Consider the following 66,197-nt stretch of genomic DNA (forward strand, 5'->3'; position numbering starts at 1 on the left):
ACCTCCTCCCTCTCCTTTCTCATCGCATATGAGTGTTGGGTTATTCATTTTCAGTCTAATTATTTTGACCTGTTCTCTGCAATTCTTCACTGAATTGCCGCATACTGCCCTATAAGGTGTTAATTACCTAACATCTGTTTAGCTCATCTATTTAACAATGACAGGTCACGCTCTATTTCACAATTTGTTGAAGATAGGTAATTAATTATTCTCTGTGTGCATTTAGTTAATCGCCTCTTTACTTGAAAACATTACTAACCTGGATTTTTTTATTAATAGGAGCCATTACTGGTAAATGATGAATTATCCCTACACAATGTTGTACAGACCAGATGGCCTATCAGCCTATTGAGGGTATTAAGGCCTATCAACTTCTGGGAGAGTTATTAAGGCCTATCAACCTCTGGGAGGGTTATTAAAGACTATCAACCTCTATGAGGGTTATTAAGGCTTATCAACATCTGGAGGGTTATTAAGGCTTATCAATCTCTGAAGTGTTGTTAATGCCTATCAACTTCTGGAGGGTTATTAAGGTCTATCAACTTCTGGATGGTTATTAAGGCCTATCAACCTCTGGAGGGTTATTAAGGCCTATCAACCTCTGCAGGGTTATTAAGGCCTATCAACCCCTGGAGGGTTATTAAGACCAATCAACCTCTGGAGGGTTATTAAGGCTTATCAATCTCTGAAGGGTTGTTATTGCCTATCAACCCCTGGAGGGTTATTAAGACCTATCAACCTCTGGAGGGTTATTAAAACCTATCAACCTCTGGAGGGTTATTAAGATCTATCAACCTCTGCAGGGATATTAAGGCCTATCATCTCCTGGAGGGTTATTAAGACCTATCATCCTCTGGAGGATTATTAAGACCTATCATCCTCTGGAGGGTTATTAAAACCAATCAACCTCTGGAGGGGTTATTAAGACCTATCAACCCTCAGGAGGGTTATTAAGGCCACCTCAAGATCTTACTGACTGGTAAGACCAAGTCAGCAAGTCTTTACCACCAAGTACATTTGTCTTGAACATAGTCTATAGTAAACTTTCAGTATATACACAGAGACCCAAGGTTTATACACCGAGAAACAAGGTTTATACACCGAAAACCAAGGTTTATACACCGAGAAACAAGGTTTATACACCGAGAACCAAGGTTTATACACCGAAAACTAAGGTTTATACACCGAGAACCAAGGTATACGTAATAGTGTGTGTATCTCAGTTCTTTACCTGAGCACATAAACTGTGTTCTAATTTATTGTTACTGAAGAGGTGGTGGCAGAGGCCTGCCTGATTTACGAGGGAATTAAAAAAAAACGGGAATTTATGGCCCGACTTTTAGATTTATATGAAAGCATACACATAATGTAACTTAAAACGGGGGTTGGTGTCATAGTAATACTGTCCAGTTCCGAGCGTTGCTTCCCGCAAAAAGAATTTATTTAGATGATTACGTTAGGTATTATAGGTAATTTGATCGATAAAGATAATATCTAGGCTGACTGATGACTCTGCGTTAACCACAGTTGGGTTTGAGGATCATTGTTTTTTTCGTTGATTCGTTGGTCAACCAGCTTGTTAGATGCTACTACTCGCCATTTGATATATTACGGGCAGCTGTGGCAAGTGGTTGGGCACCATTCCATCCCTCCATCCCATCCCAAATCCTTATCCTGACCTTTTCCATGTGCTATATAGTCGTAATGGCTTGGCGCTTTCCTCCTGATAAATCCCTCTGTACTAACGATTGTTCTCTTCTGTATTCCAGCGTTACAGCAACGAGGGCGTCCTGGTGCTGGCTTGTGTTGACCACTGTGTTGAGAGTCGTGAGTTTGAACCATTGTGTTGCACAATGTTTTTCTCCACTTGAGAAGAAAATGGAAAAAAATACCTTCTTACACTCAGACACATTATCCTTTACACTGGTATACAATGCACACAACAGAGGACTATCTTCCCTAGCCCTCACTCATGGGGGACTGAGGTGACATGATCTCAACATATAAGATTCTTTGTCTGAGGAGATCTCCACATGCAGACGAAATAGATGTGACATAATATTAACATACATGATTCTCCGCCTCAAAAGATATCTTCCCAACCCACATACAAGCGGCTCAGAGATGACACGAACTCTCCACACACACACATACACACACACACACACACACACACACACACACACACACACACACACACACACACACACACACACACACACACACACACACACACACTCACCGGATTCTTGGGAGAATATTATGTACGTAAACACAATTCCCAGATAAATCTGAGGTAGAAGTATTGATTGCACAGACACACTCACTCGGGGGGTCACAACGACGCTGGGTGCTCTAAGCTCTTGCACCATCTAGAAGGTTCACCGTCTTCTAAAAGGTGAACGTCTAGAAATCAAAATGCTGCTTAATAAAAATAAATTCCCTTTGCTATCTCAAAAGGAGCTAATTTTTTAGGTGTTACTTATTGCTATGGACTATTTGATTGACTGGTGGTGGAATGAATATAATGCAATATGTGTCAGTATTATTGGTCGGCCTCAGGTCAGGACTTCTCCTTCACCCGTCCAGGAAAAGATTAGTAGAAGATCAGGTTAGACTGAAAAGTTCCAACCGGCGATAACTTAGATTCTGGGAAGTTAAATGGAATTTGAATGGATCAGAATTGAGTGAGCAACTCTTCAAGCTAATGTTTATTCATGAATATTACTGCAAAAACTAGATGTATTTTTTTAGGTATTTCAAGTGAAATGTTCATTAATCCTGTTTTGTTATGGTTATATGTATTTGCTACATCAACCAGATTGGTGTTTACGAAATTCAGGAAGTTCACCAGTTATTCACCTCATCATAAGCCTTCACAAGTTCACTAGTATAAGAACAATTTTATAGGTTTTAACTGTAATTAATATAATAATACATTTTTGCCTTAATTGAGTAGACTGCAACGATTTAGTAAATACATCAATTTGTCATAATAATGTATATATCAACACTTATAATGGAATGATTATATATATATATATATATATATATCGGTGGTATCCATGCGGGATATTGGATGCATTTAGGCCTCACGACCTTAAATGCGATTATTAGTTAGGTGGCCATAGAATTCGATTTTCACGCTGGTGGCTTGAGTTCGAGCCCTTGAAGGGTCATTAGATTTCCTGTCTATCACCAATAAAGTCAAGCTACGAGTATATTATTCACTTTATTAACCGCTATATCACAATGTCATCACTTTATTGACCCTCTTACAGAGTGTAAAGATCAATGACCTCCTGTCTTGCCCAACAGACAGGCAGACGACGGACATCACCTGTTGCAACACCGACGGCTGCAACGCTGCAGGGGTGGTGGGGCTCTCCACCACCCTCCTGCTGGTGTGTGTCGGGGCGCTGGGTGCACTGGGGCTCTTGGACACCAGCGCACACTAGCACAGCCTCGCTACAGCTCCGTCGTCGTCGTCGTTACCTCCTGCTGGAGTTCCGTTGTCTCCTGCTGGAGTTCCGTTGTCTCCTGCTGGAGTTCCGTTGTCTCCTGCTGGAGTTTATCACCCCCTCCCTCCCTCCCCCTCCCCCCAAGCCTGCAACACATACATGAGGCCTTGGTTACAACCCCCTTCATCTACTGCTGCTGTTACTGTCTCTTGCGTTAGCATATAATGCTATTAGTCTCTTATTCGTTATCTACTGCTAATGCTCTCTCATCTGTTATCATTTAATGCTATCAGTCTCTTATGCGTTATTATCTACTGCTATTATTCTTTCCATGCGTTAACATTTAATGCTATCCATCTCTTATTCGTTATCATATACTTTCTCTTTCATGCGTTACCATCTTCCATTTGTTTATCAAACTGCGTCGCTTTCTTGTTTCTCTTTCTTTTGTTTGCTTCAGATGGTCAGCTCGCCTCTGCTACTTACCTAAAGCAGTTTTACCTTCTTCTCTTAGTTATTTTCCCACTTATATTACCCAAGTCATTTACCCAGATCACTTACCCACGTTATCGAGTCATTTAGCCAGGCCGCTTACCCGAGTCACTAACTCCATTATCTTGCCTACCAGTAGGCCTATGTGTGCTGTTCAGATAGTTTGTATTATTGATGTCGTTGTGATGTCCTGTTCGGCTGAGCTTTTATGGTAGGCTTTTTTGCAAGTTTAAAAAAAACGGCCTTTTTTGTAGGGTTAAAAGGCCGGGTTTTTTTGTAAGTTTAAAATGCCGGTTTTTATGTAAAATATACTTAATTGCAATTCTAACTTCAAACGATTGTTCAGAATAAAATAAATAAATGTCTCTATTCTTCAGTAACTGGAATTTTGTCGATCAATGCTCTATTGGTATCCTTTGTGAAACGATATTTGTGAAAAGAAAAAAACACAATTCAGATTCACTTTTTCATACTCAAATAATCAGTTATACAAAAAAAAAATTCAATAGGATAAAAATATCTGAAATCCATTTACCTGTACTGAATATTTTTGTATTATTTTTTATTTTTGTGTAATGATATTATTTCTTTCTTATGAGGACTTAGGCAAGTTTCTTATGAGGACTTAGGCAAGTTTCTTATGAGGACTTAGGCAAGTTTCTTATGAGGACTTAAGCAAGTTTCTTATGAGGACTTAAGCAAGTTTCTTATGAGGACTTAGGCAAGTTTCTTATGAGGACTTAGGCAAGTTTCTTATGAGGACTTAGGCAAGTTTCTTATGAGGACTTAAGCAAGTTTCTTATGAGGACTTAGGCAAGTTTCTTATGAGGACTTAGGCAAGTTTCTTATGAGGACTTAGGCAAGTTTCTTATGAGGACTTAGGCAAGTTTCTTATGAGGACTTAGGCAAGTTTCTTATGAGGACTTAGGCAAGTTTCTTATGAGGACTTAAGCAAGTTTCTTATGAGGACTTAAGCAAGTTTCTTATGAGGACTTAGGCAAGTTTCTTATGAGGACTTAGGCAAGTTTCTTATGAGGACTTAGGCAAGTTTCCAGGTGCTGGACAATAATATATATAGTTCTTATTGATACAAATTCCTATGATGATTGATGAATCTTGATGAATCTTGATGAATCTTGATGAATCTTGATTCATCAAGATTCACCGTCTTAGATTTATAATCATTATTATTATTATTGTGTGTTAGGCTTCATTTAGGCTATATTACCAGGCCAAGATTCATCAGGTATTTACTCATCAACTTGCGAAACCTGTACATCTTTTTAATGCGGGTTTGTTTACAGTTACTAAACGGTTTGCGAGTTCGGAGACTTCACAATCCCAAGGTTATTATTGTTGTAAACAACCTCGTAGTCGCTTCGGAGCTCGTAAACTTGTTATTAAATGTAATTTAATCCATCATGATTGAGGAAAGATATACAGGTTTCGTAACGGGGGTTGAGTAAATGGTGAATCTTGGTTCTGGACGGACAACATGACGTTATTATTAATAACATGACGTTATTACGGTGGAAAATTGTTGTCAGTGCTTGAAGAACAGTTATTTGTTCAGCCTTCGTTCTCAGTGACTGAGAATATATGTGACTGCGTGACCGTATGTGCGACTGTGTGGGACTGTATATGTGACCTTGAGACCGCCTGTGACTTTATATATGTAATTTGAGACCGTTTAAGTGATTGTATATATATATATAGGTTTGAGACGCCTAAGTGACTGTATACGTGGCTTTGAGAACTAAGAGACTATATATGTAGCTCTGAGACTGTTCAAGTGACTATATATGGCTTTTAGATCGCATACGTGAATGTATATGTAGCTTTGAGACCGTTTAAGTGAGTGTATATCTATATCACTCTCAGATCGTCTAACTGTATATGTGACTTTGTGACTGGCTCTTGATATATATGTGACTGTGACTATATCTGACTATATAACTATGTGACTCTTTAACTGTGTAATTATGTAACTCTGCAAATATGTGACTGCTTGCCTGATTTTGTGACTGTATGATTGTGTGAATATGTTTCTATGTGACTATATATATGGCTGTAAATATGTGGGTAGTGTGACTACCTGTGTGTTGGTGTAACTGTGTGCTTTTATATATGACTGTGGTAATCCATATGAGCATATATGAGACTGTTTGACTGTGTATGTAGCTTTGTGTGCCTGTGCGGCTGTATATGTGGCTGTATATGTGGCTGTATATGTGGCTGTATATAATTATACATGACTGTTTGGCAGCATGTGTAACTGTCTTTTGTTCAGTCCCATATATGTTTATGGGATTGACTGCACATATGACTGCATATGTAACAGTTCGACTGGTTAGATGACCATGTGTAAATATGTGTGCATGTAGCTATATATGTGACTGAATATGTGGGTGTATATGTGAGCTATATATATGTGATTGTCTATATTGCATTATATGTGTCTGAATATGTGGGTGAATATGACTGTCCGTGTGGGTATATATATATATATGACTTTCTATATGGCTGTATATGTGAATGTGAGTTCATATAATTGTCTATTTGTCTATATAAGTGACTATATGGTGGTATATGTGACTCTGTGTTAGCATATTTAACTGTACATGTTGCGATATATGCGACCGTATATATGTGGCAATATATGTGGTTGTCTATATGACTGTATATATGACCGTTTGACTGTCGATATATGTGATAGAGAAGCGGTATAAGTGATTGTGTGTCTATATATATGCGGCTGTTTATGTAGTGGTATATGTGACTATGTGGAGTAAGACACATGTGTACAACCATGGCTTCGACTCCCAGTAGTGCTAGGTGTCGCCCATGACTAGATAACCCCATGATTAGATAACCCCATGACTAGATAACATTAGATATGACCTCACAAGAATCGCAGAAAGTTAGCTAAGACAAACGACCTCTAAATATTACCTCTGATCACGTTATATATATATATATATATATATATATATATATATATATATATATATATATATATATATATATATATATATATTATTAAATATGACCGAAAAAGTAAGATTAATAATTCTAACACGAATTTTCTCAATCTTTCGTACATTACGCTTCACTGTTGGAGGTAAATCAAAAATCACTTCTCCAAAATTCATTTTTATTTCCAGTCTGACGCGACACGGGCGCGTTTCGTAAAACTTATTACATTTTCAAAGACTTCACAAATACACAACTGATTAGAACGTATCTCTGATTTTATATCTACATTTGAGTGAGGTGGTAAGGATGATGTGGCATTAACACAAGATAGAACAGGAGGGGATATTAATAGGGTATTAAAAGTATCAACACAAGACAGAACAGAAACAATGGGTATTGAATAGAAGTGTTTGTAGAAAGCCTATTGGTCCATATTTCTTGATGCTTCTATATTGGAGCGGAGTCTTGAGGTGGGTAGAATATAGTTGTGAATTTTGGAGAAGTGATTTTTGATTTACCTCCAACAGTGAAGCGTAATGTACGAAAGATTGAGAAAATTCGTGTTAGAATTATTAATCTTACTTTTTCGGTCATATTTAATAATATATGTCTACAGGAAAGACTGCTACCAAAATATACTAATATATATATATATATATATATATATATATATATATATATATATATATATATATATATATATATTAGAGAGTTCCACCATGGCCAAAAACACACATGAGTTAAAAATATAACGTTTGGATACGTTTAATGAGGCTACATAAAAAACTACAGGGCTACATAAGGCTACATAAAATAAACTGAGGCTACATAAAAACATGTAGAAATAATCCAAAGGGTTCAAACGAAGAATAAAGACAATGAACTAATAATTCAAAGAACCAGCTATCCAAAGAAAATATTGAAGATATCGTAAAAGATATCTGTCGTAAAAAGATTGAAAAAACATCCAAAGTATTTTTGATCTACTCTGCGCCTTTCTACTGTGAGTAGAAGGTAGATTATACTAGGGTATCATAGTCTTTCGTCTTCTTTACGGCTGTGACAATTGACTGCTAAGTTAGTGTGACATCTGACTACTAAGTTCTTAAAGAATCCTTGACCAGCGCTTGACATGGCCCAGAGATGGGTGTGACCTACGATCACCTGGCCAGAGCTTGGTGTGACCCCTGACTGATCAGAGCCTGGTGTGACCCCTGACTGATCAGAGCCTGGTGTGACCCCTGACTGATCAGAGCCTGGTGTGACCCCTGACGGATCAGAGCCTGGTGTGACCCCTGACTGATCAGAGCCTGGTGTGACCCCTGACTGATCAGAGCTTGGTGTGACCCCTGACTGATCAGAGCCTGGTGTGACCCCTGACTGATCAGAGCCTGGTGTGACCCCTGACTGATCAGAGCCTGGTGTGACCCCTGACTGATCAGAGCTTGGTGTGACCCCTGACTGATCAGAGCTTGGTGTGACCCCTGACTGATCAGAGCCTGGTGTGACCCCTGACTGATCAGAGCCTGGTGTGACCCCTGACTGATCAGAGCCTGGTGTGACCCCTGACTGATCAGAGCCTGGTGTGACCCCTGACTGATCAGAGCCTGGTGTGCCTCACAGCTATATAGAGCTGCATGTGCCCCACGATTGATCAAAGCTTGATGTGGCCTTCTACTACTCAAAGCTTGGAGCGACTCAAGACTAATCAAAGCTTAGTGTGACCTATTACTAATCAAAGCTTAGTGTGACCCCACGACTCTGATGTTGCAGCTTCAGGCAAATCAGAGGCTCAAGTTCTCTACAGGTATTTAGGCCTAGTGCCGATAGTAGCGTCCTAAAATGAAATTACATTGTATCACCAAGTGTGGGGGCATATCTCTCTAGGAGGCCTATGGGACGCTAGCAGGCCTATGTGAATGATGTTCCATGCACACTGGCGACCCACATAGACCTCAGGACTCACTGAACTGATTGTGAGTCAGGTTCAAATGAATCACTAAGACGTCAGAATCTATAAGAATGTAAACTTGAAACATATACACAGGCAAGTATAAGATAAATGTCTAGTGATGCTCCGAAAGCGAATTGTCTGATTCCAATGGTGGTCTTGAATCTCAATTTTGTGTCTCAGATGGTTCACTTGTGTGGGTCTGGGGTCTGTGGAGAGGTCCTAGAAGGTGACGCTGTCAGCTTCGCCTGAAGAGAGGGAGGGAGGGAAGCTGCCCTGCCACTTGAACTTCCTGTTAGCTTGTAGTGGAGATTCGTTGAATTGAATTCAGTTGATATTGTCTGGCCTATTACTGTATTAGATATAAAATTGAAATAAAAATGTCTGTTTTTTTTTATTTCCCTCATGCTGATTAGTTGATACTTCACTGTTATGCACATGGTACCAAGTCATTTCACTGTTATTAATTAGTTGTTATCTCCCTACTATTAATTTCGATTTTAATTTTTGTATTCCCATCTCTCTCTCTTTCTCTTTCTCTCTCTCTCTCTCTCCCTCTCTCTCTCTCTCTCTCTCTCTCTCTCTCTCTCTCTCTCTCTCTCTCTCTCTCTCTCTCTCTCTCTCTCTCTCTCTCTTGTAAAGGTTTAGTTTCCAGTAGAATGATTTAATACTTGGTGATCTATAATCACCAAGTCTTATAGTCACTATAGTGTAATGTTATTATATTAACCAAACAAAGATTTAATAATTGAAAATAATGTTATAAATCTCATGAAGGTCAAGGAAATTCATCGTGATTGATTGTGTATGATGTAGGTAAATGTAACCTGGGTTTGATTTACCGTAGATTTTAATGCATTTTTTTTTTTTTTTTTTTTTTTTTTTTTTTTTTTTTTTTTACAAAAACAAAAACATTCTTTGCCATATTCAGTTCATACATTAGGGGTTTGACATTATTATAGTGTATGAACTGAATATGGCAAAGAATTAGTGATCACTTTGCCATATTCAGTTCATACACTATCAATAATGTCAAACCCCTAAGCTTTGCAAGTGCACAAAAACAATTACAGCTGCAACAATTGCAAATATACATAAGTATGTTAGTTAGAAAAAACACATTACGGGTTATTTGCGTGGGTTATAGACGCCAAGAATTCCAAATTCATAGAACATAATGTATAATGAGTGCTGTGAATACATTTTGCACCTAAATGTCATTCAATGTTGAAAGAAAGGTTCTATAAATTTAGTTAAATGTATTATACCTAGTTCAGGTGGAAATTTATTAATCATATAATTAGTTGCTTGTCTAGTCTGTTGAATGCTTCATTGCCTCAACAAAGTGGATAACAGGTTTACTATGTGTCCGATGTGTTGATTATCTGGTTGACTATAACTTTCGTGCGTTGACTCATAGGTTGACTATAACTTTCGTGCGTTGAATCACAGGTTGACTATATTTTTCGTGCGTTGAATACGACCTTTACTTAACATTTCATGCATCAACCATATTGAATAACACGAGTCGACTGAACCACTACAGTCGACAAAAAATTTAATGCGATTAACTACTAAATTGTTCCCCCCCTCCCCATTGCCCCCCCCTCTCTCTCTCCACCCATTCTCGATCAGATAGACATTTCAATTTATATAGAAAGGCTACCCGAATCTCTTCCTCCCCTTCTTTCCTCCCCTTCTTTCCTCCCCTTCTTTCTTCTCTTACTTCACTCCATCTCCTCCTTGCCCCCCCTTCGTCAGAATCCTCCCCCCCCCTTCCCTGTGTCCCTACCCTCTTTTCTCAGAAGCACTGAAACAATTGCATGTATCTTTCAGAAAATATATTATGATAATTAGAAAATCTATGGGAATCACACCAAATATTTCACACTTAAATCCATGAAAATTGCCTGGGAAGGGTCTTAATAATTCCCTCTAAAAACAGAGATCGCCTTGTATATCCTCCGGAAAAAATCAGAAAAGTGTTTTAGGGTCTGCTAACACTCACAGGATGGGTATTAGGGTCTGCTAACACTCACAGGATAGGTACGGGGGTGTGCTGCCTCCCAAAGCATAAGTATGAGGAGCCTACTGCTACCCCACACGATGGGTATGATGGTCCAGTACCTACCACACAATGGGTATGGAGATCCAATACCACCCACAAGGGTGAGCATCGGGTGCCTAATATTCAAACAAAATAAAATCAGCATAAAACTGACCAAAGAGGACGTGCCCACTCCCTCGAGATCCCACCCACGTGCTTACAAACACCTGGGCAAAACAATCTCCACAAAACACACACACAGAGCAGGAAATGGTCTAGGGAATGGAATTATCAGGGGAGAAATTTGCCAAATATTTGGCGTGATTCCCATAGATTTTTTACTGAATTTCAACGTAATATGTCTCACGAGGATAACGGCATGAACCTGGACTGGATGGCTCGCTCTCCCACTCACTCGCAGTGTTTACAAAGATAAACATTCCTCTTCCTAATGATCCCCATCACCACCAGTCTCATGTGTTGATTGTGGCATAAAGGTAAATATTGCGTACAGGACACACTGTCACCTGTTTAGTGACGTCAACAGTCACAGATGTGAAGCGAACCAGGATGCTGGGTTGGGATACCAGGATACTTGGGGGGAGTGATACCAGGATGCTTAATGGGGATATCAGGATGCTTGGGGGGTACCAGAATTCTGGGGAGATACCAGGATCTAAGGGGGAATACTGGGATGCTTGGGAGGAATGCCAGGATTCTTGGGGGAAATACCAGGATGCTGGTGGAATACTAGGATGCTTGGGAGGAATACCAGGATGTTGTGGGAGGGTCCAGGGGTACCATATTGTTAGAAGGGGATGGACCAGGATACCGGGGTGCTGAGGTACGACTTGTTAATCAGAGAGCTATACTGTAGAAGGAAAGTCTTACTAACCTTGCTTACCAATATGTGTGGTGTAAACTCTTTGCCTTGTTGGATAATTCGTGATCATTTACATGGTTACCGAGAGAGTGATATTGATAGCTTTATCAGGGCTCTATCATATCGACAACACCACAATGCAATAGATTGATGAAGAAAAGTACCCAGAAATTAGGATCCACCAGTCACTGAAAGTTACACAAGTGGGAGATGCAGTCGAAAAATGCCAACGAAACCCAAGGAATAGACAATCGAACCTTTGACTTCAAGGGAAATAAAGTGGTTTTTCAACTGGAGAATGTTCCGTTGCGCCCCAATCTGGACTACTGTATCCATGCATGGAGACCTCACCTTCGAAAGAATTTATCTGTTCTGAAGAAAGTTCAACATAGAACGAAAAAAATCATCTCAGAACTAAGTCAACTCTCATACCAGGAACGGTTAAGGACTAAAAACATTGCAAACCAGACATTACAAGGCTGATCACATCGAGGCCTTTAAAACTGCTGAACAAGCTGGAGGATAACAATGCAAACCTCTTCTTTAAATCTTGTGCGGTACTCCCACACATACATAGCTGTAGTGTGCAGTTCTGCGACAGTTACAGTAACCCATGCTATATATGTATTGCGCGGTTTAAGGGTTAAAAGGTCAAATGTAATTCATACAAGGGACAATGGCTTCATGCTCGACAAGTCTCAATGCGGAACAGGAAAGAGAGGATGTTTTTTCACCCACAGTTATAAGCCCTTGGAACCGCCTACCCGCCAAAACCGTAAATACCAAATGACATTGGTCGCTGTGACTTGTAGCTGTTTAGGCTGCTGGCCACTGATTATCCCCTGAGACCCGTAGAAACCATATCGGCTAATAGTAATTGTACTCAATCTTCAATTTATTTAGTCAGCTCTATTCTCCCTTCGTCCTTAGTGGCTGGAGATTTATTTGATCTGGCAAACTCCAGTTTAAAATTACGCTTAAAAAAATCCTTAGGAACAATATAGGAACGTTTGACAAGTCGTCGGCTTCCTGTCCCCCGTCGAGGTTCCTAGAGAGATGGTGACCCCTCATAAATTCAGGTAAACTCAGAAATGTCCTTACCAGGAAACAATAAGATGCACAGTAATAGTTACAATCAGCAGGGTACTAGCCCTGCCCACCAGGGTGATCGGAAAGGAACAGTTTTAGCATAATATTTGCGCTGTCTGGCAGAGTGTTGAGAGATGAGACACGGTTTCTCCTGCTTCCCAGGATCCTCAGAGAATATCACAGTCACCCCTCTGATCCCCACGTGTTCTGATAGAGGGAGAATGGTAGCTCATCTCGACATGGAACCGGAGAGGGGACTATGCTAGACTTGCTAACTATGGTCCCACTTGAGAGACCGAAACAATATTTACCTGCAGGCGATGAGTCACAATAACGTGGCTGAAGTATGTTGACCAGACCACACACTAGAAGGTGAAGGGACGACGACGTTTCGGTCCGTCCTGGGCTATTCTCAAGTTACAATCGACTTGAGAATGGTCCAGGACGGACCGAAACGCCGTCGTCCCTTCACCTTCTAGTGTGTGGTCTGGTCAAAAATATTTACCTGTTTTACCTGGGGGCCACTATCTCCCCAGTGGCCTCGACGAGGACAGGAAGCCGAGGGCTTGTCGAAGGTGGCTTTACAAGAATGTAAAAACTCCTGTATATATAAATTAGAATGTAAAAATATACATGTTCACTACTTGTGCTACCACATAATAGTATGGGGAAAACACACAACTGTTGGCTATAAATAGGAGCTGCCTCGTATAGACCAATAGAAGGGAGTTATCAGGGGAAAGCGCCAAGCCATTGCGACTATATAGCACTTGGAAGGGGTTAGGATAAGGATTTGGGATGGGACGGGGGAAAGGAATGGTGCCCAACCACTTGGACGGTCGGGGATTGAACGCCAACCTGCATGAAGCGAGACCGTCGCTCTACCATCCAGCCCAAGCTGCCTCGTATGGGTCAATAGGAGCTGCCTCGTGTGGACCAATAGGAGCTGCCTCGTATGGGCCAATAGGAGCTGCCTCGTATTGACCCATAGGAGCTGCCTCGTATGGATCAATAGGAACTGCCTCGTATAGACCAATAGGAGCTGCCTCGTATGGGTCAATAGGAACTGCCTCGTATAGGCCAGTAGGAGCTACCTCGTATGGACCAATAAGAGCTGCCTCATATGGACCAATTGGAAAGGAAGGGAACCATCAGAGGAAAGCGCCAAGCCATTACGACTATATAGCACTTGGAAGGGACCAGGATAAGGATTTGGGATGGGACAGGGAAAAGGAATGGTGCCTAACCACTTGGACGGTCGGGGACTGGACCAATAGGGGCTGCCTCGTATGGGTCAATAGGCGCGGCCTTGTTTGGGTCAATAGGAGCTGCCTCGTATAGATCAATAGAAGCTGGCTCGTTTGGGTAAATAGGAGCTGCCTCGTATAGGTCAAAAGGCCTTTTGTAAGTAAGTAAATTTTATTCAAGAAAGTACATACATAGTTGTTTTACAAACATAATGTTAGATTTAAAGATAGAGCTAGTACAAAGGCAACTGCAGAATGCCCTTCTCGGCCTTCTATGCAAGGCCCGATCTGCCTAATAGGCCGAGTGATTTTCTTTATTTTCAATAAATTGTTTCCTATTGGTTTATTTTAAATATTATTATTATATATTAAGAACATAAATTATTGATTTAGTTATGTTAGGTTAGGTTAGGTAGGGTTGGTTAGGTTCGGTCATATCTCGACATTAGTTTTAACTCAAATTAAAAAAAATTAGCTCTACATAATGAAATGAACAGCTTTATCATTTCATAAGAAAAAAAAGGATAAAAATATTGAAATTCTGGAAAACTTGACTTATTAGGCAAATCGGGCCTTGCATAGTAGGCCAAGAAGTGCATTCTGGCTACTAGGTACAACATATATATATATATATATATATATATATATATATATATATATATATATATATATATATATATATATACATATATATATATATATATATATATATATATATATATATATATATATATATATATATATATATATATATATATATATATAACAACATAGTAGGCCGAGAAGTGGATTCTGGCTACTAGGTACGACATATATATATATATATATATATATATATATATATATATATATATATATATATATATATATATATATATATATATATATATACCCTGAATCTCGGTGTATATACACAGGAACACTGAGGCAAGCCGCCGGCTTCCTCTCCCCACGTCCAGGCCACTGGAGAGAGATGCTGGCCTTCAGGTAAATTTGGGGAAACATTTGAATCAAATTTTGGACGATGTTCCCTAATAAGAAGCCACTGTTGTCTTCTTTCCTATCTTCGTTGGGTGTTTTATCACCACTAGGACGCCCATCGCTTTAGTTAAGCTTTATTTAATTAAATCGAACAACTCTATGTTCTGTTGTTACTGTTAAGGGTTGACAAATGTCAGCCCAAAACACTAACAATACCGAAAGTGTCAACTAGTGATTTGTTTTAGTTTTTCCTGATAGGATGATAATCCTTGATAACTCTTTTAAGGTTGATAGGTCTTAATAACCCTCCAGACGGTATAGGCCTTAATAAACAACGAGAGAATGGTTCTTATAACCTTCTAGAGGTTGTTAAGCCTTAATGACCCTGCTGAGATCAATAGGACTCAATAACCCTCCAGAGGCTGATAGGCGTTAATAGCTCTCTAGGATCTTAATAGTCCTTATTAACCCTCCATATTTTGAAAGAGTGAGAATGTATTCTCAACATGGAACAAAATCAAAGATGCAGAGAAAGAGAGAGTTGATGAGGGGTATTGTGCAGCTGTTTCTGGCAACCCTGACAAGATTGTGGACACGTATAAACTCAGGCAGTGGAGATTCTCGCCCATTCGTCCCCTCGACACAGTCAAGGTATGACCACCTCGCCTTCCTTCCAATATGTATTATTATTTGGTCCGTGTTTCTTCCCGGCTTGGTGCCTTTGATAATTACTAACTTTGGTCAGTGTGTCCCTTAAGTGTTTACATGTGTATGGTACATTTGGGTTTGGTCGGTAACTGTGTAGGTGACCGCTTGGACACTGCCTGACCCTTGGTTAAGGGGACCACTATGGACCATCCAAGGGCTAGTTGTTCCTGACCTCATAATACGTTGACCCAAAGTAGTTCTGACAGAATGTAAGACTGAAGGTCTGATGTGCTAAGTTGGGTGTTGAGAACGTCCCACTGGCTTTGTTTTGAAGAGCATCGCGTTAAGGATTGAGTGAATTAGTCACGATTGTAATCTGCGGGGGAACTTGTTTACTTCGTCTGGTCGGCAGAGCGACGGCATTATATCTTACAGGGTCGGCGTTCGATCCCCGACCATCCAAGTGGTTGGCCACTATTCCCCCCTTTTCCCATCCCATCCCAAATCCTGATCTCTTCCAATGTTGTTGTTTTTAGATTCAGCTACTCGGAATAAAAAGATCCAAGCAGCACGGGCTATGGTGAGCCCGTAGTGGACTTGCCTGGCACAAGAGACGTCTTATTCAGTTCCTTCCAAGTGCTATATAGTCATGGTGGCTTGGCGCTTTCTCCTCATAATTCCCATCCCTTCCCTTGCGGGCTAGAAACTGTCTTAAGACATTCTCACGCAAGGGCAAATATACCAACCATCGTTCAGAGGCCAGGACAAGTTGTTAACGCACCTGACCTCTCAGTACCTCTCTCCTTAGTAAACAAGGAGTAAGGGGGGGGGGGAGGGTTACAATGCGTGCGTCGAGAGTTCAATTCTCTCACAGTGCTCCATGAGCTTTAAATAGACATATCAAGCTTTTGTGATTTCATTATGTCTATGAATTTCTATATTTGCGAACTGTTTTTGGTATTTTACAACCCTCCTCAAAGGGCCTAACAGGAGTAGGAGTCCACCGTGTTTGTGTATTAAACAGCCGAAACAATAGTATCGACATATATTTGTCTACAGTAATTATAGGTGAGAAAATACATAATTGATTGCAGGAATATTTCGATGGGTTTTGTCTAATGATATCGATGCCACACAAAATCGTTTATGAGAATTGCGAATACACCCTCACACATTGCGTATATCCCGGCTACGCCCAATGTGTGGGATAAGGGAGGGAGGGAGGGAGGGAGAGAAAGAAAGAAAGAAAGAAAGAGGGGCGAGGAAGTTGAGGGGAGATGGGAAGGGTGATGGGAGAGGGGGAAGGAGGTGTGAAGCTTACTCTCCCTTGCGGAACGTCCCCACAAGGGTGAGCAAGTGAGCACAAAAAAACCCTAGCAGGTACCAGCAGAGAGCACAATAGCAAGGAACCCCCTGGATCGTCTTCTGGTTTTCTAAATAACCCTCCAGAGGGTGATAGATTGATTTACTGATTGATTGATGAAGATTAAGACACCGAAAAGGTGGCACGGGCATGAATAGCCCGCAAGTGGTGGCCCTTTTGAGCCATTACCAGTATCAAGAGCTGATACTGGAGATCTGTGGAGGTGCGACTGCACCCTGCGTGACGGGAGATGTCTCCCTTGAGGGTGATAGGATTTATGCCTAACACCAAACTTGCTGGTTGGTCAGTAAGCTATTGTGGTGGCCTTAATAACCCTTCAAAGGTTAATAGGCCTTAATGATCCCCAAGAGGTTAATAGGCCCCTAATGACCCTCGCTTAAAGGTTGACAGGGCTTAAGACCAACACTAAATAAAAACTCTTAACAGCCCCCTAAGTAACGCTGTGCGCATTACACAGAATAACGACGGCGCGGAGAGAGGTAATGATGGAACCGATGTCCAAGGGGGGAACGAGCAGGGTGCCTGCAGTGTGAAGACGGTTCATCCATCAATGGGTAATCAATAACATAAATAACTGATCATTTTGGCTCTTGACTCAATTGCGAACGCAAAGACACCCAACAACCCGTCCTCACAGACAGTCTATTCCATGCTCCCGCCAAACCCACTGTTTATAAATGAAAAACGGTTTACACACGCTCACAACTGATGACGTCCGAACACTTCTGGAACAAGTGCTTCGCTGACGACTTTTGTTCGAACGACAACGCTATAAATGCTTCACCCACGTACAACAAATACAAATAATCGCGAACAGCACCTAAACACCTAACTTAACCTATGCTCTATATGCACAATATGCTATTATAATATTAATTTGAATTTCAGAAAATTCTTATTTTGAATGTAAAAATTTATGAATGCGTCTGTGGGGCCGACCGCTGGATGGGAATGGACTAGAGTCGAGGACGGGTTGTGGGGAGAGCTGTAGAGAAGTGGATGGGAGCCTTTTTACTGCAAATGTACATCACATGCTTCTAAAAGGCTTCTCGTCAATCCCTATATATAATAGTTTTATTTGTGAGTTATAAATAATTTTATCTCAGTCTAATGCTCGAATGGTGTCCCAAGTGACCCCTAGGCCTAGTAACATCGTCCAGAATGCAATACTAAATAGTTGCCTAGCTCGTGGTACCTATTTCCTGCTGGGTGAATAGAGGAATCTGGTGTAAAGGTCCCTTCCCTAAAGTCCATGTAGGTGGATATGTGAGTCTGCGGGCCGCTCCAAGCAACAGCCTGTTGGACCAAGCTCTCTCAAGTCAAGCCTGGCCTTGGGCCGGGCTTGGGGAGTAGAAGAGATCCAAGAACCCCATTCAGATACAATCCAGGTACAGTCTGTATGCCCTGTTTACAGAACGGTTAAATACAATCGCGGTAAAAACTAAGGCAAACTGCTACAATAACCTGTCATATTGTATAACTAATGTAGCCTACATTTAGACTACATTTGAGTATGTTAAGGCTGGCATGTTAGTGTTACTTTTTCAATAGTCAATATGTCGCCTGTTATATTGATAAGTAGTTCCTATTTTGTCAACATGTCTCTCTCTCTCTGTCGCCACATGTGTTTTACCATCACAGGGGGTTTGCTTGTCGATAAAACACGTGTGTATTGGCAGGTGTGTCCTTACATCTTGGTATTGTGGACTGTTCTCCCGCGTACAACTGTGTCGTGGTGGAGTGGCTGCTGCTGATCTGAGCCGGATGTTGATGTGGAAGCTTCCGGCACGTGCCTCTGGGCTCTGTTTGTCAACGTTCGTGACATTGGAAAAAATCATTGGAACAAGACGGGAATCGAACCAGCATCCCGGGTAACCTTAGACGCGCACCTTGAACTTTGGTCTACGACATGCGTCAATTGTTTTGTGGTGGATATACTACGTTATTTACCTCTCAGGATTTGTGATATACGTCTGCTGTGTTAAGGAAACCAGACAATGTTCTGAATTCCTCAAGGATTTACGCTGCTTACGAAACCTCTACATCTTTTCATAGTCATGGCGGCTTCGAGAGTATTTGTTATACATTTTACGAGCTTGGAAGCTTCACAACCCAAGGTTGTTATTGTTATAAACAATCTCGTAGCTCTTCGGAGCTCATAAACTGTTTTCATAAATGAAAACAAAGCCACCATGATTGAAGAAAGATGTACAGGTTTCGTATGTGGTAGCGTAAATACTTGATGAATCCTGACGTGTATTTACCTCCAATAATAAATATACTTACAGCAACTATTTAGTCCAAACGTTCAAAAATGGACTATTTGACCCAATAAAGTTGCCGTTCTCTATTAGTCCAGATGGTACACTGAGTAACTGAGAGGGGCAACTAAAGAATCTAACCAGTCCAAGCTGTAAATAGACTTTCCTAGGCCTATTGTACTGTATTAGACTGAATATAATGCCTTCACGTGCAGTACTAGGCCTAAGAATGTTTACAATTTTGATTTTGGCACTTTGTCGTTCCCTTTGCAAAATTAATAGAAAAAACGTGAACTTTATTTGGGTTCAACAGTTCATTTTTGTACGTTCGATCATGTTGACTAAACCACACACTAGAAGGTGAAGGGACGACGACGTTTCGGCTCGTCCTGGACCATTCTCAAGTCGATTGCGGTCCAGGACGGACCGAAACGTCGTCGTCCCTTCACCTTCTAGTGTGTGGTCTGGTCAACATACTTCAGCCACGTTATTGAGACTCGTCGCCTGCACGTTCAATCATATTGTTCCGATAAGTACCATAGTTTAAGAAGTAGCTGCTACAACAGTAATCATTTAGGATGCCAAGTCTCGAAGCTCGCAAACTGTTTAATACAGACTAAGATCGACGAAAGATGTACAGATTTCGTAGTCGGTAACCAGATATGCTTAATGAATCTTGGCTGTTGTTGCTTAAGATTCAGCTACTCAGAACAAAATTTCCATGTAGCACGGGCTATGGTGATCCCGTAATTAAATTAGGTTGTTCACGATAACCTTGTTACTGTGATATTTGGGTCGAATCTTGGCGTTGGTTTGGTTCTGTTGGGATGTTGTTGTTGTTTAAGATCCGCTACTTGGAACAAAAAGTTCCAAGTAGCACGGGCTATGGTGAGCCCGTATTGGACTCGTCCTAATTCTGTTGGGAGTTATTGTCAATGTAATTACCTCTCGCCTTCAAGAAACTTCTCGTTAAGATTGTAAATACAATCGACTATAATCCCGTCAACGTTGTGAGATGAGGAGTGAAGGAAATCATTCTCTCTTATAGTATAGATACTATAAGATAGAATGTCTCTCTGCAAAGTTGCAGGCCAGATGGTCGGCGCTAGCCTCAACTAGTTTTGTATGGGGAATGGTCTGGGGTATGGGACTAACATAAACTAGTTGGGTGTAGCCCTACGTTAAATGCTTTAAAAAAATATTAGCACTTAGAAACCCTCCCCCCCCCGACTACTTGCATAAATAGTTTGATATCTTGTTTAAACCGTTCCTGTGATATCAGCCTCCTGAACTCGCATCTCTGTCCATTTTTATGTAAGTTTCCACCCAGCTATATTATTGCATTTCTTTCAGTTAAACTCTACTAGCCGCTTGAGTCGTTCAGGTTATTCAGGTTTAAAGCTTTTCTATTGTGTTCACCATAACAGGGGCCCCAAGACTGTTCTCCAGCAGTATTCACCATAACAGGGGCCCCAAGACTGTTCTCCAGCAGTATTCACCAGGCAAGGGCCCCCCCCCCCCAAAGCTCTCGTCACTTGTTATTATAAAGAAGCAGGTGATCATGGTATGCAGGTTGTCGTGTTTCCAAACAATGCGTGATATTTGTGAGTTCATGGAGTCTTAAGTTTGTCAACTTAAGACTCCATGAGTCTTAAGTTGAGACCACATGAGTCTGTGGTTTGTCAACCACAGGAACCAACACTGATGCAGTGTTGATGTAATTACAATATAATCCCAAGTGTGTATGCGAGAGAAAAATGCAATAGTGTATTAATCCATGAAATAATAACTCGCTATTTAGAGAGTTCTGGCTTGGGATTGGAATATCGAGATGACATTTTTTGAATGTTTTCTAATTTATGGGCTATTATTTCCTATTTACGTACACGTGTGTGTGTGTATGTTCACCAAGTTGTATTCACCTAGTTATGCTTGCGGGGGTTGAGCTCTGGCTCTTTCAACCCCTATCAACTGTCAACTTTTTTCTCTTACTCACTCACGCACACGCGCGCGCACACAGGAAGCAGCCTGTAACAGCTGTCTAACTCCCAGGTACCTATTTGCTGATAGGTGAACAGGCCATCAGGGTGTAAGAAACTCTGCCCATTTGTTTCCACCTTTACAGGGGATCGAACCCGGAACCCTAAGACTACGAATCCTGAGCGCTGTCCACTCAGCCATCAGGCCCCTTGACACTGGAATTATAACCTCTATAACGTCGACTCGATGACATCACGCGAGACCTCGTTGATGACTAATCATCGCATGCTCGAATGACGTAATTGATTAAAAACGTTATAGTCACCATAGGATCAACGCTCAATAAATGTAGTTAATATGTTATCAACATCCCAGTGGACACAATATCTTAGAGCAACGCTGAATTTACGTCATCAACGTTGATTCAATGCTGATGTTAAGGTTTCCCAACGTCAAGAAACTGCCGTACTAAAGTGCCCTTTTCGACAGGTAAGTTAATCCTAACCTGCCAGAGGACCCAAAACAGAAAACGGGACAGTAAATCACTTTCGTGAGCCGCTTCCATTTTCTAGTACGACGATTATTGCACTTAGGTAAAGTATACATCAAAAAGATTTTTTTTAACGATTCCAAACAAAAAAATCATTGTTTTTATATTAAATACCCATAAAATTTTATTTTATTTTGGGTTGTTGCAGATGGTACGCAAGAGCGAGTCATATTGCACCACCAGGGCGGCGCTGCTGGCGGTGTTGCTGGCGCTAAGCCTCCTGGAACTGGCCAGGGCTGCTAAATCCTTCGTCAGACTGAACCTGGGGAGGAAGGGCAAGGGAACCGCCGAGTCCAAGATCATTGACAAAGACGGCGGGTCTCATGGCGAGTGTGTCTACGTCAACGACGAGGGTCACCCTGTTAAGGTGAGAAGGAGGAGGCACTTCTCAGCAAACATTTGTCAGACTTCCGCCCTCTTGGTGTCCAACCACCTGGGCTGGACGGTAGGGCGACGGTCTCGCTTCATACAAGTCGGCGTTCAGTCCCCCAACCATCCACCAAGTGGTTGGGCACCATTCCTCTTTCCCAATCCTCGGTCCCAAACCAAATCCTAATTCTTATCCTGTACCTTCAATAGCGTTATTGGGATCTATTTTTTAAACCAGAAGGAAGAGTGGTCAGTTTTGCCTATGAAAACCAGCCTTTTACCTCCTGGTGCCCACACGGGGCTCTGTATAGGCGGTAGTTGCTGGTGGGAGCTGCTGGTGGGCGCTGCTGGTGGGAGCTGCTGGTGGGCGCTGCTGGTGGGCGCTGCTGGTGGGGGCTGCTGGTGGGGGCTGCTGGTGGGAGCTGCTGGTGGGAGCTGCTGGTGGGGGCTGCTGGTGGGCGCTGCTGGTGGGAGCTGCTGGTGGGAGCTGCTGGTGGGAGCTGCTGGTGGGAGCTGCTGGTGGGGGCTGCTGGTGGGAGCTGCTGGTGGGAGCTGCTGGTGGGAGCTGCTGGTGGGAGCTGCTGGTGGGGGCTGCTGGTGGGGGCTGCTGGTGGGAGCTGCTGGTGGGGGCTGCTGGTGGGGGCTGCTGGTGGGGGCTGCTGGTGGGCGCTGCTGGTGGGGGCTGCTGGTGGGCGCTGCTGGTGGGAGCTGCTGGTGGGGGCTGCTGGTGGGCGCTGCTGGTGGGGGCTGCTGGTGGGGGCTGCTGGTGGGGGCTGCTGGTGATAGCTGCTGGTGAGAGCTGCTGGTGGGAGCTGCTGGTGGGAGCTGCTGGTGGGAGCTGCTGGTGGGAGCTGCTGGTGGGAGCTGCTGGTGGGAGCTGCTGGTGGGAGCTGCTGGTGGGAGCTGCTGGTGCGAGCTGCTGGTGCGAGCTGCTGGTGGGAGCTGCTGGTGGGAGCTGCTGGTGAGAGCTGCTGGTGGGAGCTGCTGGTGAGAGCTGCTGGTGGGAGCTGCTGGTGGGAGCTGCTAGGGTGAGGTGGTTGACAAAGTATGGTTGTTCAGGCTGGAGTAGTAAGAATAGAAACAAATATCACGGACTGGTTATGAAGATACGTAGCCACAAAGGTAATCTCCCTGCCTGAAAGTACCTTTCAAACTCTATATTATTTGTTGGTCTTGTTTACTAGATGCTGTATATTTGTCCCCCTTGTTGCACAGCTATTGACCCCATAGGGTGCATAGTTACTTAACCAAATCAGTAATAAATTTGACCTTGTCTAGGCCTATAGGAGGTGGGTGATGGGTAGAGTCGTCCAGAAGATGAACAGATGGACTAGCAGTGGCGAGGATGTCATTACATTAGTTTGTTGAAGCCTTACAGAGTTACGATGAAAAAGTTTTGTCTGCCAACACAGTTACCACAACGTGTTTACATTGTTGTACTGGTTATAACATTGTGCTGAAGTGCTTGTTTACATATTGTCAAACAAAGCTGTTTATTGATTTATTTTTTACTCTGAAATGATCTCTATTTGCCATTTGGTTCACATACACTGTGCTGACTCCCTACACAGGCAACGTATTCAAAACGTTATTAAAAACGTCATGACGTTGTTAAAACGTTATGTTAACAGTAGTAAAAAATAATGTTGTGGCTGGCTATGTTGTATGTTTGTTAGCGTCGTAATCGACTTGCACTCATCACAATAAAAAAAAAAAAAAAATATATATATATATATATATATATATATATATATATATATATATATATATATATATATATATATATATATATATATATATATATATATATATATATATATATATATATATATATATATATATATATCTCAAAGCTATCGTTTCGTGAGGCCCTTCCTGGAGGACCAGAGGAACGGAGGAACGGCCATGGTCAGTGTACCTAGTGTTGCTACACTTCGGGATCAGTTAACACTAAGGATGCACGAGGCTTTACGCTTACGATTCGTCAATGCTGAGACATTTCCGATGGCGGAGGTGGCGCTAGAGGTCGTAAGATCTAGCACTTGAAGTGGAAAAAGCAGAGACTCGACAAATATATTTAGAATGATTAAAAAAGTGTGTTCTTGTATTAAATATAACACTAAATTATGAATATCTACCACTCGCAGAATATCACTGACATGTTAATACTGATTCTTAACTTATTAATCATTTTAATCAATAACCATTGACCTACAAATATTAATCACTGACCCGCTAATAACATTTCAGATTAAGTATAAGGAGACCTCAGATGGCAAGCCCGAAGCGGAGTCTGACGACGAGAGTGTGACGGATCCTCTTGAAGAACTCGAAAAGTGCAGAAAGAGTGTGAAGGTCGATAAGACATCCGGCAAAGACACGGAGGAGGACCAAAAGAAGAGGGAAATAGACGAGGAAAAGTTCAAGAAAGAGAAGGACAGCTTCGGCAAGGAGATGGGTGATTTCGGGAAGAAGGTAGATGTTAAATCCGAAGAAATTCATGGTAGTTAGGTGGGGGGTGGAGGGGGGTAGTTGTAGGTTGTGGAGGGGGGTAGTTGTAGGTTGTGGTGGGTGATGAAGCAATGGGAGGGGGGGGGGCAGTAATGGTGGCAGTTGTCCATCTGACTATTTTCCCTTATGCATGATATGAAGCAAGATTAACACGAGTCTCTGAGACGCGCCTGCCCCCGTCCCCCCCCCCTTCCAACCCACCCCCCACCTCTCTCTGTCTCTCTCTGTCTGTCTGTCTGTCTCTCTGTCTCTGTCTGTCTGTCTCTGTCTGTCTGTCTGTCTCTGTCTGTCTGTCTGTCTCTGTCTGTCTGTCTCTGTCTGTCTGTCTGTCTGTCTGTCTGTCTGTCTGTCTGTCTGTCTGTCTGTCTGTCTGTCTGTCTGTCTGTCTGTCTGTCTGTCTGTCTGTCTGTCTGTCTCTGTCTGTCTGTCTCTGTCTGTCTGTCTGTCTGTCTGTCTGTCTGTCTGTCTCTCTGTCTGTCTCTCTGTCTGTGTGTGTGTGTGTGCGCGCGCGTGTGCGCGCGCGTCTGCCCCTCTCTTGAGATGCGCCTGCCTCTTCTTTACACGTTATCACTTATATAAAATTTTAACTGAGAACAGCAGTGCAGGGCTCGCGACAAATGCGCAGCATTAGCTACGGTCAGTTTTGCTAGTTCGAGCAAAGCTTATTGGCTAGTTATTCCGGTGGTTGTATGGCACGCCCTGTGACCCTTAGACTGAGTGCCGAAGAGGTATGGCACAACGGTGAGATGCTGCTCTGGATGACTGTAGTAGTGTGTGTATCTCTCAAGATAATATATACTGGGAATATTATCATTCAACGAGTGAAATATTGCATTAATAGATATCTGTAGTCTTTCTACTATATTACTCGCATGTTTCTCTCCGGAATGACTCCTCTTCCTCCAATGGACATAAGGAGCTTGGCAGTGATAACGTGTACTTGTGCACGTAGGTAGATGCTAATTGTCAAGATCAGCTTGATAACATAACTACTTTATGCCTTCATAAAGAAGTAAAAGTGTGTTAGGGGAGCTTTATGCAGCAAATCTAAGCTGTGGTTGGTCAGCTTTATCCTGCAAACATTAAACTGTCAGTGAGAGCTCTCCACATAGCAATGAATTGTCGCAAGAGTATCAGCATTACAAAAATAATGCTGGAAAAATGGGATTTAAAATTCATATATCTATTTCTATATAATACACTGGATGTCTGTCAGTCGGTCAGTTTGTCTGTCTTAGGAATGATGCTAAATGCTTGGGGCTACTCTCGTCCAACTTTGCACTTTGATTGCTTTGGGGTATGTGCACAAAAGTGGGTTGGGACTGGTCCCAATTTTCTATATCTAGGGAAGCTGGGTCCCATAGCGACTGATCCATGAAATCGGTGAGATTCTATAAATGGAAATATGTCTGACCAAGATTGGAGGAAAGATGCTTAGGGCTAGTGTCACCCATTTTTCCCAGGAATTGTTGTTAGGTATGTACCCAACATGGGTGGGTCGGAATTAGCATCAAAGAAAAGTGCCACATGGTACTGCACCAATGCTGCCTCACAATGAATTTTTCAATGTCATAGTAAATGAAAATAAAATATTTGTTTTTGCTGTATATTGTAAAACATTATACACTGATGTCTGCAAAATTGAAAAAAACAGTCATACTTTGTCTGTACTTAACTATTGATGGGGTGGGTACCTGGGGGAGTGCAGCCTCTCTGAGGTGACTGCCTTGTTGGATGGTGGGAGTGTTTAAGCACTCCCACCACTCCCACCTTTAGGGTAAGGTGTATATTATTAAGCATATGAGGTGTATAGTGATGGGCTTGTCAGGTGTATAGCGCCGTGAGGGGGCTTGGTGGACGGCTGCCGGAGTGTGATGCTCCATGGGACAGTCCTCTGTCCTTTTGTGGCCTTATGCTCCTGCTGCTGTCTTCTCTAATTGTGCCAGATTGGTTTTCCTTTTCCTTATGTTTCGTTTTTCTCCCCCCTCTTCTCCTATCTGTTTGTCGTTTCCTGCCGACCTTTTGCTTGTTTTGGTTATTCTTTTAGACTTCTTCTATTTAGACGCCCGGGTGCTTGGGGAGGCATACTCTTGCACCCGTAGAACTGTAGTACCCAACGTCGAGAGCGAGGGGAACCTTTTATTGTCAATCCTCCTTTCGTCGCTGAACCCGATTTCGACGGACTGACGGTTCTTAAGGTGGCGTTTGTGGGGCGTATACTCACGACGCACCCCTAGGAGACCCCGGCATGATCGGCGATGGCTTCTTGTTGGGTGTCCTGCCTCTAATTGTGGCTCCATGGTGGGTATGGGGGCACGTGAATGAATATTTTTCTCTTCGTACCTATGTCTAATTCTGTTCCTCATTTACCTTCTCAGGCTCGTGGGGTGGGCGACCAAGCTCCCGAGTCGGTCTGTATTGGAAGACCGGGCTCTGTAGCCTCCACTGCATTGGGCCCCGATCTTGTTCCTCCTTTGACCTCTCTGACTACTCCCCTCGGCTCCCCTCCCTCCTCTGTGGTTGGGTCGAGCCCCAAGCCCCCAGTGGTGACTACCTCGTCCCCTGGCGCGGCTCAGTCTCTTGTTGTGACTAGTGCGCCTTTTAACCCCTCTCTCTGGGGGTTCTCAACGCCGTCTCGACACGGCCGCACTCGCTCGATTCCTTCCCGTTCTGATGCATATCAAGCCTTGTTTGGTCCCGCTTCGTGGGTCAAATACTTTGATCTCCCCCTTGATTCTGTGCCTCCTGATGATTTCTTCCTTCATAGGCACCTTGTTGATTCCGTGGATTCCTCTGTCACCTTCAACCCCACTCGTCTCGGTATACATGTCGTTGCTGCTGCTTCTCAGGATGCGGCCTCCCGCTTGGCTGCTTTATCCTGCCTTGGCGAGACCCCTGTTCGGGTCTCCAAGAACGCTCAGTTGAATGCCAGTGTTGGCACTATTCTCCTCCTGCCCCATGTTGCGACCGGTGTTCGGAATCTGCAGGACTGCCATGATGATATTCAGCATATCCTTGAGGCCCAGGGCCATTCTGTCCTCCGGGTAGACACGTTTACTCGTCCCCCTCGTGGTCGTCGCCGTCAACCCCTCCGGGTTGTGAAGATTACCTTTGATGGTAGGACCCTTCCACCCTCTGTCATTCTTGCTGGTGCCAGGTGCTCTGTCCAGGAGTACATTCCTTCTCCTCGGCTCTGTAACAAGTGCTGGAGGTTTGGGCATGGTGCCCTCCGCTGCTCTGTGACTGTCTTTCTCTGTCCTTTGTGTGGGGGGCGAAGGTCACTCTAAGTCAGAGTGCGCTTCTCCCCAGGCTTGTTGCCTCAACTGCGGTGAGGCCCATCCTACCTTCTCCCGTGCGTGTATCCATTGCAAGCTTGAGGCAGCCGTCCTCAACTTGAAGCACCGGGAGCGTTTATCTTTTCCTGAGGCGAGGCGACAGGTTCGCCGGCTCCCGCCTTATGCTACCGTCTCTTATGCTCGCGTGTTGCGCTCTTCCTCTCCTCGTCCTTCCCACCTTCCTCAGACTCACAACCGTTTCCGGGCCTTGGACCCTGATACGCCCACTGCCCCCTCCTGTTCCTTTGAGTTGTCCCGAAGGGTCCCCCCACCTGGTCTTCTGTCTGGGGTTCCCCTTCTTTCTACCCGGTCTGTCGTGTCTCCTGTGTCTTCTTTCTCGTTTCCCTCCGATCCTCCTTCCCATCCTTCTCCTCCGTCTATGGACTCTCCCCGCTGCCTGTCGGTGCGGGCTGATGTCGGTGCGGGCTGATGTCCATCTCTCTCCGAACGGCCTTCGTGTGCACTCTCGTTCAGCTTCTCCTGTTGAGACACTGGAATTCGTTGCCCAGTACGTAGTTGCTGGGACACCGGTCTCTTAAAGTCAGAAGCGTAAGCCTGGCTCCTCTCCTTCCTCCTCCCCGGCGGGTAAGAAGACTTCGCTTTCTTCCTCGGCCCCTACTTCTGCCTCTATCGCTCCTTCCCCTCCCATTTAATAATAATAATAATTAATAATTTTTTATTTAGGTTATGTACATACATAGAGATTTTACAAAGTTTGTTGGCTTTAAAGATAGAGCTAGTACATACAATGCCTAAAGCCACTATTACGCAAAGCGTTTCGGGCAGAAACGCTTTGTTTCGGTGGTTACGCCCCCTGTTCCTGCTATGGAGGTTTCTTTGGCCCCCGCTTCCCTCTCGGTTGCTGCCTTTGCTGAGGTGTGCTCCTCTCTTTCTACTCCCCCTCTTCCTGCTGCTGTCCTTGACTGCTCCACTCGGTTGTCTCCTCCTCTTCCTCATCCTCCTCCGGACCCCGCCCGTCCACCTCAGGTCTGTTCTCCCGCTTCCTTCCCTCCGTCTTTGCTCAGTTTACCCATGCCCCCTAACCCTGACTTTGTTGACCTCGATCTTCTTTAACGTGCTATGTTGCTCTTTCGCCTTTGTTTCTTCCTTGTTCTCTGTTGTTGTCCTTTCTCTTCTCGTCGATGTCTATTCTTCAATGGAACGTTCGAGGTTATTACGCTAATTTCCTTGAACTCCAACTTCTGATTTCGCGGTTTTCGCCACTTTGTGTCTGTCTCCAGGAGCCGATGCTTGGTGCTCGTCCTGGTCGCTTTCGTGGCTATTCCTTTCTCTCCCCCCCCCCTCCAGCTGTTGCTGGGGCTCCTAATTCTTCTGCTCTCTTGATTCGCACTGATGTTCCCTTTGTCCCCTTACTTTTTCCTTCACCTCTCCATTGTTCTGCTGCTCGTATCTTTGTGGGGAATTGGTACACAGTTTGTTCCATTTATCTCCCCCCGAGTGTCCCCCTTTCTCTTCCTGATCTGAAACACCTACTGGACTCCTTGCCGGAGCCTGTGCTCCTGCTGGGTGATTTCAATTGTCGTCATTCCCTTTGGGGTGATGTTCTGATGAACACCCAAGGTCGCCTTCTTGAGCCGTTTATCCTCTCTTCTTCCTTGTCTCTTCTGAATTCTGGTGAGCCCACGCATTTGGACTCTTGGACTCGCACCCTTTCCTGTCTTGATCCTTCTCTTTGCTCGTCTTCTCTTTACTTGGATTTCACGTGACAGGTTCTTGATGACCTCCATTATTGCATTATCATGCAATATAATTAGGGCCAAGCAAAACTTGGTTTTATACTTGCAAGGTTTTAATGGTACACGCAAGTCACCTTTAGCTGGTGAATTGCTTGTGTTTCACAGCTTACTTTTTGTGAGCGAGGTACCGCCCTCGAGAGTCAAGAAGACACTGTTTACCTGAGCCAGAATTCGTAAACTGTTTACACATCCCCTTAAAATATCTGTACATATTTTCTCAATCATGGCGGCCTTGTTGATATATATTAGTGTTCAGGAGCTTCAAAACTTCACCACCCATGGTTATCGTGCTTCAGAGCTAATGAACTTACATAAAAATTCAAGCAGAGTTGGAATGACTGGGGAAAGATGTACAGGTTTCGTCATTTGTTGTGTAAATGCTTAATGAAATACTGGCCCGGATTCGGAGCCGTTCCTCATTATTCGTCTTTCCTCAGATGGAGGAAGGGCGGCTCCATATAGAGGACACCATAAGCCGACAACAGTAACAATTTTCCACCATCAGAAGGAAATCTTTACCAAGCTCTTCAGCACCCAGCCGTTCTTAGAAGTCAACTCGCAGCAGAATTTCTTGCCTGTTCCTCCTCATACCCCATTGATACCCCAAGAGTTTATGCAGTAAATATTTACTTTGCAAATACTAATATTGTATTCACACAGTGACACCACAATAGCGTGATCAATCTGAGACAATCTTTGGAGCAAAACGGTGTGATCTTACGATCGTCCTGGGGGTCATTGGTCACATGCACTCTGAGGAGGCTAAGGACGCTGGTTCCATCCTCCTAACCTCGCTCTACGGATTTTCTTATTGACCTCTTAAGGGCCATCTGAAGCCAAAAAGACTAATCAAGGTTTGATTTCCTTTAGATTTATATTTAGATTTTTTATTCAGGTAAAAGTACATACATTGAAGATGAGTTACAAACATAATGTTGGATTTACAGATACAGCTAGTACATAAAATACCTAAAGCCACTAATACCTATAGCGTTTCAGGCAATTTACAATACGACCCGTATTTTTAGGTCGTTTAGAATACGACCCTCTGGTTAAACTCCTTTGTAACCACATTTGGCTACAAAAATAGTTGAAATTTGTGGTGTTGTCTTATGATGAAATACATCCAAATCTTTTCACAATGTATCGATACTTTACTGTAGTCATTAATCATGAACTGTACTCCCAGGGCTGTCATGATTAAGCTTGAAACACAAATGTACTCGAATAGCTGAAGCTATTAATCATGAAACACAGCTCCATAGCCAAAGCTGCACGGTTGAAATTAATGCAACATGTCCTCAGGCCTTGCTTGTTAAAGCGGCAGCCGACCCCCTCCCGTCCCCAAAGACTCGTTCATCGGTTTTATCGAATAGTGTTAAAAAGTTTTTCATATATAAATGAATATTATACATTAGAGTTCAGTGTATTAGGCATATGTTAGATGTTTAGGTTCTGTTGGCGATTATTTGCATTTAAGGTACGTGGGTGAAGCCTGTAATAACCCGTCCTCGACTCAAGTCCATTACATCCAGTGGTCGACCCCACAGACGCATTCATAAATTTTTACATACTGTTAATTCAAAATAGAAATTTTCTTAAACATAAATTAATATTATATTAGCATATTGTGCATATATAGGCATAGGTTATGTGTTTAGGTTCTGTTGATTATTTGCATTTGTAGTAAACGGGGGGTTTGGCGGGTGCATGGAATCACTTTTGGGTTATTGTTTGGAGGACGAGCTGCTGTAAACAGCCCGTCCTCCTAACAAAGACCCAAAAGTGATTCCATGCACCCGTCAAACCCCGTTTATAAATGAAAAACGGTTTACACAAGGACTCACAACTGATTTCGCTCGAACACTTCCGGAACAAGTGCTTCACTGACGAATGTAGTTTGAACCACAACGATATAAATGCTTCACCCACGTACTACAAATACAAATAATCGCCAAGGGAACCTAAACACCTAACCTAACCTACGCCTGTAAATGCACAATATGCTATTATAATATTAATTTATATTTAAGAAAATTTTTATTATGAATGAACAGTATGTAAAAATTTATGAATGCATCTGTGGGGTCGACCACTGGATTTAATGGACTTGAGTCGACCCCCTCCCCGCTCAGCTCGTTGATGCCGTGAGGGGGGCTCAGTGGGCGTCTGCCGGAGTGATGCTCCTTGGGACAGTCCTCTGTCCTTTACTAGCCTTGTGCTCCTGCTGCCGTCCTCTCCAATTGTGCTGAGCAACTTTTCCTTTTCCTTCTGTTTCGTTTTTCTCCCCCCTCTTCTCCTATCTGCTTGTCGTTTCCTGCCAACCTTTTGCTTGTTTTGGATCTTTCTTTGGACTTCTTCTATTTTGACGCCCGGGTGCTTGAGGAGGCATACTCTTGCACCCGTAGAACTGTTGTACCCAACGTCTCGAGCGAGGGGACCCTTTTATTGGCAATCCCCCTTTCGTCGCTGAACCCGATCTCGACGGACTGACGGTTCTTAAGGTGGCGTTTGTGGGGCGTATACTCACGACGCACCCCTAGGGGGCCCCGGCATAATCGGCGATAGCTTCCTGTTGGGTGTCCTGCCTCTAATTGTGGCTCCATGGTGGGTATGGGGGCACATTCGTGGATGAATTTCTTTCTCTTCGTCTCTATGTCGATAAATGTTTCCGTTGTACCCTCTCAGGCTCGTGGGGTGGGCGACCAAGCCCCCGAGTCGGCCTGTATTGGAAGACCAGGCTCTGTAGCTCCCGCTGCGTTGGGCCCCGACCTTGCTACTCCTTTGACCGTCCTGACTTCTTTCCCCAGCTCCCCTCGCTCCTCTGTGGTTGGGTCGAGCCTCCAGCCCCCAGTGGTGACCACTTCATCACCTGGTGCGGCTAAGTCTCTCCTTGTGACTATTGCGCCTTTTGACCCCTCTCTCTCTGGGGGTTCTCAACGCCGTTTGCGCCCCGGCCACACTCGCTCGAGTCCTTCCCGTACTGCCGTGTATCAGGCCTTGTTTGGTCCCGCTTCATGGGCCAAATACTTTGATTTCCTCCCTCTTGATTCTGCGCCTCCTGACGATTTCTCCCTCCATCGGCATCTTGTAGATTCCGTGGATGCGTCTGTTACCTTCAACCCCACTCGTCTCGGTACACGTGTCGTTGCTGCTCCTTCTCAGGATGCAGCTTCCCGCTTGGCAGTCTTGTCTTGCCTTGGCGAGATCACTGTGTTGGCTACTCTGTTGTTTTTCCTGATCGCACTTATATGTGTCGCTTACCTCCGGAGACTAGCATCTTTACAGCGGAGCTTTATGCTATTCTCTATGCTCTTCGTCTCCTGCTTTCTCGTTGTCAGTCTTCCTTTGTAGTTGTTGTTGACTCGCGTAGTGCCCTCATGGCTCTCGGGTCCTTTAATCCGGTTCATCCAGTAGTTGTCAAGATCCAGCGTTGGCTGTTTCTTGTCCACAGTAAATTTAAGTCGGTTGAGTTTTGTTGGGTTCCCAGCCATATTGGTGTGTCTTTAAATGAGTGTGCTGATGCTGCCGCCAAGGAAGCTGTCCGCTCTTGTCGCATCTCTCGTAAAGGTATTCCATATTCCGACTTTTACCCGGTTATCCATTCCTCCATTCTTACCCGTTGGCAGGCTTCTTGGTCGTCTGTTACTGGTAACAAACTTCGTACTCTTAAATGTTGTGTTTCCTCGTGGCCGTCCTCCTGCCACCGTAACCGGCGATGGGAAACAGCTCTGGCGAGGTTGCGTATTGGCCATACTCGCTTAACCCATGGTCACTTGATGGAGCGCCGCCCTGCTCCTTATTGTCCTAGTTGCATTGTCCCTCTTACGGTCGTGCATGTCCTTCTTGAATGTCCTGACTTCCAGGACGAGCGTGTGTCTTGCTTTCCGACCGCCCCTCGCGGTCACCTGTCCCTCGATAGAATTCTTGGTGACTCGGATACTTTTGATATCGTTCGCCTTATGCGTTTTTGTTCTCGTATTGGCATCCTTGGTGATATTTAGCGCCCTCTGATTATTTTGCGTACTTGATGGTGCTACATAGCCTTCCCGGTTTGGTGCCTTCTTTTGATAATTACTTACTTACTTGATAATTACTTACTTGAGTCGAGGTAGGATTGGGTTACAGAGTTGCGATTTGAACAGAGGTCGTCAGCGAAGCATTGTTCGAGAAATGCTCGAACGTCATCAGCCAGCCCGTCCTCCAAACAAAGATCCAAAAGTGATTCCATCCACCCGCCAAGCCCCCTGTTTATGAATGAAAAACGGTTTACACACGATTCACAACTGATTTCGTTCAAACACTTCCAGAACAAGTGCTTCGCTGACGAATTTTGTTCGAACCACAACGCTGTAAATGCTTCACCCACGTACTACAAATACATATAATCACCAACAGAACCTAAACACCTAACCTATTCCTAAATATGCTCAATATGCTAATATATTATAATGTTAATTTATATTTAAGAAAATTCCTGTTTTGACTGGAATGCATATTAAAATTCATGAATGCGTCTGTAGGGTCGACCGCTGGATGTGATGGACTTGAGTCGAGGACGGGTTGCATCAGCTGTGAATCGTGTTTAAACCATTTTTCATTCATAAACCGAGTTTGGCGTCTGGATTAACGAGTATTTAACCTTTGTTGTTGAGGGTAACTAATGTTAACTGAATTCACGTCCACTTGTTCGACTGAAGAGTTGTCAAGTAGTGGTAATAACACCCCACACACTGGTGTTCGAACCCCTCCCCCCCACCCCCACCCCACCCCCACCCCACCCCCACCCCACCCCCACCCCACCCCCACCCCACACCCACCCACCCACCCACCCCCACCCCACCACACCACCCCACACCCCCCCACACCCCCCCACACCCCCCCACCCCCCCACCCGCCCCCCACCCCCCCACCCGCCCCCCACCCCCCCACCCGCCCCCCCCACCCGCCCCCCCACCCGCCCCCCCACCCGCCCCCCCACCACCCCCACCACCCCCCACCACCCCCCCACCCCCCCCCCACCACCCCCCACCACCCCCCCACCCCCCCCACCCAACCTCCACCCACCCCCCACTCACCCCCCACTCACCCCCCACTCACCCCCCACTCACCCCCCCACCCCCCCCCCACACACACACCACACACACACACCACATACCACACCACACACACCACACACACACCACACACACACCACACACACATACCACACCACACACACCACACACACACCACACACACACACCACATACCACACCACACACACCACACACACACCACACACACACCACACACACCACACACACCACACACACACACCACATACCACACCACACACAGATGTTCGAACCAAAATCATAGGTTTCTGATCAACATACAATACTCGGTCTCAACAGTGGTGCCGCAGACACCCCCCCCCCCCACACTCCCTACGAACGTAAATAAATTAAATAATATTGTTTTTAAAAGAAATTTCCTGCAATTTGCCCGTACTCGCATAAAACAGACGATTCTTCCATAGCTTCAAAGGTGTCTCAAGCCGCGGTCTTTTCTTAGAATAAATTGGTTACTTTTTTTTTACACGGAGCTAAACTCCTTCCACCAGCAACCACCCACACATTAGATTATTATATTTTGTTATAAGAGAGCCAGACAAACTGAGACAAAGATAGTCATGGTCAGATACAGGCAGTATATAGATGGAATGATAAATGGATGGATAAATGGGTAGGTAGATGGACCTATCCACACGGTCCGGGAGACACACACGGACCCGAGCAACACCGGGTACATGGATAAATGGGTAGATGGATTCATGGATAGGTAGATGGACCTATCCACACGTCCGGGAGACACACACGGACCCGAGCAACACCGGGTACATGGATAAATGGGTAGATGGATACATGGATAGGTAGATAGACAAATGGGAGACATATGGAAAATTTAACAATGACACCCAAATGAATTTGTTTATCATGACCAAGTAAATCACGAAAACAAGACATGGGCTACTAGGCTGGAGCAATCATCAAAACTCTATGGGAAGACTCAGCCCCTAATGAATTTCAGATATGAAGAATATCGGAGTAGGGGGGGGTCGCTATAACTGCCGATATTTCTTAGAGCACAGCACTTGGGGTCAACTCCGACTGCCCTATGACATTCCCATGCACCACATGTCATGTTGGAACGTTGGGTGAGAATAGTTCAAAGTTTTTTGGACTTTGGACACAGACAGGTAGACATTCTATTTTATAGATATAGATATCCTAAAGTATCCTGCCCAATCGGATATATTTTGTATTTGCAGAATTATATTTTTGAACAGTAAATAAAGTATGATATACTTTTGTCATCAATTAATAAAGTATCAGAACAATGTGTGGTATACTGTGATCATCAATTGGTAAACAATCAGCGAAGAACTGTAAATTGTTGTCATTAATTAGAACTCTGATGATTCCACCAATGTCGACGTACACACTCGCATACTGGTCTCGGGAGGAGGACATCTGTAGATAACTAAACCCAATGAGATTAGACGATATGTCACAATAACGTGGCTGAAGAGTTGATCCCCAACCACACGTACATCTAAAAAATAAAGAGGTGACGACGTTTCGGTCTGTCCTGGAGCTTTACAAGACTTCATTATGGTCTAGAACCAACCGAAACTTTATATATATATATATATATATATATGTATATATATATATATATATATATATATATATATATATATATATATATATATATATATATATATATATATATTCAGTTGTGTGGGTTGGGTAGTCATATCATATTATTAATAAATAGCCCATAAAAGTTGTCTTTTGTGTTTTTTTCCATTCAACATGATACACCGAATCTTCCACAGATTGGGTCCTTTGGATAATATACTGTGGAGTTCCAGCTCTTTCAGGGATTGTAGATTTGTCATTTTTACGTACCATGTACTTTGTGATGGTTCTTGGAATTGATGTTCTCACGGCTCGGTCTCTGACAAGGCCTCCTGATTGGTAGCCTGGTCAACTAGGCCGTTAGACCCCACTGCTCGCAATCTAACGTATGAATCACAGTCTGGTTGATCAGGTATCCAATGAAGGTATTTATCAAGTTTTATTTTGAAGATGGTTAATCTTTTTTTTAATTAAAAGAAAAAATATCATATGTTAGCTTCGGTTGTTCTAAACTTCCTGCAACAGGTCTGTTCCTTGGACTAGTGCAGTAAAAGCACCAAAACACTAAACACGACAAACATGCACATGGGTGTTTTTCACCTAAACAAAACCTGTATCTCAGTACTAAACCTAACCTGAAATTGTTCCCAAAAGGTTGTAATAGAACCCATGAACATCACAGCAGAAATATGTATTTGATATTCCCAGAGTTATATTAAATATATGCAAACACACTATGCAAATAAAAGGCCCCAGTATATGGGGTCTCCTTTCCCAAATGAATTAAGAAATTGGTCAACTTATATTTTATTCAAAGTTAAAATAATGGAGTACATAGTTTTGTAACAATAGTACCACCACCTTGTGCTCACTTACTCATCTAGCACTTTACTATTTAGAAGCTAAATTCTATCAATATATTCCCTCATAAACTCCACATATAGTGAGACACTGTGAGAATGGTAGGTGGAAGATGAGTACATACAGTGTAGCACTGTGAGGTATAAGATGTAAACCTGGCAAGTGGGTCAGAGATAATTGTGTATTGATAACGCAGGCGCTCTGGCACCGTGATAATGGTTGTCAAAATACACGGAACAGGGATGAGACACTGACGTAGGGAGATGGACAGCTCACATTAGGGATGCGAACAAGCGTTTGCATCCCTAATGCGAACCATTAGGTCTGGTTCCCTAATCGTTGGTACGAACCAGCTTACACACACGGGGTTCACATCCCCCTGACCAACAGAGCCAAGACAGCTTCCACGTCAGTATCCGGCTCAGACCAGCAGCAGAACTAACCACTCCACCACGGCAGAGTATATACAACCACCTTACATTAGTGGTGGCAAAGTATACGTGGGAGAATATTCCACAGTATTAAAGTTTACCTGCCAATACATACCTCTCGTATCAATAAGGAAATCATCTTATGGCCGAACAAAAACACATAGTGACAGACATGGACAATAATATGAAGTATTCAAAGCGTCATATGAAAGAATACCGAAAATACGTGATACCATAAACGTATCTCTCGTCCTGTAACCACACTTAGGTATTTACGCTAGGTAGGGAATGAGGAAGGTGTGTGTCCACCCTGACGCAGTCGTCGACAGCAAGGCAGTGCCCATCCTGACGCAGTCGTCGACATTAAAGCAGTATACCAACCCTAACGCAGTCGTCGACAGTAAAGCAGTATACCAACCCTGACGCAGTTGTCGACATTAAAGCAGTATACCAACCCTAACGCAGTCGTCGACATTAAAGCAGTATACCAACCCCTAACGCAGTCGTCGACAGTAAAGCAGTATACCAACCCTAACGCAGTCGTCGACAGTAAAGCAGTATACCAACCTTGACGCAGTCGTCGACAGCAAGATAGTGCCCACCCTGACGCAGTCGTTGACGGTGGCAAGGCAATACCCACCCTGATGCCACCAGCCTGCAACGAGGATGTACCCGCCCAGATTCTATTGCCTGAAAACAGCAAAATTAAATAATTACCAGCGTTCCACCTCCATGGCGATCACAAGGCACAGAAAACGGGCTACACGTCGAAATCTTCCATAACGCCCGCATCATGGAGTACCGTCTAAAGTATTCTCTGTGCATAACTTTATTTCAGGAAGCATCAGGGTTTCTATTTGATATAATATCATGTAAAGCGAAAATCGTCAAATGTGGAAAAGAAAACGCAAAATTAAATACGCGGTCGTGAGAAGGCTGTCAGTATTGCGAGCAATTGCATGATGATTTGGCAATTGTGACCTCGTTATCTAGGATGCGTTCCAGTATCTTGAGCACCCCGGACAGTTGAGCTCCTCAGTGTCATGGGATTACTCCGGTGAGTTGAGCTCCTCAGTGCTGCCTCTCACTACAGCCTCACAGTGCCTCTAGCAGCAGCTCACCTGTCACTAGCACTCACAGCTAATATGTCTTGCAACAAAACAGGTGAGAAAGATGTATTTTTAAATCACGTCATTATTTCTTGTTGGAATCAGGAATGGACTTCAAATAAAATTTGGCACACAATTTTTAGTTTTTAATCAAAAGTCATTAGTAAAGAATTATTTGGGGTCATGGATCACATGCACTCAAACACCAGAGAGGAGAAATAAATGGGGACATGATCCAGACATATAAAATACTCAAGGTCCTGTAGAAGTATATACAGATATGGTATTTATGTTGAGCAGTATTGTAACGAGAGAACATTCCCAGCAGCCACACAATTTGAGAGGTTGTATCACCTCTCAAATGTGAGGAAAGACTTTTTTACTGATAATTTGTTTCCTCTTAAAAGAGGAAATAGGTGAGGTTATCTCTATTCACAGTTTCACAAGCAAATATGGCAAGCAAAGTTGAGCAGTACCGAGCTGATAGACGATAATTATTGAAAGTACTGACCTGATTCAGCTATTTTCTTAGTGTACGAGTTTCATATTTTACATTAAATTTCTACTCGCCAAGTACAAATGTATAAGCATTAAATATCAATAACACTAAGAATCGTTTTGACTGAGTTCCACTAGCATCGGACGCTAGCTTTGTTTCTCGTTATAGAGGGGCCAACTACTGAGCCCCTCCCCCTCCTCCATAAATGCTACCCTACAACAGTAACCTATCTCCTGGGTACCTATTTACTACTCGGTGAACAGAGCCATCAGGTGCAAGGAAACGTTGGCAAAGGAATCTGTCCTGTTGTTGGAATTGAACCCGGCCCCATTGCACTTGGAGCTGATTACTGGGCAACGGCCTGTGGCCAACTTTACACCAATAGTAACCTGGTTACCTGGTTGATGGGGTTCTGGGAGTTCTTCTACTCCCCAAGCCCGGCCCGAGGCCAGGCGTGACTTGTGAGAGTTTGGTCCACCAGGCTGTTGCTGGGAGCGGCCCGCAGGCCCACATACCCACCACAGCCCGGTTTAGTTAACCTACTGTTTTTATGGTGAAGGTTATCCGTGTTGCTTCGACAACACACACTGCCAGACTTAATAGCCTACGTGATCTTGCACATTAATGTTTACAGTTTTCCAATAATATTGGCTTCTAGGTTTTTGGATAGCGCCAATCTTGCTAAATATTGTTGTAACTAATTTAAGCGCTAATTTGTCACATAATTTGGATCAATTCAGTTCACTGTTCACAATACAAAGCGGTACAATCTCCTAGCAACGAGTCTGCTGCCAGGATTCAATAAATACTTAAGTCTCCACTAATCCACTTTCGAAACCTGTATATCTTTCCTCAATCTTGGTGACTTTATTTACATTTATTAAACACTTTAAAGAATCGCCTTTGACAGAAATAACAAGAGGTTCCTAAGTTTCCAAGCTCGTAAACTTCTTAATTAATACAGACTACGCCGCCATATTCGAGGAAAGCTGTACAGGTTTCAAAAATGGTCATGTAAATGCTTGATGAGTCCCGGCCCAGCCCAGCACGACGCGCCATGAAACACCACCAGCATAATGGTAGTTCACTAACAAGGAGCAAGGTCAGTTCTTTATGTTCTCAATTATGATTGTGTGTGTTGCGGTCTTCTAGTTTCATGCCCCTTTCGTCCCACTCCTTGATATACGTCTGGAGGTCCATTGCTACAAGCCATTCTACAACAATGTTACGCTGCGCGTACTAGTGGCTTTACAAGATTGTAAATACTATGCTATGTATTCTCACAAACCCAATGTACCTTCTTGTATATAAATAAATAAATAAAATAAATAAATAAATAAATGTTATACTGTAGTCACGGGATAACTTTGTTACAATGTTGTGTTGTGTTGTAGCCTCATGGTAACCTTGCTGCAATGTTGTGTTGTAGTCACACGATAACCTTGCTGCAATGTTGTGTTGTAGTCACACGATAACCTTGCTGCAATGTTGTGTTGTAGTCACACGATAACCTTGCTGTAATGTTGTGTTGTAGTCACACGATAACCTTGCTATAATGTTGTGTTGTAGTCACACGATAACCTTGCTATAATGTTGTGTTGTAGTCACACGATAACCTTGCTGTAATGTTGTGTTGTAGTCACACGATAACCTTGCTATAATGTTGTGTTGTAGTCACACGATAACCTTGCTGTAATGTTGTGTTGTAGTCACACGATAACCTTGCTATAATGTTGTGTTGTAGTCACACGATAACCTTGCTACAATGTTGTTGGGATCACTGGCGGCAGGGTTGTTAAGGCCCCACAGTAGCTCTCGCTATGTAGCAATTATACTCTACCTGTAAACGTACACCAGAACTACACCAGGTGTATATGTATGTTTAGTACATATACACCTAGAAACCAGACAGACACAGACACACACACAGAGCCTAACCATAACATTAATATAGCTTGTTCTAATAGCCTTACTAAACTTAGTACATTCCTAAGCGAGACATACAGAAAATTAGCACTAATTTAGTAAATATATATATAATATATTTATATATTAGGCTTAGAAAAAGTTGGGTTTAGTTGTGACCATTTTTCCAAGACCTCCAAAATTAGTAGACACATGAGCTTTCATTGTCTGCAACAGTTCATATTTTGTACAGATATCAATAGCAGCTACACTCTTATTATCTATGGAGAATAGGCTGCCCTGTCCTCCCAGTAAGGTCTAAGGCTTAATGAAATGATTGCACTCTTTTACTTCATCGCTATTCTATAAGAAAACCTAACCAACACTATTCTAACTCAACCTACCCTAACCTATCTATTCTAACTCAACCTTCCCTAATCTATCCTAACATAACATAACATAATGTAACGCAACGTAACATAACGAAAAATAGGAGTGGCTGTACAAGAATGTAACAACTCTTGTATATATCTCAAAAAAACAAAATAACATGTGTTTTATATGAGCTGTGTACGAACGTGCGACTTCACTTTGACGTCATAATCTTTATACCAGTACAGGTTTCAATGCTACTGGTTCAGACTAGTCAGCTGGGGAATAGTTACTTCTGTACTCAATAGAGGGCTCTACTGATAATAATAATAATAATAATAATAATAAAAAGCATTTGCTTGGGAGTACCCAGAGCATAAGTTCGAATCCTCATCACGGCTCCTACTGATTATCTCTTTGATACATCACGTTAATGTAATTTTCTGTGCAATAATAAAAATAATAACTTATATTAAAAATATACAGAACATGATACAGTGGCTAATTAATTGTTACAATAAACTTTTAACAACGCCACTTATACGCAAATCATTTCAACCAATTTTTTTTTTAATTTCTCATTTATCTAATCAGAATAAGAGGTTTTATTCTAAGAAATTTGCATAAATCATTAACAATTTTGATGAGCCTAATTAGTAAGCAGTTTTAGTTTCAAGGGTTATATAAATAACATATATTGACAAACATGTTACAAAAAAGTTAAATGAAATTATTTAGATTTTAGATAGTTTATTCACTTAGATAATACTGAACATGAATTTGGATATTACATTCATTTAAATAGTATTTTGAATTAGATAGTTTAGATAGTATATTCATTGTATAATATTTACATTTAGATAACATATTTATTTAGATAATATATATATTTGTATAGTACATTCATTTGATGGTACACACAGAGATCACACTAACGTGATGCATCAAATGAACAAATCCACAGGGGCTAGCTCAGTCGATTAAGGCAGTGTCTGGGATGCTCCCGGACGCAGGTTCGAATCCTCGTCACGGCCCTCGTGGATTTGTTCATTTGAAGGTATATTCATTTAGAAAATATATTAATTTAGATATGTTCATTTGGATAGTATATACATTTAGAAAGCATATACGTTTAGATACTATATTCATTTAGATATTATATACATTTAATTAGTATATACATTTAAATAGGTAGCGTATACATTTAGATGGGTAACATATACATACAAAATTACACACTTTCCTGGTAACAAATATAATTTCTGCACATTGTTTAGGCAACGAGTTTCGCCCCTGTACACTATTCTGTCAACAACCTTTCAACATGCAACCATACAACCTGTACAGTGTCCTGACAACACCCTTCCAACGTGTGCAGTGTCCTGACAACACCCTTCCAACGTGTACAGTGTTCTGACAACACCCTTCCAACGTGTACAGTGTTCTGACAACACCTTTCCAACCTGTACAGTGTCCTGACAACACCTTTCCAACCTGTACAGTGTTCTGACAACACCTTTCCAACCTGTACAGTGTTCTGACAACACCTTTCCAACCTGTACAGTGTCCTGACAACACCTTTCCAACCTGTACAGTGTCCTGACAACACCTTTCCAACCTGTACAGTGTCCTGACAACACCTTTCCAACCTGTACAGTGTTCTGACAACACCTTTCCAACCTGTACAGTGTTCTGACAACACCTTTCCAACCTGTACAGTGTCCTGACAACACCTTTCCAACCTGTACAGTGTTTTGACAACACCTTTCCAACCTGTACAGTGTTTTGACAACACCTTTCCAACCTGTACAGTGTCCTGACAACACCTTTCCAACCTGTACAGTGTCCTGACAACACCTTTCCAACGTGTACAGTGTTCTGACAACACCTTTCCAACCTGTACAGTGTTCTGACAACACCTTTCCAACCTGTACAGTGTCCTGACAACACCTTTCCAACCTGTACAGTGTTCTGACAACACCTTTCCAACCTGTACAGTGTCCTGACAACACCTTTCCAACCTGTACAGTGTTCTGACAACACCTTTCCAACCTGTACAGTGTTCTGACAACACCTTTCCAACCTGTACAGTGTTCTGACAACACCTTTCCAACCTGTACAGTGTTCTGACAACACCTTTCCAACGTGTACAGTGTCTTGTCAACAACCCTCCAACCTGCCCCAGTCATCAAGTTGGACCTTGGCACCCTCCTACTCAAGGAATTGAAGCAATCCTGTCAGTAAGGTCAAGGATGGCGCTCCATTCTTCCCTGCGTGAGTCAGGTCTGGTCCAGATTCGTAACTATTTCCTTAGGTTAAGCAGGAAAAATGGCGACTTAGATATCTACGTTTTCTATGCAACGGTTAGTTAGGTTAGGTGGGTAGCTGGGGTTCGTACGTTTCTGATCAGATAAGCATTTTATATTTTGTATGTTGTGGCAAATCAAGATTAAAAAAAAAGAGAGGGAGGGGGTGTTCCTGAGATATTAAAGACTTTTGTAGCATTACGATCGTCAGAGATACATAATTAAATAAATTATTGTAAAAATATAAATTCGTTCTTAAGCTAGAGGTATACGTAGCTATGACGAAATCCCTGCAAACACAAACCGTAACTGTCCCTATTTTCCGCTTGTTACAACTTGTAATAAAGTTGTTACATATTGGTGTAACGTTTTTATGACGAATTAGAACGTTGTTACAACTTGTTGGGAAGTGCTAAAAAACGTGTTCGAATGTTGTTGCAAGGTCGTAGTTTCGTCGTGTGTTTAGCTGGATATCACTATAGGGGAGAATACGTCATGTGTAATGGACAGCTGATCGTTATTGTAAACATCGTAGGGCCAATTCTTTGGATGACTCCTTGACTGCATTAGACTATGTAAACGGAGAATTAATTACAAATAACTTGGTTAAAAATCTTCCAGAGCATGGAAGAGAGGACGGTGTCGTTGTCCTGAAATGCTACCGTCAAACGCCCTATGAGAATCAACTTACTCTTCCCTCGGGCTCGTCTTCACCAGCAACAGAGGCCTCCTCAGCCCCTGTAACACCTGCGATTCCGTCTGCTCACGTCTCTACAGCTTCCTCCGCTGCCAACATACCTCTAGAGGCGTCTTCCTCCGCTACCAACATACCTCTAGAGGCGTCTTCCTCCGCTACCAACATACCTCTAGAGGCGTCTTCCTCCGCTACCAACATACCTCTAGAGGCGTCTTCCTCCGCTACCAACATACCTCTAGAGGCGTCTTCCTCCGCTACCAACACTCCTCCAGAAGTGACTTCCTCCCCTTCCAACATATCTCCAGAGTTGGCTTCTTTCTCTCCCAACATTTCTTCAGAGGTGGCTTCATCCTCTCCCAACACATCTCCATGCGTGGCATCCTCCACTGTCAAAATACCACCATACGTGGCGTCCTCCGCCTCCAACACTCCTCCAGAGGTGGTGTCCGCCGTTACCAACATACATCCATACGTGGCATCCTTCCCTGCAAACACTCCTCCAGAGGTGGTGTCCGCCGTTACCAACATACATCCATACGTGGCATCCTTCCCTGCAAACACTCCTCCAGAGGTGGCTACTCCGCCAGCAGCGGATGACCTTCCCCCACTTCCCAGAGTCCAGGATGAAGGGTAGGTACTTGCAGAAGGTCTGCTTTCACAACTCAAACGCTTACGTATTTTTAACATGCATGGACTCATTAAAATAATCCAATAAAAGATGACTGACCTAAAATTTCCAGCAAGCAGTTACTACCTTTAACATTCCAGGAGTCATAGGGATTGACTACAACATTCCAGGAGTCAGAGACTGACTACTACATTCCAGGAGTCATAGGGACTGCGTACAACATTCCAGGAGTCATGGGGACTGACTACAACATTTCAGAAGTCATGGGGACTGACTACAACATTCGAGGAGTGATAGAGACTGACTACAACAATGGGGTAGTGGGTCACGAGCTTCATGCCGGCAGGTACGCGTGGCTGGTGGCGGGCATGGTATTTAGTGTTAACCTTGTGACTGCTGGCTACGTCAAGAGTTTTGGCATCCTCTACATCCTGGTGCTGGATTATTTCCCCGACATCTCAGGTGCTGCTGCGGGATGGGTCGTTGGTCTGCTCGTAGGCTGCCGGGGACTACTTTGTGAGTACGTGGTGTTGACTGCCATCAATTTAATACCCGATTGTCATTTTCGACCGAGTCATATTTTTTAGTAATTTTGAAAGGTAATCAGTGAAGTTTTCGTGTGTTAAATATCCCACATAAAGCAACAACTCAAATTCGTATTTTGCTTAACCCTTAAACTGCTAAGGTATTTAAAAGTCCCCTATCCAGTTGCACACGAAAAACAAATATTTAAAGCACATAATATATCGCATACTAGTTGTGTCATTTTCAGTATTTCCGTGACCGTTGAGAGCAAAGGTTCATTTCTCAGTGGATTTGTGTTATATGAAGAGTAGATAAGAACTTTTATTCCCCTCCGGAAAGTGTTCGCTAACTCCATGACAGCAACAAATTCAAGATTATCACCATTGACCATTTTCAAAAGCATCTTTTTATTGGTTTGGTTTAAAATTGTGAATAGTACAATTTTTGTCAGTTTATGAGGGAGGGTCTAGGAATTTATTTGTGGAATGTGAAAAAAAATCGCGGAATTCAGAGATAACACTATCAATGGTGTCCAAGAAATGTGTAAGTACTTCATTCATAATGATGTGCTGCCAGGAATCTTAGCTTATACCATGCAACATTTTAAGCCAAACCAATGAAAAGAAAGATAATTTCCAAAATGGCCAATGGCGGCCATTTGTGGCTGTCATTGAGTTATCCCACACATTTGTATGGGGCATTAGTGGTACAATTTTTATTTACACTTCATTCAACACAGTTATTGTATGAATAGAAATGGTTGTTAAGTTTTACAAACGCAGGTGACATGCATGATAACAAAAATAATACATTTGGTAAAACGGAAGTCAATTTTGTTTACTCTTTACTTCATATCAATGGCACGAGGAGTGACAGCGTGTGGTTGTTGCAGCACCGGTGATGGGGGCGCTGACGGTGGCGGTGGGGCCCAGGGTGTGTGTGTTGGCTGGGACCCTCCTGGCCGCCGGCGGCCTCCTCCTCGCCGTCCCAGCCTTCTCCATATTCTACATGGCCTTCACTCTCGGTGGACTTGTGGGTCAGTAAGACACTCGACTTTGCCAGGGGGCGAGTGTTACATATTCTTTCTCGGCTTGGTGCCTTCTTTGAAAAATTACTTGCCAGGGACGAAACTGGCCCTGGTAAATAGGTACCCCTCTGGTTGCGTTTGTAGAGACCCCCCCATCTCGAAGACAATATGCTGCATGCTCCATATGCTCCGGGGGAGCCTTGTGGGGCACTCGCGTACGCTCACATATTGTCTTCTCCTACCACCCGTTACGTAATTGTAATTTGTTATTTTATTTTATTTAAAAACTTCATTACACAAAATTGGTTATAACATTGGTTACGTGCAAGGTACGAGGTTTTTTGTCACAGGTTATTGTAGAGTTCCTCTAGCTCCCCAGATGGTGAGCAGAGGCAGTGTGCATTTCCCCTCAGTATTGCCACGCTGAGGCGCTAAAAGAGGAAATGGCTTTATATGGTCTCTTGTTTATGCTTTTTTTATGCTCAAAGCATAAAATATGCTTTGAGACCTCAATTTGTAATTTTAAGTGTTTGTGTTTCAGGTACAGGCCTTTGCATGAGTGAGACTCCGGGGTTTTTGACGGTGACTGATTACTTCCAGGAGAAGAGAGCTCTGGCTAATGGATTACGCGCAGCAGGTAACCCCATGGGAGGGATCCTGTTCCCTCCGTTAGTAGTCTTCTTGCATCATCATTTTGGCCTCAGGGGTACCTTCATGATGCTCGCGGGCATTATGTTGCAGATGCTTGTGTTTGGCTTACTTATGAGGCCGTTTGAGTTACACAAAACTATTATCTACGAGAAATACAAGAGACAGATTAAAAAAAAAATTCAACGAGGAGATGTGGATAACACTGAGGCTACAGCTGCTCGCCTGAAAGTGCTGGAGTCGGGATCGAAAAAGAAACCGCTAGATTTCACTGTTTTTAAGAACCCGGCCTATGTGATGTACCTAGTAATGGGTATGTTTGCCAATGCTGCAATGCCGAATGCTCTGTTTTACTCTCCGGTGTACGGTAAATCTATCGGGCTGAGTCCGTATGAAAATTCAATAGTCGCGTCGTACGTATCTGGCTGTGACTTTTGCATTCGACTTTTGTGTGGCTGGATCACTAACATGAACCTATTCAAGACGCGCTACGCCTTTATTGCCGGGTATGTAAACAAACTTGCTTGTATATATATAGCTTGTTCATGTTCTACTACTTGGTGTGTCGTAAGATATTCTGCAAATAATGCTTTAAACAAATTATGTAATTCAAGCAGACAATAAAATAGTAATTACCCAGCCAAACCAGTATTTACCCAGATATTAATTTGCCCAATTAAATATCATTCGTATCGTTGTTTTTGCTTCTACGGGAGCTGCCTCGTATGGGCCAACAGGCCTTGCAGTTTTCTTAATTTTTATGTTCTTATAGTTTTCTTGAGTCTCATATCCTCCTGAGGGTGAGGCGCTCGATGTGTGGCAGATGGTAACGAGTTCCCGCCCCGTGCAGGCTAATGTCGGGCGGGGCAGGGTGCCTGCTAGTGCCTCTCTGCTCCAGGCTGTGGCACCTTATGGCCGCTTCCACCTTACATGCCTTCTGCATGGCTTCCTTCTGGACCCTCATCAGCGTGTTGTTGGCAGACCAGTTTGGACCTGATGCGATGGCCTCTACCTGGGGGTTCTTCCGGATGACTCAAGGAGTCTGCAGCTTTTTCTACCCAACCATTATTGGTAAGGAAGTGGACGGTAGGGCAAATATTATTATTTACCTGAGGGCCCACTCTCTCCATTGAGCAGCCTCGATAGGAACAGGAAGCCGGTGGCTTATCAAAGGTCCTCTTGTTGTTCATGAATATTTTTGTCGGGATTTAAAACTTGAGTAATTTCTTGGCATTTACGACTTCTTAAAGAACTTATATGCGCTCACTTACGAGATCTGTACCTCTTATCACGATCATATCATCTTATTTGATGTTTAATAAACAGTCTACAAGCGTTAAAGCACTGCAGCTACAGCAATGATAATCTGATTTACCTGAGGGCCACTAACTCTAGTGGCTTCGACGAGGACAGGAAGCCGGCGGCTTGTCGAAGGTTCCCCTCCCCCATTTGCCTTGATGATCTTTTCCAGGTATATTTTGAAATTCAGCACAGTTTGGCATTTACGGCTTCGGCGGGTAAGCGGTTCCATGTGTTAATAGCCCTGTGGGTGAGAAAGTATATCCTGTTCTCAGTCCTACATTGTGGCTATAACGTTGGGTTGAAGACGACTTCATAGCTCCTAAGAGCTCGTTGTATTGACTAACCCACCATGGCCGAGATGAGAGGTACACATATCGTAAGTCGGCACCCAATAAAGTGCTTTGAACCTGAGACCTGGATCAGGATTCATCAAGCATTTACTCAACCACTTATGAAACCCAAACATGTCTACACGATCTTCACAAATAGTCAAAAGACTAGCATATGCTCCTTAATATCGACAAATGCAAGACCTTGAATGTGGGGCATAACACACCCATGCCACAACTACCAAATTAATAACATTACCTTGCAACAGATTTATGATGAAGAAAAGGACCTTGGGGTCAAAATTCACTGAAAGTTGCACAACAGGTAGGAGCAGCAGTAAAAAAAAACTAACCAAACCCAATAAATAATCAAGCGTTCCTTTGACTTAGAAGAAAAGTTGGTGATTCAATTGAATAAATCTCTGATGCACCCTCACTTAGATTACTGTATCCAAGCATGGAGACTTCATCTTCAGAAAGAACGTCGGGCAACAAAAATCATTCCAGCACTAAATCAACTCTCGTACCATGAACGACTGAGGGCCTCAGGGCTAACAATACTGCAAACCAGGCATGAGAGGTCTGATCTCAACGAAACTTTTAAAATACTGAACAGTTTGGAGGATGTTGATCCATACAGCTTATTCAAAAGGTCAGATGTAACACAAACAAGGAGAAACAGTTTCAAGTTCTACAAGCCACAATGCAGGACTGAAAACAGGAGATTCTTTTTCTCTTACAGGTCTATAAACCTATGGAACCGCCTACCCGCTGCAAATGCTAAAAACTGTTAAATTTTGAAATCCAGCTGAAAAAAATCATCAGGGCAAATTGGAAGACCTTTGACAAGCCGCCGGCTTCCTGTCCTCGTAGAGGCCACTTTAGAGTGTTAAATCAGGTAAATTCACTTCAGGTAAATTTAGGTAAATGTCAACAATCATGGCAGCTTTTTTACATTTATTAAATAGTTTTTGAGCACTGAAGTTTCCTAACCCATGGTTATCACTGGTATAAACAACATAGTCCTCGTTTACAGCTTACAGTCCCCGTGGTGGTGCAGTGGTAAGACACTTGCCTGGCGCTTCTCAAGCGCTTTGGCCTGGGTGGCCAGGCCATTGACCAATCCTGAACGGGGAGGATTGACCGGGTGCCAATCCTTAACTATATCCTCTGTTCACTGTGCAGTGAATGAGTACCTGGTTATGAAACGATTTTACGAATCGTATTCCGGGGAAAAAGAAAAGGATCAAGGACCTGCCCGAAACGCTATGCGTGCTAGTGGCTGTACAAGAATGTAAGAACTCTTGTATATTTAAATAAAAAAAAAAAACATGGTACCGCTTCGGAGTTCATAAGCTACTTAATAAAAGTAAACAAAGCCGCCATGATTAAGGAAATATTGTCTCTGGATAGAACTCCTTAAAAGAGGTGCTAATCATGCACAGATTGTAAATATCTTCAGGGAATCCTTACCGTCAACCGGACTACGAGGGTTGAGAGCCTTTCCAAGCAGGTCATTGATAAATCACACATTATACATTTTGTAATGAAACACAATTCCCAAAGTCAGAAGTAACCGGAGACAATGCAATAAACCAAGGAGATTTAGCCAGGGTCGTTATACACGATATAACGCGAGAAAAGCAACATATTGACAGGAAATTAGCGTTTCTGCCCGAAACGCTTTGCGTAATAGTGGCAGAAATAGTAGTGGCGTAATAGTGGCATTGTATGTACTAGCTCCATCTATAAATCGTTAAATTTATGTAAAATCTCTTGTATGTATGTACCTTACCTGAATAAACATTTTATTTTATTTTTATTTTATAAAACACATCGATAGCCTTGATCAATCAGTCCACCTTCTCTCGGCAGGTATGTTGCTGGACGTGTCTGGGGGAATGGTAGTGCCTTATCTGGTTATGGGTTCCATGCTGCTGCTTGCTGCCTCTGTGATGATGCTCCAGCCTCTCGTCGCCAGACTTCCCGGCTCCAAGATCAATCTCGATTAGCATAATTAATTCATTGTGTCGGGGGACAGGAAGCCGGAGTGTATTCATATGTAACGTACGTTTATGTTACGTTGTTGGGTAGATTAGATACACAGTGTTTAGTGGGTTTCATATTTATTTAGTAGTCCTGAATACAGCAGTGTCGTAGACGTTGAGACGGAGCTTGAAGCAGAGCAGAGAGCTGAGTGAGGCCGGAGTCGCGGAGCTCTATGTGGGAGAGTGTTGTAGCTGGATGAGGTCCTAGTCTGCTGTCTGTTCTGTGTCGAAGCTGTAGCGTCTTGGAGACGATTAGAACTGCCTACGCCGAGTGCTACATTCTTGACTGGAAATTGTACTGTTTATTTATTTATTTATTTAATTATATATATATATACAAGAAGGTACATTGGGATTGTGAGGATACATAGCATAGTAATTACAGTCTTGTAAAGCCACTAGTACGCGCAGCGTTTTGGGCTGGTCCTTAATCTAAGAAAATTTTAAGAAGGTGAATACTTGCAAAATTTATAAAAATGATAACAGTTACATAGCAAGAAAAAAAATAAAAGATGAGAGAAAATTGTAGGTATATTAAAGCACATAGGTAGCTCAGACTGATTGCAATGACAGGTTGAATGGTAGTTTAGGTAGGTATATTAAAGCACATAGGTAGCTCAGATTGATTGCAATGACAGCTTGAATGGTAGTTTAGGTAGCTATATTAAAGCACATAGGTAGCTCAGATTAATTGCAATGACAGCTTGAATGGTAGTTTAGGTAGCTATATTAAAGCACATAGGTAGCTCAGATTAATTGCAATGACAGCTTGAATGGTAGTTTAACTAAAACTAGTAGGCACAATACAGAATATGGCTAGCACATAAAAGAAGACAGCAATGAACACAATGATAAAGTTGTTTGGGTTAAGTACATAAGGATTGGGAGATTGGGTAACACTAGATACAGAGCAAATTTAAAGCTCAGTGTAGGACACTACGAAGATGAAATTAGGAACTTTTTGATTTTGGTTTTAAATGAGGCAAAAGTTGGACAGCTTTTCAATTCACTAGGGAGTGAGTTCCATAGAATAGGTCCCTTAATTTGCATAGAGTGTTTACACAGATTAAGTTTGACCCTGGGGATATCAAAGAGATATTTATTTCTGGTGTTATGATAATGGGTCCTATTACATCTGTCCAGGGAGAGTTTCAGGGCATGGTTTGCATTTAAGAACAGGGTTTTGTAAGTGTAGTTGACACAAGAGAATGTGTGGAGGGAGTTAATATTTAGCAAGTTTAGGGATTTAAACAAGGAAGCTGAGTGTTTTCTGAAAGCAGAGTTTGTTATTATTCTGATAGCAGATTTTTGCTGGGTGAGGATGGGCTTAAGGTGGTTTGCAGTGGTAGACCCCCATGCACAGATACCATAATTAAGATAAGGATAGATTAGTGCATAATATAGTGAAAGGAGAGCAGAGTTAGGAACATAATATTTTATTTTAGAGAGTATACCAACTATTTTAGAGACTTTCTTAGTTATGTGTTGAATGTGGGTGCTAAAGTTGAGTCTCTTGTCTAGGAATAGGCCAAGAAACTTTCCATCATTTTTATTACTTTTTTTTTTGCAGGGATATTCCTGCGCGGGCCCTAAGCCTCTGGCTGGCCCACTAAGTGTTGCTTGTTTCTGTTTTACTTGGGCGGAGTATGAGTATTTATTACTCGTATGGTCGCTTTAGTAAGATTTTGCCAAATGTGTTTAACAACTTCTTCTGCTCTGTTGAATCTAAGTTGAAATCTTAATGGGTTTGTAACTGTGCACTGTGTTAGATAATGTTCCAGTGGTCTGTCGGGCATTTCTCCACAGTGTTGACATTTCCTCTCATCTTCCGGAACCTGTAAGCCTATTTCCCATGCACATGGGTATCCAAGCCTGATACGATGTTAGTGTACTTCTGTTGTTCTACTGCTCCCTTTCATCAAACTAAGTGGTTCGTAGTTGGTTGAATTCTTGTACCAACCCGCAGATCATGATGTTGCAACTGCTGTGTTGTGGTCACTGTACATCTTTTGCATTGCTCTGTTTCTAATTACTTTCTTAATCTGTGATAGACTCTGTGGTATGTAAACGTCTACATTTCTCCTCTTAGTAGCAAGTTTTGCAGCTTCGTCTGCGATGTCATTTCCTATTATTCCCACATGACTTGGCACCCAGTTGATAAGTACCCGTCGGCCTTGTCGTTTGAGTGTTTGCATTAATGATATGACATTTGTGATCAGATGTATGTTATCACATATGTGTTCTTGTTGCAAGGTTTCAATGGCGGTTCTCGAATCTGTATGTATGATAACATGTTGTCGGTGTTGAGCAAGAGCATGTTCCAAAGCCTTTTGAATGGCTAGCATCTCTGTTTGTAAAGTCGAGCTCCCATTTGAGAGCCTCCAACTATTTACAGAGTTTCCTGCTTTAACTGCAGCTCCGGTTTCTTGTCCCTGCTGGTCTACTGATCCATCTGTGAAGTAAGTGAAGCTGTCGGATGCCATGTTTGCTTCTATATGCATCTGTGCAATGCTACGTAGCAGATGAGGATTTGTATGGTTCTTTTTTCCTTCAATAACCATAATCTTAAAGTCTGCTGGCGGAGATTCCCAAGGGGCTTGCATAACAATCTGCATGTATTTCGTCGACACCCCTCTCAGTGACTGTGTTTGTTATACCGAATGTATTGATGGTGTTTATCGCACAATGGGTCCACCTGTTGCTATTGGAGGCTCTTCTGTCCAGAGTTAGTGCTCCAGTGATTATATCTTTAAGTGAACTGATTTTAGGTCTAGTCAATATCTTGGTCAGCATCCACGTAGCGATCCCTTTTACCCTTATTTCAATCGACGTTAGCTTGGTTTCTAGTCTTAGGTTCAGTATTTTAGTCCATCTGGGAGCCCCTGTTATGATTCGCAATACATCGTTTTGAAGAACCTCAACGTTTGCCCACTGACCAGGAGAAAGAGTGAGTAAGGCAGGCGCTGCATAATCAACCAGGGAACGAACGGCGTGTGTGTAAAACATTCTTAACACTTTGTGTCCCGCTCGTAGACGGGGCCCTGTGATTGCTCTCATTATTTTTAGTCGTGATTTTGCTTTCTCCTTTAGATATTGAATTTGCTTATTGAATGTCACTTTAAAATCTATCCACACTCCGAGATATTGATATTGTGTAACCCACTGAAGGTTAATGTCTTGAATGCGTAGGTGCCTGTCTGGAGTGTTGCCGCCTAGTCTCATTGCCTTAGACTTCTGTGCAGATATTTTCAGCCCTAAAACGCTGCATTCTGATGCTACTTTATCTAATGCACCTTGTGCTTTATTTAGAAGTGAAGAACCTGTAATGACTAATGCTATATCATCAGCATAGCTTAGCAATTTAACCCCTTCTGTAAATGTCATGGTAACAAGGTTTTCCATAAGGATGTTAAAAAGACTAGGACTGAGGACTCCTCCTTGTGGAGTCCCATTCTCATGCAGTCCGACACTTGTCCTTGCAACTTTACTCTGGCATACCTGTGACTTAGGTAATCTTGAATCCATGCTAGCATTTTTCCCTTTACACCTTTTTTAACTAAGGTGTGTAATATTGCTTGCGGGCTTGCAAGTGCGAATGCTTTTTCTAGATCAAGGAAGATCACTATAGCTGGACCTGAGTTAACTGTTCCTAGTAATGTTGCTATGCAATTGGCAGTACCTACTCCTCTAGTGAAGCCAAATATATGTTTATGAAGGTCTCCAGTCTTCCACAGTAGCCTATTTAAGACCATCCGTTCTGCAGTTTTACTAATGCATGATGTTAATGAAATGGGTCTGTAATTGCCAGGTTCTTTCGGCTTAGGAATCGGTATGATGTCTGCTTTCTTCCAAGAGGTCGGTAGTTTGCCTTGCTGCCAAGATGCATTGATGACGTCCAATATTCCTTGTTCTCCAGCAGGACCTGCATGTGCGACCATTGAGTATGTAATGTTATCAGCACCTGGTGCAGTGTCCTTACCACCTTTTTTGGCCCTGATTAGTTCTTGTGTGGTGAAGGGACAGTCACATTCGTCATTTATAGCTATGCTCTCATGAATGACTGTCAACCTCTCTTGTTTTAATTGTTCTTGCTGCCTGCTGACTATTGCAGGAAGCTGATATGAAGCTGTTCTTTCTGCAAATTGGAGAGCAAGTCTCTCAGCCTCCTGCAATGGTTGAATACATGCTTGTGGTCGGGCTGGTCGACCTGATATAGTTTTAATCTGACCCCATATCTTGCCAAGACTACTATGTTCATTTAGAGTTTGACACCACTCAAACCATCTTGCCTCCTTTACTTCTCTAGAAACTCGTCTTGCTTCAGATATCACCGCTCTTAGCAGAGTTCTTCCTTCTGGTGTGGGGGTTCTCTTGAGATGTTTTCTGAAGATGTTGACTCTGTGGTTCTGTTCTTTAACTTCATTACTATAGAACCAATAGTTCTTTCGTTTTGTGTTTCCTGTGATAATGATTGGAATAGCTTTGTTTGCAGCAGCTGCAATGGCTTCCTGCAGATTGGTCTCGTGTATGTTCAAATTTTCAGATGGCGTGTATGTTGCATACCATTTTTCAAGTTCTTCTTGGTATATATTCCAACTGGTCTTTCTTAAATTCCACCTAGGTTGTGCAGGTGGTGTAGGAGGTCGTTCTATGTTTAGTGTTGTGACAGTAGCATAGTGGTCACTGGTGATCACCGGGTCTACTTCCCACTTCGCCTGTTGCTGGAGTGCTGTTGAGATTAATGTAAGATCAAGGGAACCTCCTAGAATGTGAGTGGGTTCCCCAGTGTTGAGAAGTCTAATTTCAAGTACTTCTCGCAGAGCTGCAGCTAAATGGCGCCCATCTGCATTGGCTGGCCCAGTCGCACCTAACTCTTGATGATGAGCATTAAAATCCCCAGCAATAATTACATTTTCCTGCGTGGCCAAGGCAAGCACTGCCTCTGCTTCTAGTTTACGTCTAAGGGACTTGTAAACGTTGTATATGAGGAGCTCAATATTACCCATATTCACTGTTACTGCTAATACCTCTACTCCATCCCCACATGAAACTGGGTCTATTTTCTTGCTAGGTATTGTGTTCCTGACTAGGGTCATTAATCCTCTTTGTCTCCCCTGCTCATACGGTATAACATAGTGCCGATATCCAGCTAATCTGAAGGATTTCGTGGCTGGGAAAAGAGTTTCTTCCAAAACGATTATATCTGCTTTCGTGCTGATTGCAGCCTCCTAAAGTGTGTGGTTTTTATTTCCAAGATCTTGTATGTTCCACTGCAGTATTCGTAATGGCCAGACGACGGTTTCAGTTGGTGTTGCCTGTTCTACCAGAGCTCCTCTTCGGGATCGACCTCTATATTCTCCACCTCGCATGTCGTGTCGCTGCAAATCGGACTGCATTGATTGTTCGTGGTCATCCCCGGCGTTGTTGGAATCTGTGCATAACTGTGGTCCATCACTTTGTTGTTGGTATTGCTGTATGTCGGACTGCATTGATTGCTCGTGGCTGTTTCTTGTGTTGTCGGAACCTGTGCATCTCTGCTGTTCAATACGTCTTTGTTGGTGTTGTTGCATATCAGACTGCATTGGCTGTTGTTGTCTGTCTCTTGTGTTGTAAGATTCTGTTGATCTTGGATGGTCACTGCTTCTTGCAGTTGCTGTTGTAAATGTTGATGTTCCGGTGTCTTGACTACCCGACTGTTGTTGGTAGTCTGTATGTCTATGTTGCATTGTTTGTCCTCTTGTGCTCCGTCTTGTCTCAGACTGTCTGTTTCTTGTGTAACTGTGGTCTGCTGCACGATCTTGTCCATTATCACACAAGTGATTTCTTGAGTCTGTTGCTGTGAGGCGTGAGGCGTCATCTGTAGGCAATTGATAATGGTCTCTGCCATGATCTTCACGATGGTTTTCAGCTGGACCTCGGTGGTAAAACTGTATATCTGTTGTGTTGATTCCGAAAGTAATTGCTTTTTGCTCTTTTGCATTTGCTGTATTTCTGCAGCACTTTTGTGTATTTTCTGATTTGGAATTAATAGATTCGGGAAGTTTTGCTCTGTGAGAGTGAGTGTGTGTTGTGGCTGTGTACGAGTGTTCCAGACGTTGGTGTTGGTGTATGTGGTGCTGGTCTGTGTGTTTATCCTGGCCTGAGCTGTCTGCACTTTTTCTTTCCGTGCAGAGCAGGTTGTGTTCCAGGCATGATGTTTGCCTCCACAATTTGGACATTTGGCTGTTGTGGCTTGGTTTGCCTTGTGCTTGGCTATGCAGTCTTTGGTTGGATGTCTCAGGCTGCACACTCCGCATCTCTCCTGTCCGGTGCAGCGTGATTGATGATGGCCGTATTTCTGACACCTGAAGCAGCGCAGGGGTTCTGGGACGTATGGTCTCTGTCGGTATGTTCCCCAATTTCCAAGACTGAATGTTTCTGGCACGTCCCATGACGGTCACCAGAACCTGACGTGTCGCTGCCTTGTCCACTTTTGTGCGGCATCGTTCCGCATTCAGGATTTGCTTGTGTTCTAGTGCTGGATCCAGGAGAAAGTCGATTGGGTATCCCAAAAGCACGACTCATGTGCGTCTTTCTGAAGGGTCCAGCTTTTCCAAGCATACAGGTTTCCCTTGCAGGACTCTTACTTTTTCTAAGTAATTTGCAGTCTGTTGGTCTTGTGGTGTTATTATTATTTCTCCTTTCAGGTTGACTGTAATGGAAAGTTTGAGCTCTGGTTGTTCTTTTTCCATTGCCGTTACTACTCCATATGCTGTAGGAAAGTGGTCTGTCTGCATTATCTTGAATTTTGGAAGCTGTGCAGAGTCTGGCGATGTCTGGTGTGAGACTGGTGCTGTCCTCTCCTGTCTCATACTGTTGTCCTGTGGCTGGGCTGTGGAGAGAGGTACAGTGTCTGACACCGGCTGGTGTGAGACTGGTGGTGTCCTCTCCTGTCTCATACTGTCGTCCTGTGGCTGTGTTGTGGACAGAGAAGCATTGTCTGACACTGGCTGGTGTGAGACTGATGCTGTCCTCTCTAGGTCCATTACGTCTGCTGTCTTGCTGGTAGAAGCAAGTGGTGAAGCCTCGATAGCAGTTTTCTTCGGTGCCTGCTGCACTTCGGTCCACCGTCCCTCCTCTTATTTATTTATTTATTTATTTATTTATTTATTTATGCATATACAAGAATGTACATTGTGAATGTGAGGATACGTAATATGGTAATTACAGTCTTGTAAAGCCACTAGTACGCGCAGCGTTTCGGGCAGGTCCTTAATCTAAGAAAATTTTAAGGAGGTAAATACTTGCAAAATTTATAGACAAAAAAATGATAACAGTTACATGGAATGAAAAAAAGATGAGAGAAAATTGTAGGTACAGTATATTAAAGCACATAGGTAGCTATGATTGATTGCAATGACAGCTTGAATGGTAGTTGACAAAAATTGGTAGTCACAATACAGCATATGGCTAGCACATAAAAGAAGACAGCAATGAACACAATGATAAGGTTGTTTGATACTACATAAAAATTAGGAGATTGGGTAACACTAGGTACAGAGCAAATTTAAAGCTCAGTGTAGGAAACTAAGAAGATGAAATTAGGTACTTTTTGGTTTTGCTTTTAAATAAGGCAAAAGTTTTACAGTTTTTCAATTTACTAGGGAGTGAGTTCCATAGACTAGGTCCCTTAATTTGCATAGAGTGTTTACACAGATTAAGCTTGACCCTGGGGATATCAAAAAGATATTTATTTCTGGTGTGGTGATAATGGGTCCTATTACATCTGTCCAGGGAGAGTTTCAGAGCATGGTTTGCATTTAAGAACAGGGTTTTGTAAATGTAGTTGACACAAGAGAATGTGTGGAGGGAGTTAATATTTAGCAAGTTTAGAGATTTAAACAAGGGAGCTGAGTGTTGTCTGAAAGCAGAGTTAGTTATTATTCTGATAGCAGATTTTTGCTGTGTGATGATGGGCTTAAGGTGGTTTGCAGTGGTAGACCCCCATGCACAGATACCATAATTAAGATAGGGGTAGATTAGTGCATAATATAGTGAGAGTAGAGCAGAGTTAGGAACATAATATCTGATTTTGGAGAGTATACCAACTGTCTTAGAGACTTTCTTAGTTATGTGTTGAATGTGGGTGCTGAAGTTGAGTCTCTTGTCTAGGAATAGGCCAAGAAACTTGCCATCATTTTTATTACTGATGTTAATGTTGTCTATCTGTAGCTGAATTGCATTTGATGATTTGCTTCCAAATAAGATGTAGTAAGTCTTTTCGATGTTTAATGTTAGTTTGTTCGTTGACATCCATAAGTGAACTTTTTTTAATTCATTATTCACAACATTATTTAGTGTACGTGGGTTGAGGTCTGAATAGATAAGGGTAGTATCGTCAGCAAACAATATAGGTTTGAGAATATTAGAGACATTAGGCAGATCGTTTATATATATAAGAAATAGAAGAGGTCCTAAGATACTGCCCTGTGGCACTCCAACGGTAATTGGTAGAGTGGAAGAAGTTGTATCATTGATGGTTACATATTGGTGTCTGTCACTAAGATAGGATCGGATGTAGTCAAGGGCAAGGCCTCGGATTCCATAATGCTGGAGTTATTCTCAGCTGCTGGTAAGTCTTCTAAAAGCTGCCTCCATTTCCTCTTTCTCTTAGCCTTCCCCATGACTCTCTCCACGTAGTGAGAACCGAATCACTGCCCTACCTAATGCCTGAGACACTCCTAGGCCTGGAGAAATTCATTCCCCTCCAACGGAGGTCGTAGAATGATTCCCCCAGGTGGAATCAGGGATACCTAACACCTAAATGAGCTGTTTGGTCTACCTTTCCCTGTCAGGCTCAGTACACCTAAGGTGCCCCCTTGTGCCGCTGCCCGCAGGGTATCGCCTCGCCCTTCAGGGTAGGACTCTAAGTGACCTGGTCAGTGGTACGGTCCTCAAAAAAAAAAAAAAAAAAAAAAAAAAGTGCGGTACGAGAGTTTGGGTCGCCTGCGTATTGGGTTGCGCAGAATACCAGTCAGCTGGGCAGCAGGTAATCAACAACGTTGTTCCTCCGTCAATTGTAGACGAAATATTTCGGAATTGTTTCCTTCAAAACAAGATATTGTCTGGGTCTTGGAGTACTGATGTATTCTTCCTCACAAAACCGCGATGAATGGAGCTCATGGGTGCTCAGAATCGTGAGTTTTTCCGGGAACAAATCCGTGTGCGGCCAGCTAGCAATGGCGCCGGCAGCGAGTGATTTTTTTTTTTTTTATTACTGATGTTAATGTTGTCTATCTGTAGCTGAATTTCATTCGATGATTTGCTTCCAAATAAGATGTAGTAGGTCTTTTTTATGTTTAATGTTAGTTTGTTAGTTGACATCCATAAGTGGAATTTTTTTAATTCATTAGTCACAACATTATTTAGTGTATGTGGGTTGGGGTCTGAATAGATGAGGGTAGTATCATCAGCATACAATATAGGTTTAAGAATATTAGAGACATTAGGCAGATCATTGATATATATAAGAAATAGAAGAGGTCCTAAGATGCTGCCCTGTGGCACTCCAATGGTTATTGGTAGAGTGGAAGAGGTTGTATCATTGATGATTACACATTGGTGTCTCTCACTAAGATAGGATCGGATGTAGTCAAGGGCAAGGCCTCGGATTCCATAATGCTGGAGTTTAAGTAAGAGGTAGTTGTGATTAATAGTATCAAAGGCTTTTCTTAGGTCAATGAAGAGTCCAATCGGAAACTCATTTTTGTCACGGGCTGAGTAGATAACGTCAAGGAGACTAATGATTGCATCATTGGTGCTCTTTTGGGACCGGAAGCCAACTGGCAGGGGCTGAGTATGTCAAATTTTACGAGGTAGGAATAGAGCTGTTTGTAGATAATTTTTTCAAATATTTTTGATAGAATGGGAAGATTTGATATTGGTCTATAATTGTTTATGTCCGCCGGATTGCCTCCTTTATGGACTGCCTTTATGGACTGGCGTTACTCTTGCTTTTATAAGGATATCAGGGAAGGCGTGACACTCTATAGATTTGTTGAACAGTAGAGCTATGGGTGGGGCAAGGGCATGGGAGGCGCTCTTGTATACAATGGACGGAATTTCACTGGTGTTCCCTGCCTTGGTTTTTAGTGAGTGTATGATGGACACAACATCTGCCGGGCTGACAGGTGAAAGGAGAAGAGAGTTTGGATAGCTGCCTGAGAGATATGTGTTAATATGTGCCAGAGTCTGTGGGATTTTACTGGCAAGATTAGCACCAACCGATGAAAAGAAGCTATTAAATTCATTTGCCATTTCTAAATCAGTTGACGATGTATACCCATCCTTATAGAGTTTTATCTGGTTATGTGAGTGTTGTTTAGTTAATAGGATACTATAGATTGTTTTCCATGTGCTTTTCATGTTGCCTTTTGCTTCATTGAATCTATTCACATAATATGAAAGTTTTGCCTTTCTTATGATACTGGTAAGCATTGATGAGTACCTTTTAGCTACTTCCTTTGAAACTAGGCCAATCCTAAGTTTCTTTTCATATTCATGTTTCTTGTTGATCGAGTTGAGAATGCCACTTGTGAGCCACGGATTGTTTAATCTTTTGTCAGTTACTTGCTTGGTAAGAAGGGGACAATGAAGGTTGTTTAGAGACTTAGAGTTTTGGAGAGGAAGAGGCTAGCTAATGAATTTATATCCTGGGTATTATTGAATTCAGAATCCCAGTTAATATTGTGAAGTGCATTTGTAAGATTGCCTAAAACTTATTCACTGTGTAACCTGAATGAAAGTTTCTTGCTTTTTGGTGGTGTTATGTCCATGTTCGCTATGAGAAAGGTAGGATAATGGTCAGTTGTTCTGTGGTAGATTATACCAGATACAAGGGGAGCTGTTATGTTTGTCCATATGTGATCCAAGATAGTGGCTGATGTTTGAGTCAAATCAAATCAAATCAAATCAAATGTTTATTTAGGTAAGGTACATACATACAAGAGATTTTACAAAGAGTGATGGATTTATAGATAGGGCTAGTACATACAATGACTAAAGCCACTATTACGCAAAGCGTTTCGGGCATGAAAAACTTAAATGACTAAAGCTTAATACTAATTGAGCATAAAGAATAAAATGAGTTGAGAACAAAATAAAAAAGATATAAAAAGGGGGGAACATGGCTGAAAAAGCAGCACAAATACAATTCTGTTGACAAACAGCGTCATTTAAAAAAAACAGACATTGGTTGACAATAGAGGGGTAAAGGTAGGTTACAGGGAATTTATTAGGTATAGCTTCGTTTTTATCTTAAACTGGTTGAGAGAGGTACAGTCTTTAACATGGTTGGGAAGATCATTCCACATTCTGGGTCCCTTGATTTGTAGAGCATTTCTAGTTTGATTAAGTCGTACTCTAGGAATATCAAAACTGTATTTATTTCTGGTGTGGTGCTCATGGGTTCTGTTACAACCTTCTATGAAGCATTTGAGGTCAGGATTGGCATTACAGTTCAGCGTTTTATATATGTGTAATACACATGAGAGAATGTGCAGTGACTTAATATCTAACATATTCAGAGATTTGAGTAGGGGTACCGAGTGATGTCTGGGGCCAGAGTTGGATATTTTCCTAATAGCTGCTTTGTGTTGAGTAATTGGAGGACGTAAATGATTTTGGGTAGTAGAATCCCAACCACAAATACCATAGTTGAGATATGGATAGATGAGGGAGTAATAGAGAGTCACCAGGGCAGGGCGGGGTACATAATATCTGATCTTAGAAAGAATGCCAACAGTTTTTTAATTTTTTTTTATATATTTAGAATGTGTCCCTGGAAATTCAGCTTGTGGTCAATGAGAACGCCAAGGAATTTGCCCTCTAATTTGTTACAAATTTGGGTATTGTTTATTTTGAGATTTATTTGATTAGAGGATTTATTGCCAAACAGAATATAGAAAGTTTTGTCAATGTTAAGGGTGAGTTTGTTGGCAGTTAGCCAAAGATGGACTTTATTTAGCTCAGTATTCACTGTGACATTTAGAGCAAGGGGGTCAAGACTGGAGTAAATGAAGGTTGTGTCGTCAGCAAATAGAATTGGTTTGAGATGTTGGGAGGCATTTGGAAGGTCATTAATGTAGATGAGAAAGACGAGAGGGCCAAGTATGCTGCCCTGAGGATCACCAATGTTGATGGGTAGGGTGGGAGAAATTTAATTATTCACAGAAACATACTGGAGCCTGTCAGTAAGGTAGGACAGGTAGTAAGGTAGGACCCGAGTGACTCGGGTAGGTTTGGTGATTGTGGGGATTAGCATACAGGAGTTCATACTGTTAAGGAAATAGTCAACTTGAGAGCAATTTTGTTGACCCAGGTCAATATTGAAGTCTCCTCCCAGAATGATGTGGTTTTTGTTGAGATTGTTGTTTATAATAAGATTCCTTAGGTTGTCTGAGAAAGAAGCTATGTTAGCATTGGGAAATCTATAGATGGCTCCAATAGTCAAGGAGGATTTAAGGGATTTAATTGTAAACTGAGCAAAAGTATATTCACAGTAGTCATCTCTATCACTAATGACACTGTTGCAGACAGTGTCATTATGACACGTTAATGACACTGTTCGCTATTCCTCATATCGCTTGCTTATATGATTACACCTCAGCTCCCTCCAACAAGATGAGAAGAGTATTACCTGTAATTGGGGAAAGGATTGTAGCTTCTGTAATTAGTGCAAATTAGTTATGCTATTAAGATAATGAGATAATGGAGCGAGTATAAGATTTACTCGCTACACATACACATTAGGCTTTTATCCAGGTCCCCTTCCCCCAGGAGGCAACCCCACAATAAGCTGACTAACTCCTGAGTACCTACTTGCTGTTAGGTGAACAGAAACATTACATGAATGGAAATGTGCCCAACCATTTATGTCCCGCCCGGGATTCGAACCCGGAATTCTCGATTGTGCGTCGAGAACGAATCCAACTGTACTACCGGAACCCTTACTTTCAGGGTAAGAGTGTACGGTATTGTTGTTTTTGGTGCTCATAAAATGTTTGTTTACTTATGTAGCTTAATTAAAATATATGACTTAATGGAATAAATATTCTGTTTTGTACTAATGTTTTTTTATTTCATTTAGACTCCAAGATCATTCAGGCAATAAATAATGGATAATGTTTCTGGGAGCGTCACAAGATTTCTATAATGTTGAACTTTCCTGATACAGAAGGTAAGTTTAAATACTTAGAGGTGAGTAATTGAAGGGGATTATGAATGTTAGGCTGGGGTGAGTAATTGGAAAGGGGGGGGGGGGGGGGTGTTCATTCGTGTTGGACTAGGGTGATTGATGTGAGTGATCATGTAAGGTGACTAATTGGAATAATGTAAGGATACCTAGGGTGTATGCAGAAAGAGGTCGTGCAAGGTGGCTAAGAACCTTAGCCCCCTTGCACGATCTTATTAGCCTATAACTGGCCAATACCAACACTTTTGTCAGCAACTGCAGCAGATAGTATAGGATTTTGGACCATGAAATTAGCCAAGTACAGCCCAGGTAATGTATAAAAAGTCTTATAACCAATTTGTTTATGTGCTTAATCGGAGTTCCTTTTTGCTTCCATCAAGGAAAAAAAATATGAAAATCTCAGCAAACTCAGACCCTAATCAGCACTTATAGACGTACTTCTGATGAGTTTATAAAGGAATTATATTTTCAAATTCAAATTTTTATTCAGGTAAGAATACATACATAGATGAAGAGTTACAAACATAATGTTGTGGATTTATAGATAAAGCTATTACATACAATACCTGAAGCCACTAATACGCATGGCGTTTCGGGCTAAATTTTTTGTTTGAAAGCGCAAAACGACTGAGGTGGAGGAAGGAGAGCGAGAGGGAGAGAAGAGGAGAGGGGAAAAGTAGGAAAGAGAGGGAGCAGACAGGTGAAGAGGGAGGAGGAGATAAGGGGGAGCGGCGTGTGAGGTGAGATGGTGGGGAAAGTGGGTGCAGAAAGGTGGAGAGGGAAGGAGAGAAGGGAGAATCTTTGGGAGAACGCTGAAGAGGGGAAGAGAGAGGGGAGATGGGTAGACAGAGGGGGAATAGGGAAAGAGAGAGGAGAAGAGAGACCTATGGTGCAACCGGGTATTAAGTATTCTGCATGAGGGATTATAGAGATTGCCTTCACGTGATAGCTAATCATATACATACAGTCCATGGTATATGTGACTCTACTATCCCTCACTAGTAAACTGTAGGTAAACTATGAGAATATTTTCTAATATCCATGAGTGAACGAAACAATTACAAAGCCTAAACTAGTTTACGAGATTAGCACTAGTTTTATAATTTGTTTTTCCTATATACTGTTGGAAGTGTGCTATTAATATCGTCAACCTATTCACTGCATATAACGAATAGGAATATTCAGTTCAATGAGGGTGGCAAGCAAGAGTGAACGCAAGCCAACGAACAACGATCAGCATCCACATAAAGCAATGTTCCAATTGAGTTTAATTAAATATTAAATTTAATATTGATTTAATTCGCAGGATTTTTATCTTCAAAAATATTAAAATTGTGGTGTCTGTTTTCGTTAGGTATTAATGTAAACATGTATTCTAATAATTACAATCACCCATTGAATGTGTGACATATAGAGAAATGCTATTATATGATGTGCACAGGACTAATGTGCCAATTCAATTTCTTTCTATTTTTTTCTTTATTATGCACCCCATACTCATCCCGTGGGCGGTGGTGTAAAGGATTACAGAGGCACATAATCGGTTCAGGAACTGAACCCTCTAATTCGTTTAGCTAAGCAAATAACAATCTTTTGACACTGGTTACAAAATTATTAATGTTATATATATATATATATATATATATATATATATATATATATATATATATA

General features: G+C 42.5%; 3 protein-coding genes across 6 annotated transcripts in view; all 3 read left to right on the forward strand.

Annotated features, from left to right (window-relative positions):
• Positions 1-4,352, forward strand: part of LOC123756847 (ly6/PLAUR domain-containing protein 2) — a 206,519-nt gene extending 202,167 nt beyond the window's left edge. For both annotated transcript variants that reach the window (XM_069331940.1, XM_045740227.2), the window contains exons 3-4: positions 1,770-1,827; positions 3,319-4,352. In XM_069331940.1, coding sequence (XP_069188041.1) covers positions 1,770-1,827; positions 3,319-3,458 — 198 coding nt within the window. In that variant the 3' untranslated portion in view covers positions 3,459-4,352. The remainder of the gene's footprint in view (positions 1-1,769; positions 1,828-3,318) is intronic.
• An 8,134-nt stretch (positions 4,353-12,486) lies between these two features.
• LOC123756848 (uncharacterized) lies at positions 12,487-31,381 on the forward strand. The gene is made up of 5 exons (XM_045740230.2): positions 12,487-12,585; positions 15,614-15,778; positions 22,099-22,317; positions 24,570-24,794; positions 30,360-31,381. The coding sequence occupies exons 1-5, from the start codon at positions 12,487-12,489 to the stop codon at positions 30,408-30,410; spliced, it is 759 nt and encodes a 252-aa protein (XP_045596186.2). The 3' UTR covers positions 30,411-31,381.
• A 3,679-nt stretch (positions 31,382-35,060) lies between these two features.
• LOC123756657 (monocarboxylate transporter 12) lies at positions 35,061-51,270 on the forward strand. Of its 3 annotated transcripts, XM_069331943.1 has the most exons (7): positions 35,061-39,064; positions 44,713-45,418; positions 45,763-45,932; positions 46,834-46,977; positions 47,510-48,122; positions 48,467-48,687; positions 51,123-51,270. In XM_069331943.1, exons 1-7 carry the CDS (start codon positions 39,046-39,048, stop codon positions 51,257-51,259), a joined length of 2,010 nt encoding a protein of 669 aa, XP_069188044.1. In that variant the 5' UTR covers positions 35,061-39,045; the 3' UTR covers positions 51,260-51,270. The 3 variants fall into 3 exon arrangements, with proteins under 3 accessions (XP_069188044.1, XP_069188042.1, XP_069188043.1); XM_069331941.1 differs by lacking the exons at positions 48,467-48,687; positions 51,123-51,270 and having other exon boundaries at positions 35,061-35,653; positions 35,730-39,064; positions 47,510-48,255; XM_069331942.1 differs by lacking the exons at positions 48,467-48,687; positions 51,123-51,270 and having other exon boundaries at positions 35,062-39,064; positions 44,713-45,227; positions 45,294-45,418; positions 47,510-48,255.
• The last annotated feature ends 14,927 nt before the right edge of the window (positions 51,271-66,197 follow it).

The sequence above is a fragment of the Procambarus clarkii genome, chromosome 26 (genome assembly GCF_040958095.1).
Source record: "Procambarus clarkii isolate CNS0578487 chromosome 26, FALCON_Pclarkii_2.0, whole genome shotgun sequence".
Lineage (NCBI taxonomy): Eukaryota > Metazoa > Arthropoda > Malacostraca > Decapoda > Cambaridae > Procambarus > Procambarus clarkii.

Excerpts from the sequence above, each read along its gene's own strand:
- LOC123756848 (XM_045740230.2), top strand. The coding sequence starts at position 12,487 with ATGGCTTCATGCTCGACAAGTCTCAATGCGGAACAGGAAAGAGAGGAT. Across the intron at positions 12,586-15,613 it reads ACCGCCTACCCGCCAAAACC|AGTGAGAATGTATTCTCAAC; the intron begins GTAAATACCAAA and ends ATATTTTGAAAG. Across the intron at positions 24,795-30,359 it reads TGGGTGATTTCGGGAAGAAG|ATGGAGGAAGGGCGGCTCCA; the intron begins GTAGATGTTAAA and ends GTCTTTCCTCAG.
- LOC123756657 (XM_069331943.1), top strand. Across the intron at positions 46,978-47,509 it reads CACTCTCGGTGGACTTGTGG|GTACAGGCCTTTGCATGAGT; the intron begins GTCAGTAAGACA and ends TTTGTGTTTCAG. Across the intron at positions 48,123-48,466 it reads CGCTACGCCTTTATTGCCGG|GCTAATGTCGGGCGGGGCAG; the intron begins GTATGTAAACAA and ends CGCCCCGTGCAG.